This window comes from Populus nigra, chromosome 19, assembly GCF_951802175.1.
Source record: "Populus nigra chromosome 19, ddPopNigr1.1, whole genome shotgun sequence".
Lineage (NCBI taxonomy): Eukaryota > Viridiplantae > Streptophyta > Magnoliopsida > Malpighiales > Salicaceae > Populus > Populus nigra.
In genome coordinates this window covers 7,306,792-7,357,354 of record NC_084870.1, presented here as the reverse complement: position 1 = coordinate 7,357,354, position 50,563 = coordinate 7,306,792, and the positions used below count along the sequence as shown (strand labels likewise).

Here is a 50,563-nt window from a genome sequence, read left to right as displayed (position 1 = left end):
GGTGCAAACACAAGATGTATGTAATCAGCTTTCAAAGATTCTAACAACATAATCTTATTTAAATGTATTTTTAAACAAAGTTCAAGAACTCTAGACAATTTGATTCAAATATCTTTCTATAAAGATTGATGATAAGCTATAGAGTTAAGAAACAACATAAAATGTAGAGCTTAAAAACATAGGAAATTAGGCTGAAAAAGGAGGAGGAGGAGGAGGAGGAGGAGGAGGAGGAGGAGAGTGTTAAAAATTTAGAACACTCTTTTTTTTCATCCCCTTTTATAATGGATTTTAGAACAAAATTGATATATAATTAATTCTAGTAATTACAATAATAAATTCCCTTCATTATAAACCTCGATTACCCGTCATAAAACAATATTAAACCTGATAATTTTAACTTTAAATTTAATATTTTTTTTACTGAGAAAATTGTTCAGTTTGATAAAAAAAAATGATTAATTGTAAAACCTTTTTAATTATAGGCTGGACAAAGCACTAGTATGGCAAAAAATAACTCAGTATTTACTGAATAATTATAAACTCAAATTCAAACCTAAAATATGTTGGCAAAAAAAATATTTATTTTTGTAATTCAAAAAATTAATTTACATCAAATTTAAACCTAGATCAAGGCTTAGCCACGAGCTCATCAGATTTGATTTAAACTCAAAACTTTCTTTTAAGAACTTAGGTGCCATTTATGTCAAATTTTAATTTTTCATCAAATATGTTTCACTCACTAAACCTCATCCTCATTCAAATGATAAACAAATTTGAATTTAATTAATAACATATTATAATTTTTATATTTAGAATAAAATATAAAACCACATAATTGAATTGAATTCAATTATATTGTTTGAAATACTTTTAGAAACGAATTAAATTATCAATCTTGACTATTTTACTCTTAATTTATAAATCATTAGTTGTTATAAAAAAATATTGGTTATAAAACACCCTTATATTTATTTAAAATGACATAAAATATAGATATTTTAAAGAATATATAAATAGACTCATCTAATATATATTAATTCTTTATTAAAAAATTAAAAAAATATTTATTTGTTAAAAAAGATTTGATAAAATTAATCTTTTCATTGGAATATTGAGAAAAAAATTCTAGAAATATTATAATAAAAATTCTAACATTTTACTCAAATCAAACTGAAATAAAATAAATATTATACCAATACAAATCACATTAGCAAATAGACAATTCAATGAGTAATATAATTTTATTAATGTAAAAAATTCATAAAGATACCACAATTCTTAGTTTTAATAATTCAAAAGATATCACCCCACAAAATAAATTCTCCAACATATTTTTTCCCCCATGATAATAGAGAATAGCAGGGTTGGAAGGCATATTACATAGGAAGAACACAAAGATCACAAGACTTAGGAATGACATGATGATATAAGAGATGGTGGGGTAAGAAGAAGAGGAGGAAAGAGACAGTGGAGGGTTTTTTTTTTAATGTGGAAAAAAATTATAGCAAATTAGAGGGTTAATTCCCTGATGATTTGTTTTCACGTAATTTTTTTTTTAAAAAATTATGGATTTAAATTCTAAATAAAAATTCCAAACATAAGAATTGATTCGTGCAGACCAGTACTATAGTAGTTATGATAGCCACACCTTTTGTCTTTTCTATGCTCTCAAGTGTTGTGGCAACAAAATGGGAAAAAACGTTTAGTTGATATCTGCTCTCTTAAAATCTGTTAACTTGGTTTTGAGAAACACGTCGCATACAAAATCATAAAGCATGGGTCGAAACCTAGGTTTAAATGCGATGCCCTGATAGGAGCAGTGATTATGAATCCCTAATCACTTTCATTAATGGGAAGCGTGATTATTTAGGATACTATAGCTTATAATAACTAGTAATAAGAATGCTAGCTGTCCTAGGACTAGCTAGGTTATGCAAAATGATGATTGTGGCTCTGGCATATGTTTTATTGCCTGACTTCCTACTGTGGTGAATGCTTGATGCTGGTGTATATAAAGCCATAAAATAGTAGAGATAGGCTGTTGAATGTTTAGGAAATGCTTACCACTTGCTTTTAAGCCTACAAGAACATGTCAATTGAGATGGAAAGAATGGTCTGCTACTTTGATTCTTTGTTAAACTGAAAGCAAACACGTACGGTGGTCTTGGACCAAGGCCAAATCAGTTAGGAACTTGCTGTTTTCTTAGTTTTTTAGCTTCCTGCTAGAGGCCATATATACTACTATCATTCCTTTGCCCCAAGATAACACTTATTAAATGCAGTTCGTATTTATTCTCCAAAAATACGTCATTTCTTTTTTCTGCTATTCTAAAAATGGAAGCTGCCATCATGTGCTCTGTGCTGCAACATATTGCATTTCGTGAGCATCAATGCCCGATGCTAGCATATATTTCAGGATTGTTTTCTTTATAGGTGCTAGATATATAATGCTGCAGGTTGCCGCAGTTCCTGAGGATGTCGGAATTGCTGGTGCTCTTCAGGCCATTGCTCATCACTTGACTGCAAATTAATGACATTTTGGTCAGCATTCAAACCCTTTCTAGCTTTTTAGTTCTAAGCCTTGGATTATTTACAGCCATTTATGCTTCATCTTCCTGCAGGTTGTGGGTGGTGATCTTGTTTCTGTTGTCCCTCCCGGTGCACTTGCAGCCGCTCATATATAGGCACAATGATGCAGTGGTGATGACAATGCTCTGCTCTGCTCCTGTCAGTGGACCTACGGAGTCAGGATCTTGAGGTGGAAAAGATAAAATCAAGAAACCAAGATGCTACAACGTCATTGGGTTGGACCCCTCAAAGCAGTTTTTATTACACATAGCAACAGGTTCGATGTTTTGGATTTTGTGTTATTCAGAGTTCCACTTATCTGCTCATAATGTTCATTCATGCTGGAACTTCTTGCGGGAGCTGAAGTTGAGAAAGATATTCGAATCCAGAAAAGCATTCCTCGTGTAAGGGAGAGCCATCTATGATCCTGATCTTCTTATGAAAAACTTCCAGTCCTTGTTTAGTTTTTGTGCTTACCAGAATAGATTGAAATCCCAGCATGTGCACTTTCATGATCTTCACATGAAAGCGACAGCTCAGATTTAAGCTACCCGGTAGCTGAAAAAAATCAGGGGGTAGGTTTACCTAAAATTTTATTTTTCAAGATATTTTTATTTAAAAATACCTCTAAAACTCTTTAAAAACTCTTCAAACCACCTAATAACTCTAAAAAATAAAAAATAAACAGAATAAAAAAATCCAAACCAAATCCAATCTTATTTTTCAAAAATATTTAGAGAAAAATAATTATCATTGTTGAACTTTTTTTTTGTTAAAAAGAACTTGTTGAAATCAATATTTTTATAAAAAAATATTAAACCAACATCATTTTAATTAAAAAAAATTAAAAATAAATCAAGTCAAGTTTTTGTTGGATCATTTTTGAAAAGAAATTTAAAACTACAATTTAGTCCTTTTAATAAAAACAAAATACAATTAGATCCATGCATAATTACTCTTGATCATTGTTATGTATATATATATGTATATGTATGCGCGTGCGCGCGCTTGTAATGTAACGAGACATTACAATTTAAATGATCATTTACATTATAATTTTTTTAAAAAAAAAACTATTCAAATCATTCTATATATATAATTTAGTCATTATTATATTTACCTTCCATGTTTTTGAAAATTATAGTTTATATTCTAAACTTTATTATACACACAACAATTTACATCCTAAATCATCATATAATTTAATATATTTTACACTCTTTAGAGTAATTTTTCCTTTTTTTAAAAAAAATCACAGCCAAACAAGTGAATGCAATATTGAACCATTGTATTAACAAACATATAAAGATTTAGCTTCATTAATAAATGCACGACCTCACCTAGGGGATATCGTATGAAGAATTTTTTTATATAATACATCAATTAATTAAAATTAAATTGAAAAGATTTAATTAATTTTGGTGCACGAAAGTTGATTGGAATTGATTCGAAAATAATTACCTCAAACGCTGTATAAACTCATCATAAATATCGAAGTATAAGTTTTGAGAATAATAAATGATTGGTATTGCAGGAAAAACAGAGAGAGTAGCTGATATTCGAAAGATTTATTCTTTGGTATAATGTTTACTTTGTTTTTTCTCCTTAGTTGAAATTGATAAGGACGTTACCTTCGGTATGAGCACAATATATTTGACTATTTATACAACAACAAGTCATTAATATCTGCGGGGTTGAAAAGCGCTGCCAAAATAAGCCAAACATAAGTTGACAGCCTCAGAATTTTTCTTCCCCCTGTCATTAGTCACAAACAGATCCCTTGGCTGGCTTTTATATATATATATATATATATATATATCTGCTGTAGAACGCCCCTGCATGAGATGCCATGAGGGTGAGGTTTTTTCAAGAACGAATATCGGCACAGCCTTGACTAAATGATTAAAATACCATCCCTTTTTTATTTATTTTTTAACTAGTAATTTACTAGAGTTGACCCAAGAGACACCTTCTTTTGCCTTGCCGGCATCGATTCCACGCGGCTGACTCCTACACGTGTTGACCAAAGTCATCTTGACACGTCATCTGCTTGGTGCCTTCGTTGCAAGCTACCCGATTAGCTTCGCAAGCTGACGTGGATAGCCTCTCACGAACTCTTGGGAGCAAACCGGGCACCGGACAGCCCTGCACCAAATCATTACAAAGTTCTATAATATAGACACGTGCAAGATGATTTTTTGACTTTGAAGTACCATTGTACCCAAAGTAATGAAAATTTAATAAAATATCTTATAGTTTTGTTGATTTTTTAAGAGAGATATGACCATTGATAGTCTTTCATTAAAAACAATCATCTGAAAATAGCTTTAATATTTTTTTTAGGTTTAGTTTTGTATTTTTAAATCTATTTAGAAATATTTCAAGTTTATAAATGAGTTTATTGATTTGCTAAGGATATTTATTAGATATTTTTATATGAAAATAAACTAAAAATATATATTTTTTATCTAAAAAATTAACCTGATTTAATTATTTTTCAAACACTTTTATGATTGATGACCGGAATTTGAATAAGCAAACAATGTAAAATAAGTATTAAATTGGTCAAAAGGTGCTCGACAATAATATTAGATTACGCTTAATAATTAAAGAGTCCTATATCAATTCCACAATAATAAACATTCTTGATGCGTACTGGTCTTTCATTTTAATGAAATTTTATTGAAATTACTTATAATTTTTTGAGAGAGATATATATAACCATTGATACATGCGGACTAGTCTTTCATTAAAAAATAAAATAAAATAAAAAAACTTCTTAATTTATCTCTACACTGCTCAACTTCTAGTCTCCCATTGACGCCGTTTTTCTCTAGCCTTATTATTTTCTAGTTTGGTACTCACCGTCTATTAAAATAGATTGAAAATTAAATGTGTTAATAAATATAATTTTTTTTACTAATAATAACTAACGATGAAGTCAAGATATTAAAAAATAGATGTAGATTAAAATATTTAATTTCATATGAAAAAGAGCTCCTTAAAATATTTTTATTTAATTATATAAAATTTATTGTTTTTTTGTTAAAAAAATAATAACTAAAATTTCATTAAAACAGAATGATTTGCTAGTGTAATTTCTTGTTTTCTTTTTTTCTTTTCAATGAAGAAATGCAACTCTTATGTTCTATGCTCTTCTTTTAATAATAAAAAAAAACATCAGAAAAAATACAAAATAAATTTGATTGATTTGAAATAATGGTATGAATGGCATTTTTATGACACAATACATGTTTTTTTTAGATAAATTATGATAATTTTAACATGGATGAATTGAAGAAATATATATATATATATAAACAACACCCCGGTTTGCGTGTTCTTATTGGCAACTTTTTGATAATTTCACACGATGCAAAATAACTTGTCGTCTACAGTGATAATAAAAAGGAATAATTTTAATATCAATAAGTTTTATTCAATATATAAATTCCATTTAGGTGGTTTTGAGCCCTTGAATTGTTAGATTGAGAAAGTTTTTTCAGTTTAGTTTTGTGTTTTTAGATCTATTTAAAGGTGTTTTAAGTTAATAAATAAATTTATTGAGATGCTAAAAAAATTTATTAGATATTTTTAAATGAAAATAAATGAATTTTTTAATATATTCTTAATCTCCTAACAAGCCATAAAAATACAAGAAAAATGGTGGGGCTTTTGTGATTAACTCTTGTGTGGTCACGAACTCTACGATGATGATGATGGAAAACTATTGGCCAAAACAATTATAACTAATTCTTTACCAATCGATAATAGTAGAACTGTTTATATTAACTATTAATTATTTTATGTTTATAATATTGATCTCAATGCAATCAAGATTTATCAATTAATTATAAATTATCAAAACTTACACAAAACTATTCAGATTTTAAAACCCAACATTTTAATCTCGTAAATGCTAAATATATTTATCTATAAATAATTTAAATAAAACCATTATAAATTATTAAAAAAATTTATTATTTAATAGTTGAATAATACATCTACGTACGGAGCCTAATTACTTGAAAACCACATAAAGAAGAAATTAGTGTCGATAGACCGAGGATACTTTTGTCATTCTCTCCTTCTTTACAGCTTTAAAGAAGATCTCCGTGCAAAACAAAAGCAACTAACCTTCCTTGGATAGATTGAAGCTTTGAAGCTTCTGCAATATAATTAAATGGATGAAGTAACGTCCCATTGACTAGATCTCCCTTTACTTTTAGTACATAACTAGCTTATTTATCTCCTTCGACATTATCCCAAGAAACAAAACAAAACAAACCAACCATCGATCTCTTTCGGAGGTTTTTTTGTCCACCTTGTATGATCACAAGATTATTGAGTAGACTATTCATATGTTCGGCGCCAGCAAGAATCTTGCCGGCTTCATCTCGAATTAATTAAAGCATTGCTTGGGTTTGAAATTAAAATAATTGAAAGTTTTAAGTGAGTGCTTACTTGGTGGTTTAGTCTTGAAAGCTTCATTATCTTCTATTCTTTCGAAGACCTTAGTTACAAAATCAATGGTTTAACCACAATACTTTCACCGTTCAATTCTAGATCAATTTGACAGTTGAAAAATCTTCTTCCACTGGGTTCTGTTTGGTTCAAGCAGTCTTTTTTTTTTTTTTTAAAGCAGTCTTATTCCCAGGAGTGGTGTCTCCACCGAAGCAATAACGATATAAAGAACAAATAGGAATAAGAGTTCGATCTTTCAAATTTTATGGTCTTTGTTTTAAGTGGCTGTTGGATACGAGAGAGAGAGAGAGAGAGAGAGAAGTTTTAAGAAACCTAAACGATAAATTGAAAACAATAAAATTATGAGAATATATCAAATCTTAATCTAATATTTAAAATCAAATTAAGCTAATTCATCTACCTTTTTTTTCTCCTGAGAACTCGTTACACATCCTTCCTTGCCCGCGCAACGCTTGGGGAAAGGGCAGAGTTCGCTATAAATACATAAGAATTAAATTAGTTCAAAACACATACTCCCCATTTGCTTTTTAGCCAGCTTTCACTAAGCGGACACCATGACTGCCATTCAATATGTTCTTGCCATCTTTATCCTCTTGTTTATCACAGTCTTCCTTCAATTCATCTTCAAGAGGCCCGGCAAGAAACCTGCCGGTTATTGCCCCCCTCCAAGCCCACCCACACTTCCTTTGATCGGCCACCTCCATTTATTAACCCCGGTAGCATACAAAGCATTCCATGCTCTCAACAATAAATATGGCCCTCTCCTCTATCTCCGCTTGGCCACCTATCCTGCTGTTCTTGTCTCATCCGCTCCACTGGCCACAGAAATCTTCAAAGCACTAGATGTCCATTTTACCTCTAGAATAAAATCCCCTTTTGAGGATAATTTACTATTTGGAAGCTCAACAAGCTTTTTCAATGCCCCGTATGGGGATTACTGGAAATTCATGAAGAAAATTTGTACGACAGAATTGTTGGGGACTAGACAGATGAAGAAGTTAAAGAATGTTAGACGCGAAGAAGTTGTGAGGTTCTTGAGTAAAATGTTGGAGATAGGTCAAAAAGATGAGGTTGCAAATGTGAGTGCTGAGGTTTTAACACTAGCAAACAATAGTACTTGCAGGATGATTATGAGTGCTAGGTGTTCAGGGGAAGATAATCAGGCTGAGAAGTGTAGAGGGCTGGTGAGTGAGTCCTTTGATCTGGCTGCAAAGCTTGCTTTATTTAGCGTGTTTGGTCCCTTGAAAAGGATAGGTATATGGTACTTGAGAAAGAAAATTGCCGACGTGCCCAAAAGGTATGATGAATTGTTTGAGAACGTCTTGGTAGAGCACGAGGAGAAAGCGAAGAGAGAAGGTCCTCACATGGAGAATAAAGACTTGATGGATATTCTTTTGGAAGTGTATCATGATAAAAATGCTGAAATAAGGATAACCAGGAAGCAAATGAAGACTTTCTTTCTGGTAAATATTTGCCATCGCTTTCCCTCCTTCATTAGTTAATCTCTCTTTCAAGATGATCAGTACTTTCTTTCATTTAATTATACTTGGAATGAATTGTCAAAATTTAATTAATCTTATTTATTAAACATCCTTTTTAATTTCCGCTTTTTTGTTTCTCTCTCTCTCTCTCCCAGGATCTTTTCACAGGAGGTACCAATACTACATCAGATGCCATACTGTGGATCTTAGCAGAGCTTGTCAACCATCCTGCCGCGTTCAAGAAGCTGAGAGAGGAGATAGATTCAGTTGTTGGGACAGAGAGACTTGTGGATGAAGAAGATATCCCAAACCTGCCTTATTTTCAAGCATGTGTTAAGGAAGCAATGCGACTAAATCCACCGGTGCCTCTATTTGATAGAATATGCGGTGAAAATTGCAAACTTGGAGGATATGATATACCCAAAGGAATCACAATGATAATGAACGCATACTCTATTATGAGGGATCCAAAGATATGGGAAAACCCCAATGATTTTATTCCAGAGAGGTTCTTGACTGAACAGGACAACGCCAAGGGGCAAAACTTACAGGTTCACGTCCCTTTTGGTGGAGGAAGGAGAATGTGCCCTGGGACCAACATGACCTCAAGTTTGATTAATTGTAGTGTTACAGCTATGGTTCAGTGTTTTGATTGGAAAGTTCTCGGTGGAGATGGACCAGATGGATCGAAGGTTAACATGGACTCCAAATCAGGCGTGGTAAAGAGCATGGCTAAACCATTCATGGCCATTCCTGTTCTCCACCGTAACCTATTTTCTGCATAAAACCCAGTCTAAACATTTGTTCTTCTTAAGTTCTAATTCTAAGTATCCACTCTCAATACAAATCACCCTCCTCTATGCCAGGCAGTGGTTCTGTGTTTATCTTCCAAGGTTTTTTAAGTTAGTTAGGACAGGAACCACAGTCGAGATCTGTCCTCTTTACCTTGCTTTATGAGATGTGGTTATGTTTATGAGTGACAATCAGTCCTCATCAAGAATCAAAAGTTGCGATCTCCAGCGCAATCAAGGAGAAAATATCAGAGCCAAATTCAAGCACAAATCAGTGATTGTTATCCATCCAAATCACTGAAAGTTTGGCATACTTGTGTATCAGTTTTTACTCCTTTTTTTTTTCCTTACTATTTATATGTGTACAAATTCCATCTATTATATGTTTCTCAAAAGATTAATAACAATTGTCACTTTTCACCCTTGGCTATTTTCTTTATAATGTTTAGATCTTTTTTCTGAGTTCATGTTACATTTGATGACTAGTTGTTATCTTGGTGGGTGATTTCTGGTTTTTTTCTTGGGTAAGCATAAAAAATGCCTCCATTATCTCAATCTTCTATCAAATAATATTTTATATCAATTTTATCATTAATTTTTTATAAATTTTAAATTAAAAGGTTTTCATCACTTTTTTTTCATTCAAATTATACACTTGGCAAACCATGATTCCTTAAAAACCATTACAATAGAAAATGTTGCTGTTGTCCAGAAACTATTAGATTAGTTAGTATAGAAATTTAAGTTTACGTACAATATTATATATCAGAATAAACTTGTAATTAAAAAAAAAAATACTAGCATCTATATTAGGCAAGTATAAAAACTTGCATAAGTAATTAAAACACAATTTTAACATGAATACTAAGCAAAAAAATATTTGATATTATACTTAAAATTACTTTTAAATAAGGTAAAAACTTTAGCCAATTTGACTCAAATAAATCTCTCCAAAGACTCATCCTAAACTCTAAAGTAGAAGAGAAACAAAGAGAAACCTGAGCTTAAAAACATAAGAAAGTAGGCTAAAAACATAGGAGAATAAGAGTATCAAAAATTCAAGTTTAGAACACTTTTATAATGATTTTGGAATTAAAATTAATATAGAAGAAATTCTGGTAATTATCATAATAAACCCCTCCATTATTAGCCTTAATTACCTGCCATAAAACAATATTAAATCTAATAATTTTAGCTTTAAATATAATTTTTTTGTGCTGGAAAACAGTTCAAGTGGATGGAGAAGAAAACTAATTTGTTCACTCTTCTAGTTCATGTCCTTTATAAACTAATGGTTTTAAAAAAATAAAAAATTTATGGATAAAAGAATTATAAATCAAAATCCAAGCCTATGGATTGGCAGCAAAGAATAATTTTTATATAATTTTAAAAATTAATTTATAACAAACTCAAACTCAGATCAAAAGGCTCAATCATGAGTTAAGTGGGTATAGTTTAAGTTTAAAATTCGTTTTACTTAGATGCTATCTCATCTAAAAATTATGTGCTATTTAGATCAATTATTTTTTGTACTATAAAAAAATTAATTTTTGGACTAATAATTATTCACGGTTCATGAACTTAAAAAAAAAACATTTATTTAAATCTCTCTCTACAATAATTGATCCTTGGCTCTAGAGTACGAGGAAAAACATAGAGGAATCAAAGCTTGAAAACAAAAGAAACTAGGCTGAAAACAGAGTAGAAGAAGAGTGTCAAAAATTCTATAATTTTGTTTCTGAAAAAATCTTTCTTCCTCTTTTTACAATGTATTTTGGAAACAAAACTTATATATAATTAATTCTAATATAATTATCAGAATATATTCCATTTATTATCAGCTTTTATTACCATCATAAATAAATATTAAACATAACAATCTCAGCTTTAAATATGATATTTTTGTGCTGAAAAATTGTTTGACGAAGAAAAAGACTAATTATGAAGATTTTTATTTATGGGTTAGACAAACTAATGAGTTAAAAAACAAATATAGGCTAAAAAATTATAAATATAAATCCAAGTTCAAAAATAAATAAAAATATTTTTTTTGTAACCTAAAAAATTATTTTAAAGTATACTCAAACCTAGAAGCAAACTTGGCCACAAGTCAAGCATGTTTAACTTAAACTCAAAGCCTATTTTATTTAAGTCATACAGCAAGAAAATCTTGTTTTTATTTTTTCATGTGGGATTGAGTTTTTAGGTTTCACAAAAATATATCAATCGTAAAAATTTTTAAATTAATTTTTTATTCATCTATAATTTATTTTAATCATATTAATATTTTTTTGTTAAAATTTAAAAACAAATAAATCTCACTTGTAGTTTCACCTTAAATATATTTATTAACCATGTTTTAAAATAAAATTTCCAACAGTTACATTGGATGCATATCCTCACTCTATTAATTCTAATTTATAAAATTTCTATACATTAAAAGAAAAGGCAACCCACGTATTAAGTACGAATTACATTCAAAAACTTATAAAAAATTATGCATCACATTCACAATAGATTTTCATTGGAAAACAGACAAAGACATGTTACAAGAGAAAAACTTTAAAAAGATCTAAACCAGGAAGGACATGGAGAAAAGACAGGAAGAAAAGAAAAAACAGAGTCAGATTAAGGTTGTAGGGTTTACAAGTGTTGCAAATGCGAAGTGATCGACCTCGACAACATTAAATATAAAGGTCGGGGAAATGATGGGGTGAACAATTAGTAAGCCAAGGATCAATTTTCAGATACAGAGGAGTGCTGAAGACCATCGAAGGAAGATAATATCTTGTTTAATCAACTGTGACTGTGATCCCATGGCGTCATGTTCAAACTTGCTCTCCATCAAATGACATCGGGACTGGTAGTGCTTATGGAACATCAATAAATGAATAAAAAACTGGATATTACAAATACCTTCTCTAGCATGCATATTCTGGATTAAGTGCTAAAGCCTCCCCATAGATCATATCCTTCATTTGCTCTTCTGCCAAGGGTTGTTGCTCAAATTCAAAGGAGAAAGGCTCTAAGCAGACTGGTTCATCTGCTATGTCATGTAATCTTGCAAGGTATGGATGAGCCAATGCTTCTTCAACTGATACAGACAAATCTTGCTTTTAGAAATAAACAGATGGAAGTCTCTTATCTAATGACAATGACATGTGGAGCATAAATTCCTCCAATAATGTTTGTGATCATCAAGCTCAGGGAAGACCAGGTTAAGTTAAACACATGCAAAATGAGGTCAAATGCCCCACCAAGTGAACTCCCAATAATGAGAAAAATTAACATGTTTAGCAAGTGGATTTTACTTGTACCTAATTAACAACATCAACGTAGAAAAAGCTTTCATGACCTTTAACAACATATATGGAGAATATTCATCTCAATGAGAGATTCTTTAAATTGTTAGTCAGTTATGTATTCAGAAGATGATAAAAATGAGGATACCAAACTCACCAGTAATTCTTTTAGTGGGATCGAATGTCAACATTTTATCTATAAGATCAATGGCCAGAGGGTGAACAAGTGGGAAAAGCTCAGCTAATGACCGACGGGGATGCGAGTCGAGTTGCTGGATGTATCTTCTCGCATCCTCATTCCGGACAAAACCAAGATCAGATTCAGTGGGTTTGCCAAGAAGCTGTAGAGAATAAAAATACCATAAAAAAATATTTCACGTGCACTTAACTTGAATAAAAATTGACACTACAAATTAAACCCAGCAGAAAAGCTTATCGAGTTCTGTTGAAACACACACACACACATATATATGACAACATAAAATCAACTAGAACCCTGATTTGTTACAAATAGATGCAAAGCCAGCCAAGATTAACAACCCTGATCATATATCACATTCCAAAAATATTAATAAAGAGTATATATAATGAGAGTCAATCAGTACATATGCAGCAGTAATAATTTCAAACACTTTGGCTGCAGCCGAAGTTAACTCCTTTCCCATTGGAGCAGGACGAAAAAAAAAAACAGTTATGATGTATACTCCAAGCTCTCAACCATAGAAAATAATTATAGATCCTAAACATTATCAAGAGATATTCCACATACAAATTAGTAAAAAACGTGCAAACAATACTTGTTTCTCTTTCATCTTACACACCTCTGTCAATAAGCGCATCTGATGGACATGATCTTTGCCTGGAAAGAGAGGTTTTCTATTCATAAGCTCCATAAAGATGCAACCGACAGACCACACATCAATTGCAGCAGTATAGTCTGAGGAGTTTAGCAATAACTCAGGTGCACGATACCATCTGGTGACAACATACTCTGTCATAAACTCATTCTCTGAAGTTGGCCGAGCTAGACCAAAATCGCATATCTTCAAGTCACAATTTGCATTTAGCAGTAAATTGCTGGGTTTGAGATCTCTATGGATAATATTAGCAGAGTGTATATATTTCAGTCCTCGAAGAATCTGATACAAGAAGTACTGTACAAATAAAGAAACAAAATAGATATGAGTGTAATCAATTAGACTACTGAATTACATTGCAAAGTTCAACGAAAACTAAAAACTGAAATGCATTACCTGACAATGCTCCTCTGACAAACCTTGGTTGGAACGAATAATTTGGTGAAGATCAGTGTCCATGAGTTCCATGGCAATGTAGACATCAGTAAATTCTCTGCGTAGAGGTGGAGGAATGACATCTCTGATACCAATAACCTGTTTTGCATTCAAAAGGTTAGAGCTCACGAAAACTGATTCTAGTACAAGATAACATTTTACATTCCAAATCCAGCAACTGGGCAAGGATAAGCACGTTATTAATAAAATTGGACCTTCAACTTTTGCTACAGGTATGGATAGTGAGAATCCATAATGCAATTTATTTTCTTTTGTTGGGACTAATTAAAATTTTCCTTTCTTTTAAAATTGCCAAAATGTAAGTGATCTTTTGAATTGTTGCACAGACAAATTTACGAAGTTATAAGCAGCAAAATGCATGAAATGTTGGCTGGGAGAGAGATCATTGTAGAAATTGTAGGATATAATCAAGCTTATTAAAATTAGTAGCGGAAGAAAGTCCATCATGATTCCTAAATTTACACAAAAAGGCATTTTTATGTAAGTTTTAACATATTAATTGGCGACTTAGTAATGTGAAAACAACAACAACAATCAGCAGCAGCAGCAGCAGCAATAATAATAATAATAAATTTATATTTCCTTTCTACTATGGTGCTAAATTAAGGAAACAAACAGAAAACAGTAGAAGCAGAGAAGTCAAAGGAAAGAGGCCAGGCACTCACGTTTTCGTGATCCAAATGGCGAAGCAGTTTAATCTCACGAAGGGTGCGCTTGGCGTCCATTTGATTATCAAAAGCGTTGGCTATCTTCTTCACCGCCACCATCTCGTTCGTCTCCGAATTCAACACAGAGCTTTATTAAACAAATAAAATCCTAATTAATTTCAATCAAACTAATTAAAACGAAGACCAAGCACACCGAAACTAATTGATTAACTGGTGGATTAAAAGCACGTACCAGACGATGCCGTAGGCACCACGACCAATCGGAGTGATCGGAGGTCGATATTTCGACGTGATTTCAAAAAGATTACCGAAAATATTGTATTGAATGAATTGGCCGCCATGAGTCGGAATCGCGGGGAAGTCACCATTTCCCTGTGCATAATTCGCCATGTCCTCGGTTTCTTCTCTGTTGTCTGAGTAAACTCTAATATAATTGAGGTGTGAGGAAATAGAGAGTAGAGAGAGAGATTTATATAAGAGAGAGAACAAAGACTTAGAAAGAAATTGACTTTGTGTGATTATTTTAAGGTGCGAAAGCGGTGCAAAGTCTCGGTTGTTGAGTAGATGCGAGGAAGGAGAAAGGAAAACGCGCGAGAGAAAAAACTGACGTGGTGAGGAAAAAGGAATGGACGGCTTGGATTATAGCCGCCTCTTATCCATGGTTGTAGTTTGTTCAACTTTGTCAACGGCCATCTTTCTTGTCTCTCATGATAATAGAAGAAGCTTGCTTTATGGTAGCACCATCAGCATACGCTGCCCAGCTAGCCACCCGCGGGTGAGCAACTGCAGCTGCTATCAGCATATTGGGCTATTTTAGTCATCTGCTTTTATGGAAATGAGAGTCTGTACTTTGTAAATATGTACTGAGTAACTCTATTCTTTTGGTAAGATAATGGTTACCCTTTGATGGTACATATATATATCCATGCCCGGAGAGGATGGGATGGCCGGAGAAGATGTCAATTTTTGATTGCTCCGCTCTACTGTTGTCGTTTTTGGATACTAGTTTGGTTAGATTTTACGTTATTTGGAAATTATTTGCTACTCGTCCGTTCACGCTGAATGTAGTAGACATGTGGCTATTTTAAGCAGAGCTCTTTCAAAAATATTTTTTAAAAAAATTAAAATTATTTTTTTATTTTAAATTAACTTTTTAATGTTTTTAAATTATTTTAATATGTTGCGTGAAAAATAATTTTTATAAAATAAAAATATTATTATTAAAAAAAACAATTTAAAATATAATAACTACATAATCTCAACAACATTTAATTAAATTAATTAAGCATGTTAAATATTGGTTTCCCGGCAACTTGCCGACAGCCCCAGGCAAGTCGTTAATTATTTCCGATTTGACTTGAAAAATCTTCTTCAGGGATTAAACGAGGGAGTACTGCCTGCGAAGAATAGCACATGCAAATCAGTGCATGATTATTTGACTCCATGGAAGTGTGGAACATAAAGAACACCAAGGATTTGTTCTAGCGGTCACTGTTATGTTAGTCCTTGTAGCCACCCGGCTTGTGGCAGCAGCAACACCGCCACCTCAATGTCATTAGTTTTTGCATACATGCCAACTGAAAAAACTGATTTCTTTTCAAATTAAATCAGATTAAAAAACTATTTTTTTCCGAATGGAAAAGGGTATTGAAGGACTTTTGCTTTCATAGAGGTGGTGGTGGAAGGAGGTAAGAAGAATACCTAACTTTTTCAGGATAGGAGGCCGAGAGGATATACTCCGACCCGTTGGAACTCATACTCCAACGGAGACTAGAGGGTATAAAGGTTAAGAGACGTCGACAACGGTGGAGGTGGATGGATATCTATCATCGATTTATTTATTTTTAGATTTTCAACACAAAATCATGAATATCTCCCGGTATTATTGTACTTTTTTTAAAAAATAAAGATAAGTTTGAATTAATTTCCAAATCCATCGTATACTGTCAAATCACTAAGCATTCATTTGAATCATCATAGCCATCATAAACAACACGAGAAATGCTATGAACACTTCATCCCTTTTCTCTCTCTTGCTCGATCGTTTTTTCAAAAAAAAAAAAAAAAAAAAAGGAGTTCTGGTAAATCTCTCGTTTTAGGCATCTTCTTATTTTCCATTAACCTATACAACTATTATCACGTCCATTAAGCCTAATCTATCTGTAAGTTAAGAATCCTCTTAGCCTCACCTGTGCTCGAAAAGAACCCCAGCAAATTTAAAGGTGTTCAGAAATGTATCATTGTTTATTTTTATTTTTTTTGTAATGTATTCATATTTTTTGTTTTTAAAAAATTATTTTTAAAATCAAAAGACATTAAAAAATTAATTTAAAATACAAAAATAAACAATTCCTTGTATGAAAGTTGAAGTTGTTCTCTGATTTTTACCTGAACTAATTAGGATAGTAGTTTTTTAAGGGGTAATTTTAAATTTATTTCCCTGAATAAATTACTTTTAACAACATAAGCACCAAATTAATATTGTTAAACATATTTAATTACACATGAGCCTATTCTATAAATAAAGAGATAGTTATGGTATTCATACACTAATCTCACTTCGTTTTCTTAATCAGATGCATAATTTTTTATTTTGTTATTTGAATATATTAATTTTCTCAAAACTTTCAATCAAATCTTTCAATTAAATACTCTAAAGCAAGCAAGGGTATTCAGAATCATCTTCTTGTATTTACCAGTAAATATAACTATAAAGGATAATTTAACTATTTAGATAAGACTTGTAAAATTAATCGAGATATATATAAATTAATCTGAATATTTATATTAATAAAAATATATATAAAAACTTTTTTTTCCTTTTTAATCACGGTTATATAAATAAGTTAAATAACTATACATGATAAGTTTTACGGTATCATGCCAATCCTGGCCGTCGACTTGAACAAGAACATGAGATAGTTTTACACATCCATAATCCCCACAAGGAGGGCGCCTTCCAAGAAAGCACCGTCGCGCCACTAGCTATCATGGCAATAATGGATGGCCAGCAGCGTCTTAAATAGTAAGATAAAGTCTACAGAGCTATAAACTATAGATAAAAGCTTTCAGACTCATTGACGCCTTTGCCGTCTACATATGTGGTGATGGGCATTGCTTGACATTTCACTTGGTTTATTTTTTTTATATTATTATTAAGAATGAATTGAAAAATAATTTTATGTATATTGTTATATTATGAAAAATTAATTTTTAATTTTTTTAAAATTTATTAAAAAAATGAGATTTAAATCTGATGAATAAAAAAAATTGAAGAATAATAAAATTAAAAAAAATTATTTTCATAAATTATTTTAAATAAAATAAATATATATTAAAAGAATAAAGACCATGACAGGTTAAAAAAGTTAAAAGATGATGAAATTAAAAAAATTATAAATTATTTTAAATAAAATAAATAGTAATCAAGAAAATGAGAACCAGATCTAATAGATAATAAAAATTAATTAAAAAACAAATATCAATCAAGAAAATAAAGAATGAAATTGAAAAAAAAAATAAAAATAAAATATATAAAAATTAAATTATAAAGAACCAAATTTGATATAATCAGTAAATAATAAAATATTTTTGAATTTTTTTAATTTTCAGATAGTATTTTTTATTCCAAATAAAATAAAATACTTTTGTGAAAATAAAATAAAATTTTTCTTTGACTATTTCATTGATTAGGAAATAAATACGTAGAAATTTTAGAAATAATTTAGAAAAACCACTCCCTATCTAACAAACCACCATAATATTGAATTTGTTAATTTCGGAGCAACGGGTCAATATTAGCAGATACGTAGTACAGCACATAACACGCTTATCATGTTTACATTGGTCGTTTGACTTGAAAAAATCCTTCATCTTTCTGCGATCAAACAAAGCAACGAACACGCGTCAATTACTCGCCAGGAGTAGATTTACTGGTTCTTCATTCCATCACGTGTGGAAAATGCTTTTGCGTGAGCACTGAGCAGTCACCGTTTCTTACATGTAAGCTGTCACTTCAAGACGTGGCGGCACTGTTGCTGCCACCCGGGTGGCGACGGCGCTTTTTCTGATAAGGTTTTGACTGTGACTTAACTTTTATTTTAGTAATTATTTTTTAAAGTATTTTTTATTTAAAATATATTAAAATAATATTTTTTTATTTTTTAAATTTTATTTTTTATATTAATACATTAAAATAATCTAAAAAAAATAAAAAAACAAACTAGTTATAGAAATAGCCACGACTAGTATATATATCCCATTATAATGGGAATGAATATTAATTTTTACCCTTCACCTAGACTTTAGAGTTTTTTATCTTTTAATAACACATGATAAAAAAAAAAATTAGCTAGCTAGCATAAAAAAAAAAAAACAGCACTAAGTAATTGTGCTATTAAACCAATTAAACTACTAGCTAGATGGCTTAATTTTTTTTTCTATTATTAATATAGATGTTTGAATCAATTTATGTGTATCTTAACTAATCTTAAGGGTTCTGAAGTTAATAATCATGAAATTTTCTGGTAGTTCTAAGAGAATTCAAACTCGTAATAATTGAGAAGCAAACTTAATATCTGATCAGTTGAATTACCTCCTCGTAGTTAATCACTAAACCTTTTAAACTTCATAGTTTGTACCAATTTTGATACTGATGAATATTTTCATTTGAATCAATTTTAACACAAATGAAGTTCCATTTAATGGCTGTGCTACACTGCTACTGGAGTAGCAGGAGAAACTTAAAAATTGTGAAGGTTGCATTACATCCAGTTATTTTATTTTTGAAGGTCTCCACACCCAGTAACACAACTTTTATAATCTATTTTTGTATTTTTAAAAGTTGAGTTATTACTAGCAGCACAACTCTTTTGATTTATTTTTTTTAAGTTGTGCTACTGGAGTAATGCTTATTATTTAAAAATTTTCTTGGCTGTACTAGCTTGCTAATTATTTTTGCTAGTTGCTAGTTGTGCTGTTTTCAGGAAATTAAAAAAAAAAAAAAGAACTCTAAGATCCATAGGGGTCTCTCAATTTCAACTTAAAATTTTGATTTGTTTCAATCAGCCCTTGTGATTTTTACTATTAAAGTTAAGATTTCCCCATTTCCATTATTGATAGTAACAAAACATTTGTGTAAATTTGTGGAGTAATAGTTGGACCGTGGACGACTGTCTTGCTGGAATGAGAAGGATGCAATCCCTAGTTCCCTTCTAAAAAGTTCTGTACTGGTTCCGGGAAAGGAACGGCGGCAGCATTCCATGCAGCACCGTTGCCTCCTAGTCATGAGAGATTATTGCACGAGACCCGCATAAATCATGTCCAATCCACTATAAAATGAGTGTGGAAAAACGTGTGGATTCAAGATCAATCACGCTCATGAAATAGTTTCTCCATTAGCATTGCCATTATAGATGGCTAGCAACGTGTTAAACAAGTGACATGGAAAATCGTACAGAGCTATAAACTAGATAATGCACACACCTTCCATTGGCACTCGAGAAGCTTATCTCAAGGATTCATCACGTGTACACATTATCATGTAACAAACCATTTTTTAATGGTAAAAATAACAAAATAATTGCCAAAGATGCAAACCACACGAGCCTCTTTTGTAGCTGGAATTTTTATTTTTTTTAATAATAAAAAAAGACTCAAGATAGAGCGGCAAGCAAAACTAAAGAGGAGACCTCGAACTCTAGTAAAGAAACAAAAAGGCCATCTGTAAAGTTGCATTATATGGTGTACGGAATCCTCTGGAGACTTGACACAACTTCGAAAATAAGCAGCAAGCTAAGAGGCAAGGCCACTCTACTTGAAAGAATCAAAGAAGCTAACAGTGTCGTTGAGTGCCTGGATGAAATAATCAACATCTTCTTTAGTGTTGTAAAAATAGAGGCTGGCACGTGCACTTGCATTGATTCCTAAATACCGATGGAGAGGTTGAGCACAGTGGTGACCCGATCTGATAGCTACTCCATGCTGAGGGCAAGTGTGTTAGTTTCCATCAAGATAATCTCCTCATCAATGAACAGTCACAAAACCTCTCAAATTATATATAGCATTTATGGCTTTAGAATCTTCTACAGCTCATTGTAAACAGACAAAGGTCCAATAAAATCTTTAAAGAATGCAAACTAGACAGGTTTACTAGTAATGAAGACCTCATTTGTGCTCATACCTGTTGGTCAAGAAAAGTTGCAAGATCCGTGGGGTGAATATTCTTCACATTGAAAGAACAAAGCGCAGCACGATTGACTCCTTTGGAAGGTTTTGGGCCATAGATACGTATGTTAGGAACAGTAGAGAGGTTTTCATATAGATAATTAGCCAACTCCATCTGCCTCGAAAAACAAGAAGAAGAGGTAAACAGACAAGATATAAGAATAGATATTACCCATCATTTCAGACTGAATAGTATTATTATAATTGTTTGTGTATTAATGTAATGGATTAATTAAACTGGCCTTTGTTTTGTTTTGTTTTACTTTCCTTGAATTTAATGCTGTTTGTTTAATGCTGCTTTGTGTTCAAATCCGCATCTGTTGGTAAAATCAACATGGTTAATAATATTGGTAGCATTTTGTTTGATGACCATTGGGTTTCGATAACTCACCTCATACTCGTGAATCTTTTGCATGCCAATTCCTTGCAAATAATCGATTGCTGCTCCTAATCCAATTGCTTCTCCAATTGCTGGTGTTCCAGCCTCAAATCTAATCCGTAAAAAAGAGTGAATTCGAAACTAGATCATTAATATGAAACAAAATCTAACAATAAGTACCTTAATAAAATTTCGTTTTAATCAGATGTTCAGGCAAGAATGACAGCAAGTGAGAAGAAAGGAGCAAATTTGCACCACATTCTTTAGCCCCTTGCAATGATTTATGAGATCCAATTGTTCAACAAGTAAACAACTTAACCAACCTTGATGGAGGTTCTGCATATGTGGAATGATCCAAAAATACATCAGAGATCATTTCTCCGCCACCTATGAAAAGCAAAACAAAACATTAAGACAAGCTTGAAAGTATCATTTCATACAACTTTTTCCGTAGGCCTATGGACGTAAACAACTCTAGGTTCTAAAAGTAACTTACCCAAAAATGGAGGCATGGTAGACAAGATGTCACTTTTACCATATAAAAATCCAACGCCTGTAGGCCCACACATCTGGAGCATGGTTATCTCTTTAACTTTATATACATGCCTAAAGCTTATATTTCATTGTACAAGGCAATAACCTAACCTTGTGTGAAGAGGCAACAAGAAAATCAGCATCAAGGTCCCGGACATCGACCGGCATGTGCGGAACACTTTGACAAGCATCTACAAGAACTTTTGCCTCAACAGCATGTGCCCAATGGACTATGTCTTCGATAGGAAGAGAAGAAGCTACAGAAAAAAAAAATATGGACTATGTTATTAGCTATTTCTTCTTCGTAATGATTCTCGGAGAGTGATTCATAAGGTAAACATAATATTGTGGCTTGTTCAAGTCTTAAAAAGACCTGCAAAGGCATGGACAATAGTGATATGGAAAACATAATGTGTTGCAAACAGCTAACAGAAAATGCAATTAACATCAGACAAGTATATTTTCTTACTTGAATTAAGTTGACATGTAAAATCCTTATTACAGTAATAATGTGTCATTAGTGCATAAAAGCAAACATCAATATGATAAATCAACAAGTATAATGACAGTGTGTGAGGTTTTCCAAGCTAAATATGATAAATATATAAGTCAATCAAGGACAATAAAGTTTATATCAACAAGGCGGCCAAGATCTACGACCATTCATTATGAAAAATGTTGTCAAATTTTATATGATAAAGGATAATGATACTTTTCTCACTTGCACATTCTGCAAGAATGTAAACATATACTATGAAACTACTAGAAAGTGAGGAGAAAGAGAAGGGAAGCAAAGAAGGAAGATGCCTGCTGGAACGTTGGAGATGAGGAGGGAAGGAGGAGAGGGGTGAGCTTATACAATAATGCAGGGTAAAACTTAATGCCCCCTGAACTATCCACCATTTTGATTGAAACCCTTTTCTTTGTTTAGATTTTAAAACATGAACCATAGCACGTTTGTTTTGGAACACCTCAATCCATCTTCAGACCAGGAACTTCACCATTCTAGCCACCAAAAGACCCCCAAAAATTCCTTTCAACCTCATAAATAACATTCCAATATCAAAAACCATTTTCAAGCTCAAATCAGACACAAGAATTTAAGTTTAAATTTTTAGATCCAAATTTCAAACCTTAAAACACCCAAATCTGGTGGTAGCAGGGTCCAAGATTAGTATGGATGACTTGCGGCGATGAGACATTTCATTCAGTGGCAGTATCACTGCAAGTTTTGGCCAAAGCCTAACAGAGGGTTTCCCAATCCAAACACCCCATAATTCATGTATTAAAGTCAAAACAAATATAAATGTGTGTGTGGGTGGGTGGGGGTCAATCAAAATAGGTGAAAGTTTAAGGAGGGTCTATGCATTCTAGCCCAATATTGCATATGAAATACACACTAGCTGGTTGTCAAACTGTGTAAAAACAGAAGCAATCCCATTATATATTTCATAGCATTTTAAACAAGTGTTTGAAATCACATCAGCAGCTAATCAAAATCACGTTGTGGCATAAAAGCTCAGTTCGGTATATAGCTAAAAGACTACTGTGTTAAGCAAAACTTCACCAATATCCTTCAAAGATTTTACTAGAAGTAACCATTCCTCTTGTTCATGATGGTCCATATGGATATTACATCTTGGTCAAATTGGACTACTGAATAGGCAAAAGAGAATTTCATATCATGCACTAAAAGTTAGAAAAACCAATTCCTATTTGTTCATGAGCAAAATCACTCACAATTTCAAACACGGTCTATGAGAATGCAGATACTGAGGCGGACAAACATACCGAGTGTATTTGATATATGGTGCACCACAACAAGTTTTGTCTTGCTAGAAATCATTTCTTTCAACTGAAGTACATCCGGAACTTCATCCTCATTTAAATTAACAAACTTCAAAACAGCTCCGGTCTTCTGAGCCACAAATTGCCATGGAACAATCGCACTATGGTGTTCCGCAATGGTCAATAAAACCTAAACACACACACAATACTATGTAAGTGCCTAATTGGACGCCTCGTTAGAATTGAAGAGAGCATAACTGAACGCAAAAAATTGAACAACAGGAAACTGCTAGAAAGAAGCGCCCACCTCATCTCCTGATTTTAAATTTGCAAACCCCCAAGTATAAGCAACCAAATTAATAGCTTCAGTGGCATTTCTGGTAAATACAATCTCCCTAGATTCTTCTGCGTTTATAAATGCTGCAATTTTCTCCCTCGCCTGTTCATATTTTTCTGTTGCCTTTGCACTACAATTCCCCAAATTTGTTTTTTTTTTTTATAAGTACACATTTTCAATTAAAATCACCAAAAAACACCAAAATTTGGAGAGAGAGAAAATGACAAAATTTAATTTTTTTGGGTACCTTAAGTAATGAATTCCTCGATGAACATTGGAATTGTAAGATTCGTAATAATCTTGCAGGGCTTTTAACACTGAAATTGGTTTCTGTGAAGTAGCTGCGTTGTCCAAGTAAACAAGATTTGACCCGTTATTTATCTTCTGCAAACACACACGGAATGATAAAATCAGAATTGCGAATCGTTTTTGATAAACAAGAACCATAAAATAACACGGGGTTGTTATGAGTTACCTGGTGGAGGATGGGGAAGTCGGGTCGGGTTAACTGACCGAGTGAAACGGAGTTGGAAGCCGGGCCCGCTTCTCTGAGAGTAGTACCCGATGCTGATACGGGAAGTGAGGAAGAGGAGGAGGAGAATTTGCGGAGAAGAGGTGGGCTTCGAATGGTGGAGGTGTTAGGGTTGAGGAATTTGAAAGAAGGGAATTTTAACGCCATACCGTCCATTTATGATTTTCTATTAGTGGCGGCAGAAATTGCTAAAAACATACAGAGGAGGTGAGAGAGTTGCCGTTCGAACGGTTGTTTTTGCCTTGTGGCCCCTCCTCTTATGTGGGCAGGGGGCCGGTTTGGACTTTGGAGCGCTACTCTTATCCGGTGTCTCGAGGTATGCTAAAACTTAGGAGGAGGAGCCTTGAGACTTGTTTGCAGTTGATAGCATACTGAACATGATAAAATATTAAAAACTCTATTTTATTTTTAATCTTATCAAATGTATAGCTTCATTATGGGGCCTAACTTTCTTTCTTTTTTCAATACATTGACATACAAATTCAACAAAATATTTTTCGCCTTGTATTTTTTTCACTTCCTCGAATTTAAGATAAAAAACAAAAGATATATATGTATAGTTATAAAACGTAAATCCCAAAAGACTAATTTTTAATAATCTGAAAATATTAAAAAGTATTAACTTAAAATAAAAGATAAAAATAAAAATAAATTAATTTTTTTAAAAATATTTTTAAAACACAAAAACAAACAGAAAATGTTATGGTCAGTGAGGTTTAAGAAATTGGTTAAACAAAATACAAAATAAAAAAACATATATGAAATGGTGACAGTCTGGATTAAACAAATCAAGAAATTTGAATTAATAGTTTTTATATTGATATTTTTGGCAACGAAAATATCAGGAGCATTTGACACGTGAAATGGGATCAGACATGAAAAACTACGGTTCCGTGAAGCAAGCAAGGCATCTAGTCTCATGGATCACTTAGTTATAACTGGTAGGTAGTTGATTATTATTCTGCACCGTGCTCGAACTAATTATCGGTAAAAACTAATAATAGTTTGACTGAAAAAATATTTTAAAAAAATATATAATTATTTATTTGAATGAAATTAAATAAATAAAAAAAAAAAGATGTAGTCAACATATAAAGGGCAGGCGCCAGGGCTTAGGTGCCCAGTGCCTCTGATTCACACGCTAAATCTACCTATGTTTTTTTATTTATATTGGAGGGCAAATGATACGTAATTTATCTTTTAATTTTGTTTTCTTTTAAATACAATCGACACGTTGTCTTCTGGCTAAAAATTTGCCAATTGAAGGGTCGTTAAAAAGTTGTGGTAGATGTTTTTTATATTTAAAAATTATTTTTTTATTAAAAACATTTAAAAAAACATAGATAAACTAATTCATGGCTTTAAACAACTAAAAAATATTTTAAAAACCAAAAATCAACTTAAATTTAAAAACCTTCTTGGGTCTAGATCTACTCCCTCGTAACGTTTTAGCGGAACTCCTTTATTGAGTGAACTTGTTGATACCAATACCAATTTTAGCGGAACTCCTTTTTATCGAGTGTTAATCAATTTTCTCTTTCTTTTTCATTAAGATCTAGTAACTTTCTCTTTCTCTTCTCCCCAGCATAAGAACTTTAAAATTAAGTTGTGTATCAAAAATATTTTTTAAAGATAATGTATTCAATGGAAGATAAAAATAGAGGATCAAAGTGAACTTCTTGCAATAATTTTCAAAGAGCTACCTAATTTCTCCGTATTTTTCAGATTGGTTCTCTATCTTTAAACCCCGATCTTATATAACAAATTATAAATAATTGACCACTAATTCTGCCTCACAAGGATCAAATCAAGGAAAAAATAAATTTGATGATCAAAATGAAAAAAAACTCACTGCTGGTAAACTATAAGATGGTGAAAAGTATTTTTAGCTACAGTGGAAACACCACACAACTTAGTTTCTTTTACTAGTTACATGACCCGCGCGATGCCGCGGGTCAATTTGTTTGCATAAAAAATATTAAAAAAGCTAAAACCTAAAAAGTGTTAGGTTTTTTTGCAAAGCTATACCTAAGAGTCTCGAGTTTGACTGCAACACCTGATCCTAACGTAATATTTATAATAATATTAAACTTCTATGATCCAAGTTTAAGTAGGTCTGGCTGCAATACCAAATCCAATAGTTTTGGACGTGGGTCTGGTTGCAAAGTTATGTTATAAAAGTGTGATAATTAAATAAATTGATTAAAAAAAAAAACTAACAGGAAGAAAAAAAACTAATGAAGAAAAAGAAAAAAAATCTGAATTAACTGAGTTAACCCTTGAAATAAGGTTAACCTTAGATTCACGTCATGAAAGTTTGATAACTAAATGAAAAAAAAAATTAACGGGTTAACCTGTCAAGCTCGAGACACGTATCATGAAAGTCTGATAATTAAATAGAAAGAAATTTAACATTAACAAACTAAACTAAACGAAAAAAATTAATTAAAAAAAAGCAAAAAAAATAAAATTCCGGGTTAACTCGTCAAACCAGGTTAACCTATCAAACTTGGGATTCATGTAATGAAAGTCTGATAACTAAATAAAAAAATTACCATTAACAAACTAAATTAAACAAAAAAAAATCATTTCAAAAAAACACAAAGAAAAAAGCAAAAAAAAAACCCATTAAGGCATAAAAAACAAAAAATAAATAAATAAAAACATAAAAAAAATTAAAAACAAAAAACATATATATGTTATAATAATAATAATAATTATTATTATTATTATTATTATTATTATTATTATTGTAATATACAAGTACAATTAAATTAAAAGGCGTGGATTTAACATTAACAAACTAAACTAAATGAAAAAAATAATTAAAAACAAAAAAAATAATATTCCGGGTTAACTCGTCAAACCAAGTTAACCGGTCAAACTTAGAATTCGTGTCATGAAAGTCTGATAACTAAATAAAAAAATTACCATTAACAAACTAAATTAAATAAAAAAATTTATTTAAAAAAACACAAAGAAAAAAGCAAAAAAAAAAACCGGCATGAAAAACAAAAAAATCAAATAAATAAAAACAAAAAAAATAAAAAACAAAAAAAATATATCTTATAATATAATTATAATATAATAATAATATTAATAATAATTAAGTAATACTCTAAAATAATATATAAATACAATTAAATAAAAGGCGTGGGGAAAGCTACAGTACTTTCCCCCACCTTTCAGAGCATTATTTAATAATAACTATAATATCGTATAATCTCCGGTAATCATGTATTTCACATTGAAAATTAAGAATCGAAATTAATTATGGAGAATTTTCCAATTTTTTTTAACCTCTACACAGGCCGGACCAAATCAAGTAAATAGCGATCCTCCATGATTGATGGAGTAATAACGTCAAAGAATTTTCTTCTCAAGAGTTTATTCTCAGTGTACGAATTATCTTGATTAAAGAAGAGGCCTTGCTTCGCAACACATTGTTAGCTGATTTTTTTACATGCAAAACATTAATCTTATCTCATCATTAATGTGTAGAATGCCATCAACTTGTATACACGTTGACTCATTATTTCATGCCAGTAATGTTATCCAGGAAAATTTCTAATGAAACTGTCATTTCGTGCTTCCAAATAATTTTTCTCATCTTGCTAGTAATTCTTTCAAAACAAAACTCGCTGCACTGGTGAATTGATTCTAGACGAGAAGATCAAAAGGCATATAAGCTCATAGAAGGGAAGCTTCCACTGCAATCTGGAAGTACGTATCAAACCTACTATACCTATCACTTCTGTCAAATTATAAACCAGGTCCTTACATAAGATTATAGGCAAGTCGATTTGATTTCGATTTCAACATGGTTAAGTATAAAGCTGGCCGTAGAAGAGACAGCATAAGCGAACCTCGGAACCTACTCGAAGCCTCGAAGTCTAAAACTCAATCTATGTTTAACCCACCAAGCCCAAGGAACACAGCTTTCCATTTGGCTCAGCCTAGCTTGACTCGTTTAATCCTTTTGAAGCAACATTCATAAATAGAAGCAACATTTTCAGGCTAGAACAATTTTTTTTAAAAAAAGTTGCATGCGATTATAACTAACAGTGAACTAGAAGTTACAACAATTACAGAACACACAGCAGAATCACAAGATCATGAAAATCAGATGAATACATGACTAAACCACTAGCTTGCAACAGATTTTCAAAATACAGTATTCAACTCCTCAAATCCAAAAATGCGCAAACTATACTAGGCCTTGTTTACTCGAATTGGTTGCCCTTCCAACAGCTGCAGTGACCAACAAGTATCAGATCAATGAAACAGCCAAGTGATAAAAAATATACAGCAAGGGTCTAATTGTGCTAAAAGGTCCTGATAATTGGCTAGTGATTTGAAAGGACGAAGCATGCAGGATACTGCCTTTGTAATAAATAAATACCTATGAACAAGAATGCATGACGGGAGTGTATGCCTTAGATGAGCAGAGTGTTAGTGCAGGTGCATGAAGTTTCTGTGATCTAGAAATTCAATCACTAGTTAAATATTGCAAGGCTGCAAGTAACTTACAGAATTGTTAAAAGATGAGATGGCAACTTCTACATCCTCCTCTGAAGAGAATGTTACAAACCCAAACCCACTAGATTTTGAGGTCCCTGGAACTCGTGAAACCTTTGCACTAAGAACGTTTCCCTTCTTAGAAAAAAAGTTCTTGAGTGTATCTGTCGCTACTGTTTTAGCAAGATTTCCCACATAAACCTTATAAGGGCTGTCAACAAATTGGGACTCGTCTGATTGGATAGAAGGCAGATCTAATGACTGCAAAGGCTTCTCCGTGATGTTTACTTTGATCTCACGGCCTCCAATTTCCTGCAATCGAAAACCAACATAAAGAATCATTCAGCGATTGCGAAGTCATATATAGAAACAAAATGTTTCCTTGCACTTTCAATTAGATCGAGAATCAGCAATGCTTACAGTGCCATTCAATTTCTCAATTGCCGCATTTGCATCCTCAGCAGTTTTCATCGTAACAAATGCAAATCGACGACTCCTACCCGAGTACTTATCATACATAACCTATAAAGGAAACAAGAAAATGAAGTTATCTCGAGAATAGGAATCCTGCACATCAAATTCTCCTAATGGGAGTGCCAGAATTATGCTTGAAGTCAAAAAAGAGAATTTCAAATGGTAGAAGTTATGTGCAGAGTTTTAACTGACCTATATAGACATTCATAGCCTATAATGAAGTTATACTCACATGCAAGCGCATAGGTGCACACATAATTGCATATTCCCTCCCCACTTTTCTTCCAATAGGTTAAATTTAGGTTGACCAGTTTAAACTTACCATTTAAGTTCTACTTATTACAATCGAGCTATTTTTTGACACATGGATAGAACTGATAAAAATGTCCAGTGGCACACTAATAGGAAAAACTGACACATCTTCTCAGGGTGCTACCGTGTGATATTAATCGTTTTGACAATAATAATGGCAAGCAGAGGAATATAATGGATTGACCTGATAACGTAATAGCAGATTGCTTGGTAGAAGAAATAAGTGAGGGAATGATGTTTGCTTGGTGTAGAAAAACTGAAAGAATGATTAGAGGAGTTGACTTATAGGTAATTTAAAATTAAGGTCGGAGCCTATTCGAAGCCTATCCAAAATTGGTTTTAGGAATACTCAACCTCAAAAGTTCTCTCCCAAGATTTGGTGGATAATGGACTCATAACTTGTGAAAGGTATGATGAGATGAGGCTCAATGACCTCGAAGAAAAAAAGCAACTGCTTGTTCAGAAATTGTTTTCTGTGGAGTGCTTTAAAGAATGAGTCCCGTGCCCATTTTATGATTTTGTGCACAGATTACTGATTTAGGACGTTATTCTGATACTCTCCATTTATTTTGGATAATCTCAGGATACCTTTTCAAGTCTGAACAGAAGCCATCTCTAAAAGAAATGATACTGTTGGCGCAAAATTATCACATTTCTTTGACTTCTCAGCATGTAAAATCAAGTTCAGACATTCCCATAGAAAGAAATCACAGTTTGATTGAACCAACAGCCTCAGCAAACAACAAGGAAAAATCATCAACCCAGAGGCTATAGCAATAATATAAATTATAGTAAATTAGATCAATTCTAGAAAAAATCAACATTCTTTTTCGATGCTTAGCTGAAATCCTTTTAAAATTTTCCCAAAACCAAAACAAACAAACCGCATCAAGTTTCAATCCTAGAAAAAATCGGAAAAGAAGATTTAGGAATTGTTCTATTAAATCACTTCCCCATACTCAACCACTATAAATCAAGAAAATTGCCATCAGGAAAAAAAAATCCAACACTCATTCCATGCTAATGCAGCTCCGCACAACTCTCTGTCCATCTAATATCCATGCTTTAAGAGGAAACAGCCCAATTAAGAAACCATTAGTCCATAATTTACCTCAGCTTTTTCAACAGCACCATGTTCTTCAACAATCTTTGTAAGCTCCTCATTAGTCAGAGTCCTGGGAATATTTCCAACGTACAGCCTCCTAGCAGCCTCTGACGAAGGGTCTACTGCAGCAGCCGGTGCTGTTTCTTCAGCTACTGCAAAGAGCCTTCGGGGGGCTTTGGTGTTTAGAATTTTATGTAAATGTGTGAATTTAGGGAAATGGTTAAAAGGGTTTGCTGGTTTGAGGATTTGGAAAGAGGGTTTTGACTGGTTTGTTGAAAGAGCAAGTTTTGTGGACGTGCGTAGTGGTGTTGCAAGAGATGAGATTGTTGCCATTTTTTCTCTATGGAATGGGAGGGACGAGAACGACAGGGTTTTGTAGCAGAGAGTGGAAGGGTTGGATAGCATATCCGGAAAATTTCTCTCAAGTTACCATCCTGCCCTCCTGATGGATTGGATTTGGTGCTACATAATAATTTTTAAAAATTTTGATTTTTTTTTGGTCACATCCTTCTATTAAATTTGAATAAATTCACCTATAATTTAAAGTGATACTTCAGTGATTAATTTTTGAAGATCAAAGTATGGGATACAGAGTCTGTTTTGTAATGCATTCAATTCATAGTGTTTTTTAGATTTTTTTTCACATGAAAAACATTAAATTAATAAATATTGTTTATTTATTTTTGATAATTTTGATATATTGATGTAAAAAATTCAAAAAATTATTTTTTTATAGTTTTAATTAAAAAACACTCTTGCAAAAAAAATATTAATTTTATTGAATTCAAATTTGAAACTAGGAAAATAAAAACTGAACATACCATCAAAATGTCAAAAGTCAATTCAATAACAACGTCAGCATATAGACAATAAAGTCAAACAAAAATTACTTTATAGAAAAAAAAAAGTTCACACAAATAGATATCAAAAATAAAAGTAAAGATATTTAAATAGAAAAAGTAAAAAAAATTGTGTTGCTAACTCTGTCCATAAGAAGAAAACTATAATATGGGCCACGGCCTATATAAAAATAGGGTGTATTTCAAGAAAATTTCAGCTCACCCCAAAGCCAGAAACCAACGACACCCACTCAACCCAAGCCCAAGCCCATTACCTAATAACCCGAATTAGGGTTTCTAGGGTTTTTTTTCCCTCTCACTGGACATCCCTATATAAAACGCCGCATATATAACCCCTCAAAATTCTCCCCACTAGGGTTTGTGGCCATTTTTCATAGAGAAAGAGAGAGAGTGTGTGAGAGAAACCTCATTCGGAATCAATGGCTCCCAGGAAGACACCACAGGTATCCAGAAACCCAGATCTGGTTCGAGGGATCGGTAAGTACTCGAGGTCACAGATGTACCACAAGAGAGGATTGTGGGCTATCAAGGCCAAAAACGGCGGTGTTTTCCCTAAACACGCTCCTAAAGTTAAAGACGCCGCCCCTGCTGAGAAACCACCCAAGTTTTACCCGGCTGATGATGTCAAGAAGCCACTGCCTAACAGGCGCAAACCTAAGCCCACCAAGCTAAGGTCTTTACCTTTGGCTATATTGCTTTCTTTATGGATTCATTTATTGAATTTTAAATTGTTTTATCAGTTGCTTTTTAGTCTATCTTGTGGTTTTGTTTTGCTCTCTTTTCGAGTTTGTGTATAATATAGTTTTGGGTTAGTGTTTCCTATTGACTATGTCATTTTGAAATGATAGAGACTTATTGTACTAGAAAGTTTCATTTATGGGTAGTTTTGGTTGATGAAGCATCAGCGATGTGTTATTCAAGGCATGCTGTAATCTATATTTTCTTTGTTGTTTATTTGATGTTGTAGGGATAGTATTACTCCAGGGACTGTTTTGATCATTCTTGTTGGAAGGTTCAAGGGCAAGAGAGTTGTGTTCCTCAAGCAGCTTCCTTCAGGATTGCTTCTAGTCACTGGTGAGCTTGATTTGTTTATTGTTTTTTATATCGAATGGTGTCCCCTTGTAATAGCATCTATTGAAACCTGTGTTTTCGTTCATCAAGTATCACTGGGCATGTGCATTACTGATCTTGGTTGGAGAACAGAAATTATATTACCGATGATCTCAAAGCTTGTGACTTGAAGTTTGAATTTGTGATAATGTCTGTGATATTGGCTTCACAGCAGTACTTGATCATTTACATATTAGATGTTCTATATTGTTATGTAAAAAAATTCACGATATGGCACGGTTTGGAAATTCTTTGACTTGATATTGCTGTGAAAATTGTTTTCCTGCCTAAAATTATGATATTGTTAACCATTGCTGCAGGACCATTTAAGATCAATGGTGTTCCTCTTAGGAGAGTCAACCAATCTTATGTGATTGGAACTTCCACTAAGGTTGACATCTCTGGTGTTAATGTGGAGAAGTTTGATGATAAATATTTTGGCAAGAAGGCTGAGAAGAAGAAGAAAAAGGGAGAGGGCAACTTCTTTGAGGCAGATAAAGAGGTGTGTTTGCTGGTGGTCATTAGTTATATGTTGTTCCATTCTATTTATTTCTGTTCTCTGTTTCATCCTGAAATTTATGATCTTCTATTCCCAAAATACAGGGTGAGAAAGGTCTCCCACAAGAGAAGAAGGATGACCAGAAGGCAGTGGATGCACCGCTCATTAAATCACTCGAGTGCGTTCCAGATTTGAAGGCATACTTGGGTGCAAGGTTTTCTCTCAAGGATGGAATGAAACCTCACGAGCTTGTGTTCTAAAGGAAAAAATTAGGATCGTTTCTCTTGAGCTACTTTCTTATTGTATTTTGTTTGAACTTTATCTTAGCAGCTGCACTTTCCTAGTGTTTTTGGCAATATATGAACCTCTTACAAGGCAATGTTTTGTGCAAGTGATTTTTGTGTCCCATTTTTCATTTTGTGGTGCAAGTGACTGCTATTTATTTTTCATGTGATTTGGTTCTTTTGAATTGTTAGTCTCTGTTTTAGATTGAAGTTGCAATGATGGGCCATGTTATTATCTTTGCCTTTGTTTAGTAGTGGTTGTTTTCGCTGTTGTGCTTGTGATATAGAAACACCCAATTTTCCCTGGGGCTGTGAACATTTTCTGCTTTGGATCAGCTGGAGTAATCAACGGTAACTGACAGTTGACAGGTCATTTCCCTGATCAATCATCTATGGGTATGGAGAATGTATGGAACTGAAAATTCCTGAAACAGCTTTTTCAAGTTGTGCTTGGTTTTTCAAGATGTAAACTGTTTGGTAAGCTGGCCTTTCTTTTGGCCTTTAGCTGTTTGTCAATGACATGTTTCCTCGTTTGAAACTTTTGAATGCTGTCAAGTTTCTTAGTTTGGTGTTGCGATTGGTATTAGAGTTTAGAGTGAGTTTAAATGTGCACTTTTTTGAGATGCTACTGGGTTTCTACCTTCTCAGAAATTTTAAAAATGAAGAAAATGATTCACTATTTGCCTTTAGGATATTGCTTGTTCTCTCTGTTTCGCCTTTGTGCCATACCAGGTGAACTCTCTTGTTTTGTTACAGGCCGTCTCTCAAAATCAGACTAGTTGAAAATAAAACCACCCAGCAAACCACTTTTTTTTCTCTCATTATGATAGGACGGCGAGTGGAAGTAGGAGGAACAGAAAAGCAGAATTTCTGTAAAAGCATGTACAGTTGGAAGGATGCATTTCATGGTTCATCCATGAGTACTAGGCTCTGAGCACTTGGTGTCCTCTACGGATCAACACTCACAGCAATCATCCCTATTTCAAAGGACAGCTTATTGAGAAATCCTAGAAAGGCTTTTATTGTAACTTACAAGGAAAGAAGAAAGAAGCGGGTTGGTTAACTGAAAGTAAAAGATATGTGCTATGAGAACGCAAGCACTACTAACAGGATCACAGTAAGCTGTCTGTTTGAGCTGTCAATCTCTTGAAGAAATTGCTGGGCACAGAAGGTAGCTTGCTTCGAAACCTAGGATGCCGCAAATAATACAAACCAGCAACTAGAGCCACCGCTCTGAAAGGAGTTGCATAGAGCACTACAGCTGCACAAAGACAGAACACAATGAAAAGACTGGTTGCTCTTGGATCTCTCCAGCTGAGTAGAGACTGAAATCTCTCCCCCTGTGTTGCTATGTCTCCAACCACGGTTTGGATCCTTCCTGCAACTCCTCTAAGCCTGTCGTACCTCATTCGAACTATGTCATGGGATTTAGAAGTTGGGAACGTGTCAAATTCTTCATCAAGTTCATCTGGATGCACTGCTTCTGCCCATGAAAGTTTAGTGTCCATGTGAGATGGGTGTCTTGGTCGGAACCTATAGTTCCATAATCCAATGAGGAACATGTAGAGGAAGAGAGTTGGAAGGATCAACTCTGGGTACCAAATCAATATCAGAAAGAGGATATGAACCAACACTGATGTGATTGGGTTCCTCCATTGGCAAATGTCCACAAACCAATTGTTCATGGTGAACAAACCCGAAATAAGTGACATGATTCTGAAGAAGTTGGCTTTGCTTCTTCTCATACTCCACATGTGAGAATCCACATCTAACATGTACTCCACCACCTCTTTTCTCAGAGGTGGTTCGGCTCGGCCGAGCCTCACAGCTACAATATTCATGGCTTGGTATCTCAAACTGTCTACCTGGTTGACTGTGAATGGGTGCAAGTAGTGCATTTTAGGCAGCAAAGGATGCCCGTAGATGTATATCATGTTAGCTAGAGAGAGGGTGGTGAATCTAACAGCCAATTGGAGCTCCCCCATTTTCTTCAAACCATGTGGGTGCAGAACAAGAAGTGGATAAGAATGTGTGTAAATCCTGTAAGCTTCTAGAGTTGACAGTCTAATTCTTACCTTTCCAATTCTTGAATCTCGTGCTGCATTTGCAGCATTTGGTTTCTCGCCTCCTCTTAAATTGCAGTTGTCGAAAACTCCCAATGTTATCACCGTGCAGGGATCGTAAACTTCCCAAGTGTACTGCTCATTCCATTTTGGATTGAAAGTGTCAAGGATTGTTCTTGTGCGAACCCATTTCTGGCCGTACTTAGCCACACAGTAGGCATCTGTACTCCCTCGGCCATCCTTCATCTTCATTGGAAGAAGACCTTGTGCACCCAAGATTCCCACTTCTAATATCCCAACTGGTTGCTTCCACAGCTGCCTTGCTGTTGGTCTTTGATCGCTGATGTACATTGTCGATTCATCCAGTACATGGTATCCACCTTCAAGACAAACTCTTAGGTGAATCCGGCTTGAAAACTGAAGCTCTCTCCTCCTGTCAGCTTCCAAGACACCAAAACCAAATTTTTCTAAATTGAACCAGCGAGAATGAACAGGCCGGTGATCTAATCGCTTCTCAAAAATGTTGAGGGGCAGGCTTATTTTCCCCAAGACATCATCTTTTAATGGGGTCACTCGATCCTCAATAGTCAGGAAGATCTGCTCCTCAAAAGGCTCAGCCACTACAAACACCAAATCTTCATTCCAGAGTGGGTTAGCTGTTTTAGTTGGATGAATCTTTGTCCTGAGAACTTGATTCCCAACTTGAACTTTTACAAATACTTCTGGGAAGCGGCCCCTGTCATTTGACACCACGTCCTGAGCTTCAATCACGTTCACTCTTAGGTACCACAATTTTGGTGATACATAGACTTTTGAGCGGATGTTGAGTGCACCCTCTCCATATACCGAGGCAGCATCAGAGTGCCATGCTTCTGGAAAGGCTTCATCTGCCTGCGTTCCCATCCAAACCGCAAGCATAATGTCTCCCCTCACCTTCCCTTCTCCTCGTCGGTCCTCCAGTCTATACCATTGAGGAGCCAGTGGACTGTCTGGTGGAACTCTAGTTGGAACTTCATTCAAATCGAAAACTACTCTTCCAAGATAATCATCTCTGCCCACCATTTCTTTGTCTTTGACAAAAACTTCAAGCACTAATGACTGCATTCGCTCTTTTGAGAAAGCAAAGACCTGGTTCCACTCTGGGTTCATTTTCTTCTCGAAATGCCTTGTCCTGCCCTTATAGTTCCCAAGTTTCACCTCCACATAAGGATCGCAACTTGCAGTGATGGAGCTCGGAGGAAGGTCCTTGGCTTTCACAACTCGAACATATAGGTAAGACATCTGCTCAACAAGGTCAAAAGTGCTTGCATATCTCTCGCCATTCATCCATCCTCTTCCTCCATATGCTCCACCACTTGGCCACCGTTCCCCTAACTTGGGGTTGGTGTCCTTCAAGTCGAAGTCATCTGGATCGCTAGAATGGGCTGGTGGGTTAGCAGGATGCATTGTGCAAGGGGTGCCGTTTGGTAGTTTCTCCACCGATAGGCTGGGTTGCTGCAGGATTTGGTGTTGATGTGCGTGTTGAGTGGTGTCAGCTCTTATTTTGACAGGTTCTTTATTGCTCTTCTTTGGATCTTTTTCAGGTATGAAGAGTCCCTGCTTTAGGAAGAGCAGCTAGTGTTTTGAAATCAACGTCGGTATTTTCTGCAATATGAGTAATAGTGGGGGGAGGAGAACAAGAAGCAGAGGTTTCTAATGGTTGTGGTGTATTAATTGGTGGAGAGGGAAGAGGAGGAACTTTTGTTTCAGATTCTGGTGAGGTATAGATTTTAAGGCCAATTTCACCTTTGACAACAGTTGAGGAAAACCACTTCTTTTCTAATTAGAAAGTTTGATAAACCTCGTCACCTTTCTTGATAACACTTGAACACGAAATTCTAGTTATACCAAGGAAGTTTCGGCCAGGGATTGGTCTCTTCTGGTTGTAAACGGAGACCTCAATGGATTGGTGATGGCGGTTTTTAGTTTCGTCCAGATCAAAGAGAAGTTTCTGGTTCCAAACAGGGTTGAGGTTCTTTGGGATGGTTTTGGTTCTACTGAGTGGGTTTTGGAAATCGATTTCTACAAATGGACTAGCTGACCCTTCGCAGTCTTTGGGCATAAGATTATGAGCATCTACTACTTCTACCACTAGCTTCATACTCCTTTTGTTGTGGTTACTTTGCTGGTGTCGGAAGCTACAAGGAAGTGGCTACCTGCAAGATATCTGAAACTCAAAGTTGAAGCAAAGAAGTTCTAGTCACCAAGTTACAGTATAAATGGAAAGAATAACTGTTAAGGTTCTTTCTCACTCACTGTACTAGCTTTGAATTGTTTGTTGAAGAAAGGAATGCTTTGATGGAGAAGCTACCTTTGAGTTTTGTAGAAAAACTAGGGTGGGCAAGAAGAGCAAAATGGAGGGAAAGAATAAGCTTTATTTTAAAGTGGGAAAGTGAATACAGACCATTCTTTTAGTTTGTGAAAGTAATAGACTAACAAATATAAGCTTATCTCTCCACGAAATATTATAAACTGTTGTCCTGAATGTTATTAAGAACTTGAAGAAAAAGTAAAATGGAAGTTAGATTTTGATACGATGAACCAGTGCATGTTAGCGGTCTAATCTTCTCTTGTTTTCTTTTCCTTTCTACACTCAAAAGTTTGACATCTTTGTCAAGAAAGGGATCAGTCCAGTATCTCTCTCTCCAATTTTTTTTCTTTTTTTCAGAATAGTCTAATAAGTAATACCTCTCTCGATGTAGCTACATGATGCATGATTTTATCTTGAAGCTGGCATAACATTTGGAAAATGTGGATCTTAAGATTTTCATTGGGGAAGGATTAACTTCTGTTGTTGTCACGTTGATCTGATTTTCATGCATTTCACTAATTCTTTCACCTAGAGAAGCTAACTTGTCTCAGGCCTCGAGTAATCCTTATTGTCTAGTGCCAGCTTCTTTGGGAATGCTTCTCATGCTTCCAGCTGAGAACGTTGCATAAGGCCCTGCACGCCGATTGTTAGAGCTGAAAATTTGTAATGAATTAGGTTTACCATCAATGGTAATTTGCTTAACCCTGTGTAATTAGGACATGCCTTTCTTCGGTGGTCAGCAACACCCATGTGAAGAAAACTAAAGGGAGAAAAATAGAATGAGTTAAAGGTCATTGACAGAGCTGAAAGAAAGCAAAAGTATAACCTCGAGCTCGGGAGGGAACTCACGTGACCTTGGTGAAAGATGCCTTTCCTATGCATTATTCTTTCATTTGCTTTAAACCGTATTTGTTATTGCTGTATCCCTTCGTTTAGTCAGCTTTATTTTAAATTGATGGAGTCCATTGTAAATGAATATAGAAGAAAAATATATTTATTTTACTTTGAAAAGAAATATTTTTTTTATAAGTGTGAATTTCTATACATAATAAATTAAAGAAAATTCATATGAATGAGTTTTCTAGTAGGTTTATTTAGACACTTAAGTGAAATTGATTTGTTTTTTGAATTTTTGTAATTAATTTTTATATTTATAATTGTTGGGATAAAGCTGAGTAATAATTATTTAATTTAATTTAAAATATAATTGTTTCACTAACACTAATATAAATTTATTAATAATCATAATATTAACAAACATAATGTTTTAAGTAAACCTATTACTATAACATACACACCAACTCTTTTTTTTATTTTCTTAATCTTTCAAAGGTTTAGAGGGATTAATTATATTTTGAAGATGTTATCTCTATGTGAAAGAAATAAACAACTTAGAGAAGGTGTTTTCACACCTCTAAACCAATTATTTATTTTTTTACGGCCTGTTTGAGATTGTGGTAGCGGCCGCAGTTACGGTTTAAAGTACTTTTCTTTTAGACATGTATTAAAATTATATATTTTTAATTTTTTAAAAAATATTTTTAAGATTAACATATTAAAACGATATAAAAACTTAAAAAATTAATAATTTTTAATAAAAAAAAATTGAATTTTGCAAAAAGGGGTTTCAACCACATTACAACACACGACCTTAATTTTTAAACAGTTTCTTCGACAAAACTTCATCTGCTTGACAGCTCAGTTGCATTCTAAAGTTCTATTTGAAACATAAGTTTTTTTTTAATTAGAGGGTATTTGAAAATATAGTTATGGTTGCTTTTTAAAGTGCTTTTCAAAAAACTTGTGAGGGAACTCATGTGACCTTGGTGAAAGATGCCTTTCCTATGCATTATTCTTTCATTTGCTTTAAACTGTATTTGTTATTGTTGTATCCCTTCGTTTAGTCAGCTTTATTTTAAATTGATGGAGTCCATTGTAAATGAATATAGAAGAAAAATATATTTATTTTACTTTGAAAAGAAATATTTTTTTTATAAGTGCGAATTTCTATACATAATAAATTAAAGAAAAGTCATATGAATGAGTTTTCTAGTAGGTTTATTTAGACACTTAAGTGAAATTGATTTGTTTTTTGAATTTTTGTAATTAATTTTGATATTTATAATTGTTGGAATAAAACTGAGTAATAATTATTTAATGTAATTTAAAATATAATTGTTTCACTAACACTAATATAAATTTATTAATAATCATAATATTAACAAACATAATGTTTTAAGTAAACCTATTACTATAACATACACACCAACTCTTTTTTTTATTTTCTTAATCTTTCAAAGGTTTAGAGGGATTAATTATATTTTGAAGATGTTATCTCTATGTGAAAGAAATAAACAACTTAGAGAAGGTGTTTTCACACCTCTAAACCAATTATTTATTTTTTTACGGCCTGTTTGAGATTGTGGTAGCGGCCGCAGTTACGGTTTAAAGTACTTTTCTTTTAGACATGTATTAAAATTATATATTTTTAATTTTTTAAAAAATATTTTTAAGATTAACATATTAAAACGATATAAAAACTTAAAAAATTAATAATTTTTAATAAAAAAAAATTGAATTTTGCAAAAAGGGGTTTCAACCACATTACAACACACGACCTTAATTTTTAAACAGTTTCTTCGACAAAACTTCATCTGCTTGACAGCTCAGTTGCATTCTAAAGTTCTATTTGAAACATAAGTTTTTTTTTAATTAGAGGGTATTTGAAAATATAGTTATGGTTGCTTTTTAAAGTGCTTTTCAAAAAACTTGTGAGGGAACTCATGTGACCTTGGTGAAAGATGCCTTTCCTATGCATTATTCTTTCATTTGCTTTAAACTGTATTTGTTATTGTTGTATCCCTTCGTTTAGTCAGCTTTATTTTAAATTGATGGAGTCCATTGTAAATGAATATAGAAGAAAAATATATTTATTTTACTTTGAAAAGAAATATTTTTTTTATAAGTGCGAATTTCTATACATAATAAATTAAAGAAAAGTCATATGAATGAGTTTTCTAGTAGGTTTATTTAGACACTTAAGTGAAATTGATTTGTTTTTTGAATTTTTGTAATTAATTTTGATATTTATAATTGTTGGAATAAAACTGAGTAATAATTATTTAATGTAATTTAAAATATAATTGTTTCACTAACACTAATATAAATTTATTAATAATCATAATATTAACAAACATAATGTTTTAAGTAAACCTATTACTATAACATACACACCAACTCTTTTTTTTATTTTCTTAATCTTTCAAAGGTTTAGAGGGATTAATTATATTTTGAAGATGTTATCTCTATGTGAAAGAAATAAACAACTTAGAGAAGGTGTTTTCACACCTCTAAACCAATTATTTATTTTTTTACGGCCTGTTTGAGATTGTGGTAGCGGCCGCAGTTACGGTTTAAAGTACTTTTCTTTTAGACATGTATTAAAATTATATATTTTTAATTTTTTAAAAAATATTTTTAAGATTAACATATTAAAACGATATAAAAACTTAAAAAATTAATAATTTTTAATAAAAAAAAATTGAATTTTGCAAAAAGGGGTTTCAACCACATTACAACACACGACCTTAATTTTTAAACAGTTTCTTCGACAAAACTTCATCTGCTTGACAGCTCAGTTGCATTCTAAAGTTCTATTTGAAACATAAGTTTTTTTTTAATTAGAGGGTATTTGAAAATATAGTTATGGTTGCTTTTTAAAGTGCTTTTCAAAAAACTTGTGAGGGAACTCATGTGACCTTGGTGAAAGATGCCTTTCCTATGCATTATTCTTTCATTTGCTTTAAACTGTATTTGTTATTGTTGTATCCCTTCGTTTAGTCAGCTTTATTTTAAATTGATGGAGTCCATTGTAAATGAATATAGAAGAAAAATATATTTATTTTACTTTGAAAAGAAATATTTTTTTTATAAGTGCGAATTTCTATACATAATAAATTAAAGAAAAGTCATATGAATGAGTTTTCTAGTAGGTTTATTTAGACACTTAAGTGAAATTGATTTGTTTTTTGAATTTTTGTAATTAATTTTGATATTTATAATTGTTGGAATAAAACTGAGTAATAATTATTTAATGTAATTTAAAATATAATTGTTTCACTAACACTAATATAAATTTATTAATAATCATAATATTAACAAACATAATGTTTTAAGTAAACCTATTACTATAACATACACACCAACTCTTTTTTTTATTTTCTTAATCTTTCAAAGGTTTAGAGGGATTAATTATATTTTGAAGATGTTATCTCTATGTGAAAGAAATAAACAACTTAGAGAAGGTGTTTTCACACCTCTAAACCAATTATTTATTTTTTTACGGCCTGTTTGAGATTGTGGTAGCGGCCGCAGTTACGGTTTAAAGTACTTTTCTTTTAGACATGTATTAAAATTATATATTTTTAATTTTTTAAAAAATATTTTTAAGATTAACATATTAAAACGATATAAAAACTTAAAAAATTAATAATTTTTAATAAAAAGAAATTGAATTTTGCAAAAAGGGGTTTCAACCACATTACAACACACGACCTTAATTTTTAAACAGTTTCTTCGACAAAACTTCATCTGCTTGACAGCTCAGTTGCATTCTAAAGTTCTATTTGAAACATAAGTTTTTTTTTAATTAGAGGGTATTTGAAAATATAGTTATGGTTGCTTTTTAAAGTGCTTTTCAAAAAACTTGTGAGGGAACTCATGTGACCTTGGTGAAAGATGCCTTTCCTATGCATTATTCTTTCATTTGCTTTAAACTGTATTTGTTATTGTTGTATCCCTTCGTTTAGTCAGCTTTATTTTAAATTGATGGAGTCCATTGTAAATGAATATAGAAGAAAAATATATTTATTTTACTTTGAAAAGAAATATTTTTTTTATAAGTGCGAATTTCTATACATAATAAATTAAAGAAAAGTCATATGAATGAGTTTTCTAGTAGGTTTATTTAGACACTTAAGTGAAATTGATTTGTTTTTTGAATTTTTGTAATTAATTTTGATATTTATAATTGTTGGAATAAAACTGAGTAATAATTATTTAATATAATTTAAAATATAATTGTTTCACTAACACTAATATAAATTTATTAATAATCATAATATTAACAAACATAATATTTTAAGTAAATCTATTACTATAACACACATACCAAATATAAAACGAGTTTTTCTTTTTTTTTTATTCTCTTCTTAATCTTTCAAAGGTTTAGAGGGATTAATTATATTCTAAAGGTGTTATCTCTATATGAAAGAAATAAACAACTTAGAGAAGGTGTTTTTACACCTCTAAACCAATTATTTATATTTTTAGGACCTGTTTGAGATTGTGGTAGCGGTTAGAGTTGCGGTTTAAAGTATTTTTCGTTTAGACATGCATTAAAATTATATTTTTTTAATTTTTTTAAAAATATTTTTAAAATTAACACATTAAAACAATATAAAAACTTAAAAAATTAATAATTTTTAATAAAAAAAATTGAATTTTGCAAAAACAGGTTTTAACCACGTTACAAACACGGCCTTAATTTTTAAACAGTTTCTTCGACAAAACTTCATATGCTTGACAACTCAGTTGCATTCTAAAGTCCTATTTGAAACACAAGTTTTTCCTTGATTAGAGGGTGTTTGGGAGTGTAGCTTAGGTTGATTTTCAAAGTGTTTTTCACTCAGAAAAGTATATCAATAACATTTTTTTATTTTTTTAAAATTATTTTTGAGATCAGCACATCAAAATAATTTGAAAATATCAAAAATATATCACTTCAAAACAAAAACAAAATCAAATTTTTTCAGAAACACTTTTAAAAACAAACAATTAACAATGAAGGGTATAAAAAAATAAACGAAAAGAAAAGGAAAAGAAACACTAAAGAGTAAAGAGGAGGGTATCTATCTAGGGCTAGGAACTCTGCAATACTCTATTGCTGGATTTGATTCGAGTTTCCTACTGTTTTGCTTAGTCCAAAATATATAACAAAATCCGTATTGGTTTTGCCTGGAGAAGAAAAGGGAGCCTCAGAAAGAATGGTTGTGTTAGCGAGGATCTGTAGTTGCTCCGATGGTACAAGTACTTTTCACAATTTTGGCATTCCACTTGAAGATGCAAGAGAGGGCCTCGAGCTGCACTTATGTCTCTTGACCTGAAATAAACAATCGCACATAAGTTCTCTTTGATCAAAGATCACCATGAATGCTACCCTGAATTACTGGATTTTTGCACTTTATGTCGAGAGCAGATGAAAGAAAAGGCGTAGAACGTTTGTTTTTAACGAATACTCTTTCGATCTTCCATGTGGGTCATCGGCCTGAGCCCTGAAATGATGCATCCACTAGGTGATTTTGTGCTCCATTTTCCTGGACCATAAAAACAAGCCCTTTTTAAAGTCAGGGTAATCATGGTACTTTCGGAACTTTGGACCTCTTTGTCGAAGAAGAGGATGGAAGGAAGTAATTCCAGTGCTTCTCTGAGCTATTAACATGAAAATCTTTTCTGTTTTGACTTTTATGAAATAAAGCTTAATTAGTCTGCAGCTGTGCAACTTGTGCTTGGCCATTTTGGTGATTTTGATGGAGATAGATGCTTTGATTTGTGGATATGTAAGATTCAAAGGCTAGATAATATTTTTAAGAACAAAAAAAATAATTTTCATGAAGCGCAGCAAACAGCGCATTGATGAGAACATCGAAAGCTGATCATTGTTCTAGCTTTGCCACTTGAATTTTTAAGGGATGATCAGTGCGTTGGATTTGAATTATATTGCTTTTTGTTTTTATGTTTTAAAAATATTTTTTTAAAAAATTAAATTTTAATTTTTTTTTATTTTAAATTAATATTTTTTTTATGTTTTAAAATTATTTTGATGCAATAATTTTAATAATAATTTAAAAAATATATAAAAATATTATTTTAATATACTTTTAAATAAATAATACTTTATAGAATAATAACAGCCACGTTATAACAAAGAAAACAGTTAGTTCTTGTATTTAAACGCGCAATTAAATCCTCGCCAGAATCACACAAAATATAAACGCACAAGGAAAGGAAGGATCCTAGCACTGGAAAGGCATTCATCGATTGGAACACTGTATGATCTTTGGTTGAGTGTTTGTTTGGAATTATAGTTGTAGTTTAAAATGTTTTTTTGTTTAGAAATATATTAAAATAATATTTTTTTATTTTTTAAAAAATTATTTTTAATATTAATATATTAAAATTATTCAAAAACACTAAAAAGAATTAATTTTAAATAATTTTTTTTTAATTTTTTAAAAAATATAGATTGAAGTATGTTATTATTAAGGCAAACTCACTCTCCAATCACTCAGGTCTTAGAAATTAGTAAAACCAATTTCTGCACTTTTTTTTATTATTAATATAAATATTTAGATTAATTTATATATATATTAATTAATTTTACAGATTTTAAAATTAACAATAGACTTAAGTGGTAATGAGGTTTATGGGTAATTCCTGCACTTTAATTTCAGGCATGGTAACCCTCACAGCTTCGATTAGTGGTCACGTGCACTCTATCCACATGACTCGTGTTCGTCGCATGTCCATCACGTGTTTCCGTAAATTGCAGTGGATTAAATGGACCATAAATTGAAAGTACGAGGGTTGACCTGTCTAAATTTGAGGCACGAGGTCTGGGATTATTAGTTATGAAAACTTTGGATGGCTACGAGACGGATATCCCTGTATTGCCGATGCTCTGATTTTCAGCAAAAAAATCTATTATAAACCGATTAGATTAAATTTAATAGTGAAAAAAATTAATTAAATTGATTAAAATAAAAAAAAAAACCAACTAGTTTAGTTTTATAAGCTTGAAATTAAAAAATTGAATTGAAAAAAACTAAGTCAAACAAAAAAAATCAATTTTTATTTTAAAATAACCAAACCAAATTAAAATAGATCGGTTTGAACCGGTTTCAATTTTTTTAATAATTAATTTGATTATTTTTTTAATAAAAATCAATTCAAATAGAAAATAATTATCCCTACTTTTTATCATCCAATAACCTCTCTTTCTATCAAAATTTAAATTGAGCTTGATGGTAATTTTTAGCAATTTTAAAAGGGATTTTTTTTTAATTATCATGTTTTAGGAAAATACTATCCCCCCTTTGTTTGATTTGACCGTTAACATTGATAAATAAATCCCTTTTTAATAATTCTTATTTTGATATTTTCAACTATATTTTCCACGGATGCTAGTGAAAATTCAATCCACTTTCATAAATGATTTTAAAATATTTTAAAGTTGGAAAATATTTTTATTTTATTTTCTAAACAATGAAAAATAAAAAAAAATAAGCTAAAATTATCTCAATTTTTTGAGAGTTTTAAAAAAGGTTATATGAATTTACATGGGCAATTTAATTCATAAACCAAAATTAACATAAAAAAGGTCATATAAATCCATGGATTTCATGAATGAAACTTTTAAACCAAAATGAGTTCAAAGCTTTTTAAAAACTTCATAATAAGCTAAACTTAAAAATATATTAAAATAATATATTTTTTTTATTTTAAAAAAATTATTTTAGATAATATTATATCAAAATGATTTAAAAATATAAAATAATAACAATTTTTAGTAAAAAAAATTAAAATTTAAAAGAATACGGTTTGTACTGTATTCTTAAACATATTCCATATCTCTTAAATAAATATCGCTTATTTTGTAATGTAAAAATGATTGTTTTTTAAATTATATTTTTTCTAAAAATATATTAAAATAATATATATATTTTTTAAAAATTATATTTGAATATCAGAACACATTTTATGATTCATTGAAGAAAAAGCAAATGTTTACAAAATAGAAAATAAGATGATGATGTCAGAACGAGTAATAAAGGACTAAAATATAACAAAAGTATCACGGAAGGGACCAAATGCACCACAAAAAGGTGCCTGTCTCCAACAAGATTGGCCCGTGCCCTCGTAGCCGTAGGGTTTTGTCTTTCCAGTTTCTAGATTCCTTTAAAAAAACCAACAAAAACAACCCTCTCCCTTCCTCTCTCAAACTCCGAGAACCTTTCCAATCTAAAAAACTAGGGCTATTGTAGGGTTTAAGCCCCCACCCAAAAAATCCCAAAACCCAAAAAGAACCAAACTTTCTAATAATTCCCCAATTCACATAAATTGCTAGAAAAATCAAGACTTTTGAAACCCTAGTAAAGAACCCACCAAATGGTTCGGTCTCGTGGCGTCAAGCTTGTTGGTTGGCTCGCTCGCCGTTCTCTCCCCTTCAACCTCCTCGAAGATTCTGCTGATTCCGTATGACTTGGATTATTTATTTGCAATTCTTTTCGAATTGCTTTAATGTACATTTCTAATTTGTGTAATTTTGTTTTAATTGCAGGTATACAAGAGTGTACTAAGTGGGAGTTTTAGGAGATTGAGCGGTACTGCTGGGGTTTATAATCCTGTTAGGTCTATTGGCAATCACACTCATAAAAATGGTAGCTTGCACTTGTTTTATTTGCTTTCTTCGTGTTTGATTTTATGGGCTGTTTTAAGATTCTCTGTTTGGTTAGCTGGAAAGGTTAAAGTTTTGGACTCTTGAGTTGTTTCAACGACTTGGGCTTCAAAAGCTATAAAATTGTGGTGGATTAAGCTTAAGAGAATCTGAATTATGCATGCGTTTCTCTAATCTGTTCGTTTTCTTTGCAACAATTTTTTTTTTGGGGGTGCGTGTTCTGATTTATGTGCTTTGAAATTTGCAGTTAACCAAAAAAATTGGTTGCTATTGGGAGCTTTAAATGCAAATTTTGGTGCTGCGAGGTCAATTCATGGCTCTGGTATTTTACTTGCTCTGCTTTTAGTATTTTTCTTTTTAAATCTAACCTGACTGTGTTTTTTTTTTGTACAAGTTTTGTTTTGTTGACACTGCAATTGCTGCAACATTTGTGATGTTACTAATTACTAGTTTTGTATTCTAAAATATTTCCTGGGCATTTTGTGTAGCTAACAATGTAAGTTTTAATTTTTTTTTTTCTGGCCCAGCTCATATGTCCAAAGATTATTATGATGTACTTGGCATTAGCAAGAATGCTAGTGCATCTGATATAAAGAAAGCTTATTATGGGGTAGGTTTTCTCTTCATTACCTGTCTTAATCATTGCATATTTCAGCACAAATACTGCAACTCTCCCGCGTTATTTTTTCTGTAATTTGGTGTTTGGTCCATGCATTCATGTTTTTACTTTGTATCGTGATACGATTGCAACAATGCAGCTGTTACTTGACAACTTTTTTTTTTTAAGCTTTATTTATGTTTTCTGATTTTACTTTAGTGCCACCCTGCAGCTGGCAAAGAAGCTCCATCCTGATACAAACAAAGATGATCCTGAAGCTGAAAAGAAGTTTCAAGAAGTTTCAAAGGCCTATGAGGTAAATTTTGCAGAACAGAATTTTGCCTCTTCCTCAAAGTTACATAGAATACTGAATGAATAAATTTTGTTGGTTATGTTGCAGGTTTTGAAAGATGATCAAAAGCGGGAACAATATGATCAGGTTTCATATTTAATGTTAATTGTGTATTTGTTGAATAAGTGGAAAATGAATGCCTTTATAGCTCATGACCAAGTTGCATACAATATCAATGAATGATTGAAAACATGCAATAACTAAAAGAGGATTTATAGCTCTTAACTGGGATGACTTGCATGCATGTTGAAATCCCCCAATCCATAAACTACAATTAGCCAATAGAGTAAGGTGACATATGTAGGTGTTTGCATACATAGTCCATACATAGTCTGGGGATGCAATTAGCAATCCCAATATACAGAGTTTCATTAGTCAATCTCAACAATTACTTTTACTTTAGCTATGTTTTTAGATTTAGGATTTGTAAATGAGAATGTAAGTAAAAAAAAGGCCACATGGTTGGAACAAGCTAAAGTGTTCACCTGGCAGTTTTTTTTTTATGGGAAGGTGGGTGGGTGGGTGCTTCTATTAGTGTGAGAGCGCTGGAGTAATGTTTAGTATAAGGTCAAGTGGTGAAATAAAATTGAAAGTTTAGGCAGGGCAAGAACTAATTAGCACCATCCAGAAGCTCTATCATGGTTTAAATTGAAAGGTTCTAGTTTGTAGTGGATAGGTCATTGTTAGATTAATCTAGAATTTCGTTTTGTAGCATCCTTTACCAAGATGATTTTGCTTGAGTTGTCAACTGTCAACCTGCGAAAGCAACTTCTGTCTGTAATTTTGAGAACTGTCAAGCCTTGTCTCTGAACCAGCCCACATGAAGTTTTATTTTCAAATTGGAGTTGCTAACTTCTTATTACAAAAACAATTAAGGATCTCATTCTTGCAGAAGAATAATTGCATCTGCTCTAGCTTGAAAATTGGGTTTAATCTGGAACATTAGGGGATTTTAGTGGGCAGATAGGTTAGTTGGTGGGATAATTACATTTGTTTTTTAAGTTTCCATGCACTGGAACCCATGCACATGGGAAGGTCATTCTTTTTGCTCAGTTTACTTGAAACCATACCCTCTCGGTGGTGTATGTTAAAGATTCTCTTGTGTGCTTGTCTTTCTATTCTATACAATATGCGAATATTCTCTTGTTGTCTTTAAATTTTATTATTCATTTTGGCCTGCATTCCTTCACTAAAAGAATGTAAGATCCCGTTAGGGTATGAAGTTCACATACTTTGCAAACTATATTTTTTAAGAGGAAAAGAACACCAGCCTTTGCATGCATACATCTGCTATATTCTCTCTCTATCTTTCCCTTTTTTGAAGGCACTCTATCCATAGAATACATTGAAATTCTCTTCATTGCAAGTTCTTTTTTATACAATTCATAAATCAATGTCCCTCATCTGTTTATATCTGTACTGATTTGCATTATATTTGCAAACTTATAGCTAGGCCATGACGCATTTGAAAACCAAGATAATTATCAGCCTGGTGGACCAGGATTTGAGAGTCCATTTGGTGACTTCTTCAGAATGGAAGATGTAATTACTCTCTAGCTCCTTTTTCTTTGCTTTGATTCTCTCAAACCCAATAGTTTCTCTTCAACTGTGAATTATCTCATTATCTCATGGTTTAATTCCTCATTTCCGAAGCTTAAATTAAATAAGGGTGGCCTTTTTCTTAGGGCAAGAGCTTACATTCCGTGGAGTTGCAAACTACTGGGGTTGAAATTGAAATTGTTGGCTGAGATGAGCGAGGCTGTCATTGTTATGCCTCTATAACAATTAGGCCAGTAGTGCAATTAAACTGTTGCTGCTGCTTTGTAGTATAAGACTTTATGTAGTATGCTTTCTTATAAAATTTCCACAAAACGGCTGTTTAATGCAATATAAGGAGAAATATATTTGCTAGTAACTTTTTTTTCAGGTGGGGGGGGGGGGTCTTTTAAACATTTGACTTTCATAGTTGAAATTAACATGCTGTCTTTATGTGCATGATGCCACCACTTGTGTTGATGGAGATCAGATATTCAGCAATATATTTAGACAGAATGTTGCTGGCCAAGATGTCAAGGTTCTTATAAATTCCTTTCATGTTGATTGGTGCTCTCTCCTTTGGTC

The 50,563-nt window shown here is 32.5% G+C and overlaps 6 protein-coding genes and 1 pseudogene across 9 annotated transcripts in view; 3 read left to right on the top strand and 4 right to left on the bottom strand.

Annotated features, from left to right (window-relative positions):
- Window positions 1–7,391: 7,391 nt before the first annotated feature.
- On the top strand, window positions 7,392–9,732 carry LOC133680678 (cytochrome P450 705A22-like). The gene is made up of 2 exons (XM_062103713.1): window positions 7,392–8,516; window positions 8,690–9,732. The coding sequence occupies exons 1-2, from the start codon at window positions 7,608–7,610 to the stop codon at window positions 9,317–9,319; spliced, it is 1,539 nt and encodes a 512-aa protein (XP_061959697.1). The 5' UTR covers window positions 7,392–7,607; the 3' UTR covers window positions 9,320–9,732.
- Window positions 9,733–11,832: 2,100 nt separating this feature from the next.
- On the bottom strand, window positions 11,833–15,315 carry LOC133680571 (mitogen-activated protein kinase 3-like). The gene is made up of 6 exons (XM_062103583.1): window positions 14,841–15,315; window positions 14,606–14,735; window positions 13,881–14,018; window positions 13,449–13,781; window positions 12,785–12,968; window positions 11,833–12,419 (listed from the first exon to the last, which is right to left on the bottom strand). Exons 1-6 carry the CDS (start codon window positions 14,996–14,998, stop codon window positions 12,247–12,249), a joined length of 1,116 nt encoding a protein of 371 aa, XP_061959567.1. The 5' UTR covers window positions 14,999–15,315; the 3' UTR covers window positions 11,833–12,246.
- Window positions 15,316–20,071: 4,756 nt separating this feature from the next.
- Window positions 20,072–24,777, bottom strand: LOC133680609 (cysteine desulfurase 1, chloroplastic). 2 transcript variants are annotated; one of them, XM_062103637.1, is made up of 10 exons: window positions 24,347–24,777; window positions 24,119–24,255; window positions 23,842–24,001; window positions 23,538–23,724; window positions 21,858–22,003; window positions 21,709–21,781; window positions 21,536–21,599; window positions 21,225–21,324; window positions 20,790–20,948; window positions 20,072–20,580 (listed from the first exon to the last, which is right to left on the bottom strand). In XM_062103637.1, the coding sequence occupies exons 1-10, from the start codon at window positions 24,557–24,559 to the stop codon at window positions 20,533–20,535; spliced, it is 1,287 nt and encodes a 428-aa protein (XP_061959621.1). In that variant the 5' UTR covers window positions 24,560–24,777; the 3' UTR covers window positions 20,072–20,532. The 2 variants fall into 2 exon arrangements, with proteins under 2 accessions (XP_061959621.1, XP_061959620.1); XM_062103636.1 differs by having other exon boundaries at window positions 20,072–20,590; window positions 24,347–24,776.
- A 3,350-nt stretch (window positions 24,778–28,127) lies between these two features.
- Window positions 28,128–31,202, bottom strand: LOC133679489 (small ribosomal subunit protein cS22). The gene is made up of 4 exons (XM_062102094.1): window positions 30,819–31,202; window positions 29,342–29,443; window positions 28,934–29,233; window positions 28,128–28,654 (listed from the first exon to the last, which is right to left on the bottom strand). The coding sequence occupies exons 1-4, from the start codon at window positions 31,143–31,145 to the stop codon at window positions 28,616–28,618; spliced, it is 768 nt and encodes a 255-aa protein (XP_061958078.1). The 5' UTR covers window positions 31,146–31,202; the 3' UTR covers window positions 28,128–28,615.
- Window positions 31,203–32,003: 801 nt separating this feature from the next.
- Window positions 32,004–33,672, top strand: LOC133679987 (large ribosomal subunit protein eL6-like). Its single transcript, XM_062102753.1, has 4 exons — window positions 32,004–32,345; window positions 32,640–32,746; window positions 33,103–33,284; window positions 33,386–33,672. The coding sequence occupies exons 1-4, from the start codon at window positions 32,092–32,094 to the stop codon at window positions 33,539–33,541; spliced, it is 699 nt and encodes a 232-aa protein (XP_061958737.1). The 5' UTR covers window positions 32,004–32,091; the 3' UTR covers window positions 33,542–33,672.
- A 738-nt stretch (window positions 33,673–34,410) lies between these two features.
- LOC133679986 (FT-interacting protein 1-like) lies at window positions 34,411–37,946 on the bottom strand (annotated as a pseudogene).
- A 9,009-nt stretch (window positions 37,947–46,955) lies between these two features.
- Window positions 46,956–50,563, top strand: part of LOC133680455 (chaperone protein dnaJ GFA2, mitochondrial-like) — a 10,166-nt gene continuing 6,558 nt past the window's right edge. For 2 of the 3 annotated variants that reach the window (XM_062103417.1, XM_062103415.1), the window contains exons 1-8: window positions 46,956–47,290; window positions 47,376–47,475; window positions 47,740–47,814; window positions 48,020–48,102; window positions 48,323–48,406; window positions 48,491–48,529; window positions 49,892–49,984; window positions 50,469–50,516. In XM_062103417.1, the coding sequence (XP_061959401.1) occupies window positions 47,204–47,290; window positions 47,376–47,475; window positions 47,740–47,814; window positions 48,020–48,102; window positions 48,323–48,406; window positions 48,491–48,529; window positions 49,892–49,984; window positions 50,469–50,516 (609 nt within the window). In that variant the 5' untranslated portion in view covers window positions 46,956–47,203. The remainder of the gene's footprint in view (window positions 47,291–47,375; window positions 47,476–47,739; window positions 47,815–48,019; window positions 48,103–48,322; window positions 48,407–48,490; window positions 48,530–49,891; window positions 49,985–50,468; window positions 50,517–50,563) is intronic. The other variant, XM_062103414.1, reaches the window with a different exon arrangement.

Bases quoted from the DNA above. Each gene is read 5' to 3' on its own strand.
- LOC133680678 (XM_062103713.1), top strand. From the start codon at position 7,608: ATGACTGCCATTCAATATGTTCTTGCCATCTTTATCCTCTTGTTTATC. The intron at 8,517-8,689 runs GTAAATATTTGC...TCTCTCTCCCAG, and splicing joins AAATGAAGACTTTCTTTCTG to GATCTTTTCACAGGAGGTAC.
- LOC133680571 (XM_062103583.1), bottom strand. From the start codon at position 14,998: ATGGCGAATTATGCACAGGGAAATGGTGACTTCCCCGCGATTCCGACT. The intron at 14,019-14,605 runs GTGAGTGCCTGG...AATGCAAAACAG, and splicing joins GCCATTTGGATCACGAAAAC to GTTATTGGTATCAGAGATGT. The intron at 12,969-13,448 runs GTGTGTAAGATG...TATTCTCTACAG, and splicing joins AGATGCGCTTATTGACAGAG to CTTCTTGGCAAACCCACTGA.
- LOC133680609 (XM_062103636.1), bottom strand. From the start codon at position 24,559: ATGGACGGTATGGCGTTAAAATTCCCTTCTTTCAAATTCCTCAACCCT. The intron at 24,256-24,346 runs GTAACTCATAAC...GTGTGTTTGCAG, and splicing joins ACTTCCCCATCCTCCACCAG to AAGATAAATAACGGGTCAAA. The intron at 21,600-21,708 runs GTAAGTTACTTT...TGCTTTTCATAG, and splicing joins TACCATGCCTCCATTTTTGG to GTGGCGGAGAAATGATCTCT.
- LOC133679489 (XM_062102094.1), bottom strand. From the start codon at position 31,145: ATGGCAACAATCTCATCTCTTGCAACACCACTACGCACGTCCACAAAA. The intron at 29,444-30,818 runs GTAAATTATGGA...TTTCCTTTATAG, and splicing joins GTGCTGTTGAAAAAGCTGAG to GTTATGTATGATAAGTACTC. The intron at 29,234-29,341 runs GTAAGCATTGCT...TTTCGATTGCAG, and splicing joins TTGAGAAATTGAATGGCACT to GAAATTGGAGGCCGTGAGAT.
- LOC133679987 (XM_062102753.1), top strand. From the start codon at position 32,092: ATGGCTCCCAGGAAGACACCACAGGTATCCAGAAACCCAGATCTGGTT. The intron at 32,346-32,639 runs GTCTTTACCTTT...TTGATGTTGTAG, and splicing joins CCTAAGCCCACCAAGCTAAG to GGATAGTATTACTCCAGGGA. The intron at 32,747-33,102 runs GTGAGCTTGATT...CCATTGCTGCAG, and splicing joins AGGATTGCTTCTAGTCACTG to GACCATTTAAGATCAATGGT.